Genomic DNA, 71,509 nt, shown 5'->3' with positions numbered 1-71,509 from the left:
TAAAAACAATGCTTGTTAAATTCTACCCCGGAATGCCGGGGTTTAAGATGTAACATAAAACTCAGCATGTCTTTTGGTTGTGCTACAACTGTTATGACAGTATCTTTTTACCGGTAACTAATTAAGTTAAGCTTATATGCTATCTTAGCATTGTGTATATTGTTTGCTTTTTATCCTGCACTGTGAAGATTCCAGAATTATTTCGGCATCCAATCCGATGCACACTTGGTTCTTTTGCTTTGCCTCTGCCTACCTCTCTGGGTTTTTTGTCGTATGAGTCACAAAGTTCTTTTGCCAAGCAAGCACTTTCTTGAACTTAGAAAGAATTCGAAATTTTTCACAAAAAACCGGTGTGACCGGGGTTAGTTAAACTTTTTACGGATTGATTGTTCCCATTCCTCCTCTTCGTGTTTCACGTGCTTAGTTCCTACCGGTTTATCTTGCTTGCCATGAAGCCGGTTTGCGGACAACAAGAAAGTCGAAGACTCCGGTAGGTTTAGCACGTTACTAAACCGGAAACAAAAAATGTTCACCAAGCAACCGGTAAACTGAAAAAATAGACACATTACATGCAATTTTCGATAGAGGCAGTCCTCGATATTCATTCGAGGTGCTGGCATCTTTTATTCATAGCATATAAGGTACAAAAAAGAACTCCTTACATCACAACTTCAGGAATAGAAAGGACGCAGTAGTGCTATGTTCCATGGGCGCTTGGTTTCCTCTCCTGACCTGTCCGCCTTGCATTTCTTTGATTCCTGTGCATCGATCAAGTAGTAGGCATCATTGTGTAGAGCCTTGCTCACAATGAAAGGTCATTCCCACGGAGGTGAGAGTTTGTGGCGCCCCTCAGTGCGCTGCACTAGGCGTAGCACCAGGTCTCCTTCCCGGAACACTCTTGGTTTAACCTTCCGGCTATGATAGCGTCTGAGGTTCTGCTGGTATATGGCTGTTCTTGCCAAAGCCAACTCTCTTACTTCCTCTAGCAAGTCCACATCATTTTCTCGGGCCTCTTTCACCTCTTCTTCGGTATAGAGTTGAACCCTTGGTGAATCATGTATGATGTCAGTTGGTATTACGGCTTCTGCCCCATAAACCATGAAGAAAGGAGTGTATCCGGTAGACCGGTTTGGAGTCGTTCTTATGCTCCACAGTACTGATGGTAGCTCATCAAGCCAACACCCCGGTGTCTTTTCAACCGCCTCAATGAGTCTTGGTTTGATACCGGAAAGCGCCAAAGCATTGGTTCTTTCCACTTGGCCATTGCCTTGCGGGTGTTCGACTGAGCATAGGTCCAGCTGGATGTTGTTATCCTCACAAAATCTTTTGAACTCTCCTTGAGCAAAGTTTGTTCCATTGTCAGTGATAATGCTATGCGGGTAGCCATACCGCAAGATAACATCTTTCAAGAATTTGACAGCTGTATGCCCATCACACTTTGCGATAGGCTTCACCTCAAGCCACTTAGTGAACTTATCCACCATCACTAGGATGTGAGTCATGCTGCTCCTTGCGGTTTTGAATGGGCCCATCATATCAAGGCACCAAACAACGAACGGCCAAGTTAGTGGTATAGTTTTTAGACCGGACGCTGGGGTATGGTTTTTCTTGGCGTACCGCTGGCACCCGTTGCATCTTCGCACCAAATCCTCAGCATTTTCCAGTGCCGTGGGCCAGTAGAACCCATGCCGGAACACTTTTGCCACAAGCGCTCTTGATGAAGCATGGTGCCCACACTCTCCTTGGTGAATCTCTGCCAGCATTTCCTTTCCTTCTTCCGGTTCCACACATCTTTGGAGGACACCGGTTACACTTCTCTTGTACACCTCTCCATTGATGATGGTGTAAGCCTTGGACCTCCTTTGGATTCTTTTTGACTCATTTTCGTCAACCGGCAAGGTGCCGTTGATCAGGAATTCCTTAATAGGTTCAACCCAAGTTGGTGCTTCCCGTACCAGAAATATTGGTATGTCTATCTCCATGTTGTTCACCAGCATAGCCTCTTCCGGCTTAGATCCTGTAGTCCCCGAGTTTACCAGAGTAGTCCCCGGGTTTCCTTCGTCAATATCCATTGGCACAATGTGTGACTCCGGTACAAAAATTGATTCCGATTCCGGACTCGGTTTGATCGATGGCATCCTTAGGTGAGCCAAAGCCACTCCGGGAGGAATTTCCTGCCGGGAGGAGCCTAACTTGGAAAGAGTATCCGCGGCTTCATTTTCCGCCCGCGGCACATGGTGAAACTCACATCCTTCAAAGAAGCCGACAATCTTTTGCACGTGAAACCGGTATGAGGCCATGTTGGCAAGTTGTTTAGCCAGATACGTGCCGGGCCTACCAAGAAAGATGGTACAATTCTCACGGCCCATCGCCGGTTTCCTCCACCGGTAACGGTTCCTCCGCCACCAGCAACATAAACTGCGGTCACGTAATCCGCAAGCCAGTCTTCCGGCTTAGTTGAGCCATCATATGTTTTTGTGTCACGGGGCAACGTGAAGTTGCGAACCGGTGGTTCCTCTTTCATGATCCGCGGTCCAAAGCACTTGGGACCCGGAGGACCTTCTGCCTCGACCATTTCAGATAGATACATCCTATCCAGCATGTGCCTCGCATCCTGGTCTGGTAGGCATCTTTCTCCTAACCGTGTCCCTAAAGGGTTCCGGTAGGCTGCAACTCTTTCAACTCCTGAATCAGCTTCATCGTAACGTTCTGGTACTGCGGCCCTTGCCTGCCGGTACCTTGGTGGGGGTATTTCCTCCTCCACATACGCTCCTCTTGGCGCACGATAATTTTGCCCGCTTTCTTGTCTAGCGGCATAATCATTTCCGGCATAGCCCTTTCCGGCATAGCCGCGAGCTGCCCCTTGGCTTTTCCTACCGGCCTCGTGTCGCTCGGCTTGTTGTTTTCCGGCGGGAACCGGATCATACACAGTCATTTGCTGCGTATTCACCTCTTTTTCTTTTCTTTTGTCCGGATGGGGGGACGATGCCTGCCCATAGGACTTGCTTCCGGCATTCTTTGTCGAACGCGCTGATTTTGAAGCCGCAGCCTTGTTCAATTTAGCAAACTGCTCGGCATTTTGATGCTCGATGGTATCAAGCAACTCTCTAACACGCTCTTGCTGTTTTGCCAAAGCATCTCCGGAAAGTGATTCACACAGCTCTACTGCAGCCTTAGCAGCTTTGATGGTTTTATCCGGACTGCTGTACTTAGGTTTCTCTACGATGCTCAACGATGCGGAAGTACTTTTTTCGGTAAGAATCTCCTTATGCAGATCCTGATCTAAGTTGCGAGCTCTAAGCCGGTTTTCCGGTATCCTAGCAGCCTGAGCGCTAACAGAAGCAAAGCCATGGGCAGCGTTATACTCACGTAGGGTTTGGTTCAGCTCGCGCTGCGCCCGGATGATGTCGGCGCCGTTCGCGAGCAGCTTCTGCCGCTCCGCCTGAGCCGCTGCCGGATCGATGTTCTGCGCGATGGGCGTAGCCAGCACGCTCATGGCCGCTTGGAGAGGAGTCTCCAGTGGCGCCGCTGATGCACCCGCAACCAGCTGGTCGCGCTCGGTCGGCGGCTTGGCGTGGACTTCGTCTGTCCTACGCCTTCCGCCGCAGCTCCCTTGCCGGCGTCGCCTGCGCCAACCACCAGCACCTCGACGCTGCCGGCGGCGTGGCCGCTGCGAAGTGCAGATCTTGGCGGGTCCGGAGCCACCAGCACCGGCGAGAGGTGCTGGCGCTCGGGGACAGTGCCGTAGTAGATGCGGAGGCTCCCGAAATCGATGACGCGGCCGTTCTTGGGGAACTTACCTCCATTGGCGAAGCAGCCAGTGTTGTCGTTGATGAAGTCCATGTCGAGGACACGTTCGACGAGCGCGGTGACGACGCGCTCGCCGCCGATGGTGAGGAGGCCCGCCCGAATATGAACTCCAGCATGCGCAGCTGCTGGCCCCACGGTGGGCGCCAACTGTCATCGTGGTGAACAGACAGATGCCATGGGGTGGCTTATCTCGGGGCCGAATGTGCGCTAGAGGATTCGGGGGAAGATTTTGGTATAGATGGAGAGGTTTCCGGATGGATTCCTCAAGAACTTGGCCTTAGCCAGAGGTTGAAGAAGATGAACTCAAGTACAATATCACCTCTAGATCTCTCTATTTCTTGATCATATGAGCTTACAGGTTTCTGGATACAGCGTAACACATTGGATGTACCCGCGAAGGGCTGTGCCCCCTCTCCTTATATAGGGGAGAGGGTGGCTTGCAAGGGAAGAAACCCTAAGAAACCCTAATGGGATCTTTAACTAGACAAACTACTTTACAAAGCTACTTTAGCTACCGGTGATGCCGGTACACCTTTAATCAGAAGCTGTGACATCCTCTGGCACCTTTTACGTCATCCTTTGCCTTTGGCGTCATGGCTTCGATTAAAGCTGAAGTGCTTCGCTCATCTTTGTCTTCTAACTCTGGAGAGAATCTTTGACCAGTCTTGCCGACGTGCTATAGTGTAGCATGTTCCGGTACTCCAGTATGTTCTTAGCTAGTTCCGGTATCCCCCTCCTGGGATACCGGTATGATTCTCTAAATCAACCTTCGTTATCCGGAACAACCTTTAAACCGGTACTTTGATGGCTCAAACCATCCGGTTTGGCACGCCTTTGGCATACCGGGGGTCATCCCCCCAACATTCCCAATGATGCAGCCAAACATGTGGAATATGCCAATGAATCAGTGGTCACAGTTCTTTGGGAATCAACAAGTCCCTCCTACTGGATTCAATCCTATGATGATGATGCCTCAGGGGTTCCTCCTCCCAATATTACTCAATCCAACAGCCAAGGAAGTAGTGCTAGTTTGAATCATCCACAGCAGCTGCAGTGTTCTGGTGGTGGCAAGAACAAGAAGAAGAATCAAAAATCTCTTGCTTCTGAGGGGTCTAAATCGGGTGGTGATAGGAATGGAGGTAATATGCAAATGGTGGTGTCTAGTGGTCCTGGACCAGTGATGGATCCTAAATTCAAGAATTTCACATGTTACAACTGTGGTGAGCTTGGTCACTATGTTGGTTTATGCACATGGATCAAGAGATGTTTCATATGCAGTAGAACTGGTCATCATATGGATAGTTGTCATATGTGGTACTCTCTCATGCCTACTGCTCAATGTTGGGGGAGTGCCAATCCAGGGTTGGGTTTCTTTCATGTGGAGGTTGAAGGACCAAAAGCATTCCAGTGGCTCAACATGGACAATGTTGGGATTGTAGTGGTCAAGGAAGGAGAGATATCTGTCAGTGAGCTAGAGAAAAGTTTCAATGAGATGTGGAAGGTGAACTGGTTCTGGCAGATTAGACAACTTGTTGCCAAGAAGTTCTTGGTGAGATTTCCCCCTAGCAAGAGGATTAAAGAATTGGTGGAATACCCTTTCATAAACCTCAAGAAGGATGGTGTGGTTATCTACTTTGTCAATTGGGAAGGTGAAGCTGAACCCTTTGAAGAGTTCCAAGAAGTCTGGATCAAGATTGTTCGCATCCCTGCTAAGTGGTTGACCTGGAAGACAATTTGTCAGATTTCTACTACTTTGGGTGTGCTTGTCAATATTAATTGGCATGGTATATTCAGAAGTTTCTGTAAGGAAGTGAGGGTTAAGGTGGATGTGAGGGCCAAGTAAAAAATTCCTACTAACAAGCTGTTTGAGATGGAGCAATGCTTTTTCTTGATTGACTTCACTGTTGAGTCTGAAGGGGATGCTATTGATGTAGATGATGATGATGACCCTGATCAGAGCAATGATGAAGACAAGATTGATGAAACTGAGCTTGGTGATGACTTCAAGGCTTTGGATAAAAGTAAAACTGGTGGAAACAATAGTAGGATGGAGACTGATCCTTCTATCCCAGATTCTCAAGGAGGAAATAATGTATCTAGGATTGTTGCTCATCAAGTGTTGGAAGAAAGTGTGAAAGATAGGGTGTTGGGGATTGATCAACATGTACCTGCTGCTAGTGCTTTGGTGCTGAGAGATGCTGAGGAGAATATTGGGAAGAGTCTCCTCCAACAATTTGATGCTAAAAGTGATGAAGAGGATGAGGTTGCAAAGAAGAAGACTAATGTTGCTATATCTGACAAACCTAACCCTCCTATGTCTTCTTTGGTGTGGAAGGAGAAGAAGTATTGGGGTCATGTCCAAGCTACAAGGATGAGCTCTAGGATTCCAAGATATGGCAAGACTACTATTGAGAAGGCTCAAGATCTAAAAAAGGCAAAGAACTTGGAAATCCCTAAAGGTAACAAAATTTATGGTTTTTCCAACTCTTTTGCTGCCCTTGACAATCAAATTTTATTTGATAAAGCAAAACATGCTGGCATTAGCCTGGGTCACAAGAACTTGAATGTTGATTTTATTATTAATAAAGTTAAAGAGGTTAAAATCAATAAACTTAAAGATTTTCATGTTTCTAACCCTGCTTTATTTCTTCCTGTGGACATTAGTCTATCTGTGGAAGAGTTGAGAGTGGGTGTAGATGATGAACATGTGGGTTCATTAGATCAGGAGGATCACATTAGTGATGTCACTGATGAGGATGACCATGGACATTAGTCTATAGTGGAAAAAGAGGAAGAAGGAAGTTGATATTTAAAAATGGTAGTAGCTCTAATTTGGAACCCTAGAGGTCTTAATAGACCTGATAAGCTTACTAGAGTGCATCATCTCATTAGAGAAGTATGCCCTGATATTATATGTTTTTCTGAGTCAAAAAAGAAGAGTTCGTTTACAAACCTTCAGTTGCAACAGTTAGACCCTTGGGGGAAATTCTCCTGGAACTGGTTGCCAGCTTTTAAAACTGCTGGTGGCATTATTGTTGGCATTAGTCTTGATCTGTTTGATATAATAAAATGGGATGTTTTTTTTACTTACTATGTCTCTGTTCAAATAAAAGCCAAAAAATACAATGTTATTTGGAGAGTTATTGCTGTTTATGGCTCTGCTTATGAGGAGCATAAGTTGGATTTTATAAATGAATTGCATAATGTCTATGCTTGTTGGAGTGGACCTACATTAGTAGGTGGTGACTTCAACCTCATTAGAGAAAGATGTGAAAAGAATACTGGTAATATAAATCAACATTGGGCTAATTTGTTCAATGATTGGATTAATAAGTTTAGCCTGATGGAGCTCAAGAACCCTAGTAGGCAGTTTTCTTGGGCTAATAACCAGGATAATCTAGTCATGGCCTTGCTAGATAGGTTTTTTTGTTTCTACTTGTTGGGACTCTTTGTTTCCTACTAGTAGTTTATCTTCCAAGGCTAGAGTTGGTAGTGATCATACCCCTATTATTGTTGACACTGGTGCTTTGAAAATTCCACATGAAAAACAATTTAGATTTGGGAAGTGGTGGCTTAAGATTGAGGGGTTTGAGCAAGTGCTGGCCAAATTTTGGCAAACCCCTGTCATCTCCAAAATTCTGTTGATAGATGGCAATTTAAAATGAAAAATACTAGGAAAGGGTTGAAAGGCTGGTATGCTAATACTGAATCTGCTCAAAGAAAACTTAAGCAACAGTTGGTTGTTGAATATGACTTGCTAGACATTACTTATGAAACACGATGCTTATCCCTTGTTTCTAAGTCTAGAATGAAGAACATCTCTATTGAACTTACTAATATCTGGAGAAATGCGAAAATTAAGGCCAGACAAAGGTCTAGGGAACGTTCATTCTAGAGGGTGATCGTAATACTGCTTACTTCCATTCTGCAGCAAACGGAGCAGGAGGAAGAAGAAGATTGGTCAACTGCAAGGTGATTCAGGCATGGTGGAAGATAATAAAGGTATTCTTGATATTGTTGTTAATTACTATAAGAACCTTTTCTGCCAAGAGTCTTGCCTTGATATTGATTTAGAGGATGATTTTTGGGACCCTGAGGATATGGTGTCCCAGGATCATGACACCATGCTTGATGCTGCTTTTTCTGAAAAAGAGGTGAAGGAGGCAATTTTTGGCTCTTCTGCTGAGGTTGCTCCTAGCCCTGATGGTTTCTCTTTTCTCTTTTATCAACAATTTTGGGAGCTCATTAGAGCTGATTTTATGGCTATGGTTAAGGATTGGAATGAAGGGAAATTAGACCTTTTCAGGTTGAATTTCTCTCTTTTAACTTTAATTCCTAAAGACTATAATTTCTTATGTTCCATGCTAGTTTTATGACAATACCTACATGTTTTACTCACACTTTATAATGTTTTTATGCATTTTCTGGGACTAACCTATTAACAAGATGCCACAATGCCAGTTCATGTTTTCTGCTGTTTTTGGTTTCAGAAAAGTTAGTTTACAAATATTCTCGGAATTGGACGAAACAAAAGCCCACGGCCCTATTTTCCACGGAGTGTTCCAGAAGATCGAAGAAGAGTCGGAGAAGGCCAGCAGGGGGGCCACCCCATAGGGCGGCGCGGCCCCACCTCCTGCCGCGCCGAGGTGTGGGGAGCCCACCTCGGGACTCCCCCGACGCTGCCCCTTCGCCTATTTATTCCTTCGTATCGGAAAACCCTAGTACCGAGAGCCAAAATACGAGAAAAGTTCCAGAGACACCGCCACCGTCAACCCCATCTCGGGGGTTACGAAGATCTCCTCCGGCACCCCGCCGGAGAGGGGAATCATCACCGGAGGGCTCTACATCACCATGCCCGCCTCCGGACTGATGCGTGAGTAGTTCATCCTTGGACTATGGGTCCATAGCAGTAGCTAGATGGTTGTCTTCTCCTATTATGCCATCATGTTTAGATCTTGTGAGCTGCCTATCATGATCAAGATCATCTATTTGTAATGCTACATGTTGTGTTTGTTGGGATCCGATGAATATGGAATACTATGCCAAGTTGATTATTGATCTATCATATATGTTGTTTATGATCTTGCATGCTCTCCGTTGCTAGTAGAGGCTCTGGCCAAGTTGATACTTGTAACTCCAAGAGGGGTATTTATGCTAGATAGTGGGTTCATGCCTCCATTGAATGCGGGACGATGACGGAAAGTTCTAAGGTTGTGGATGTGTTGTTGCCACTAGGGATAAAACATCAATGCTTTGTCTAAGGATATTTGTATTGTTTACATTACGCACAGTACTTAATGCAATTGTCTGTTGTTTGCAACTTAATACTGGAAGGGGTGCGGATGCTAACCCGAAGGTGGACTTTTTAGGCATAGATGCATGTTGGATAGCGGTCTATGTTCTTTGTCGTAATGCCCTAAGTAAATCTCATAGTAGTCATCATGATATGTATGTCGATTGTTATGCCCTCTCTATTTGTCAATTGCCCAACTGTAATTTGTTCACCCAACATGTTATTTATCTTATTGGAGAGACACCACTAGTGAACTGTGGACCCCGGTCCATTCTTTTACATCTGAAATACAACCTACTGCAATCATTGTTCTCTTTTGTTTTCTGCAAGCGAACATAATCTTCCACACCATACGTTTAATCCTTTGTTTTCAGCAAGCCGGTGAGATTGACAACCTCACTGTTAAGTTGGGGCAAAGTATTTTGATTGTGTTGTGCAGGTTCCACGTTGGCGCCGGAATCCCTGGTGTTGCGCCTCACTACACTCCTTCACCAACAACCTTCACGTGGCCTTCATCTCCTACTGGTTCGATAACCTTGCTTTCTTACTGAGGGAAAACTCGCTGCTGTACTCATCATACCTTCCTCTTGGGGTTCCCAACGGACGTGTGCTTTATCGTCACAAGCAGCTACTTTTCTGGCGCCGTTGCCGGGGAGATCAAGACACGCTGCAAGGGGAGTCTCTCACACCAATCTCTTTACTTTGTTTATTGTCTTGCTTTATTTTATTTTCTGTCTTGTTTGCTTTCTTTATATCAAAAACACACAAAAATTAGTTACTCGCATTTACTTTATCGGTTTACCCTTGTTTATTTCATCATGTTTCTCCCTAAGTTCACTTTGAAAGATATATCGGTAGGGAGTGGGTCTATCATTGGAAGAGATAATATAGAAGAATTTTTCAATCATGTTAGTAAGGTTGAAGATTTTGAAGATAGATCCTTGGTAGAACTTGCTCCTAATTATGAAATTGCTACTGCCTCTTTAATGCACATGTTGGAAGCTAGATTTGTTAATCTTAATCCTATAATGCAACATATGTTTCTTACACTCCGTGATAGGGAAGAAGGGGAGAAGAAAGATTTTGTTTTAGAAACCCTTCTTAAAGAATTTGGTGATGTAGCTAGAGAAGCTAGAAAAGTTTTTATTCAACATAAGATGCTTGGATTTTATATCAATGTTGCAAATACCCTTGAAAGAATGGAACAAGATAGGCTAAAGTACACTAATGAAGCCAATTGTGAGGGGGGGACTAAAGTACCAATACCTTATAAGCTCATAAGAATGCATGAGGCACTAGAAAAGAATTTTGATTGGATTGTTCCTGAAAATTTATTTGAGGAGAACAGTGAGCCTAAAAGTAATGAAAGAGGAGCTTCTGAAACTTACATAGATAAGATACAATGCATCATTGAGAAAACTCCTAACTCCTATGTTGATGCTTCTTCTCTTGATGTTACTTGATTTTCACTTTCTGCGCCTAGCTGAAAGGCGTTAAAGAAAAGCGCTTATGGGAGACAACCCATTAATTTATTTCTACAATTTTTGTTTTATATTTGAGTCAAGGTGCTTGTTACCACTGTAGAAATACCTTTGTATCTTTATTTTATTGCATTGTTGTGCCAAGTAAAGTCTTTGATAGAAAGTTGATACTAGATTTAGATTTCTGCGCAGGAACAGATTTTTAGCTGTCACGAATTTGCGCTGTTCTCTCTGTAGGAAATCTAAAAATCTTGAAAAAATTCATGAGTAATTCTCAGATATGTACGCAACTTTCATTCAACTGGAGCTTTTCCATCTGAGCATGTTAAGTGCCTCGAAAAAATTAGTCTTTACGGACTGTTCTGTTTTGACAGATTCTGCCTTTTAGTTTGCATTGCCTCTTTTACTGTGTTTGAGTGGGTTTCTTTGCTCCATTAAATTTCAGTAACCTTGGGTAATGTCCATAAGTGTTGGGAATGATTGTGTCCTTGCTGAACATGTGAATTTTTGATTATGCACTAACCCTCCAATGAGATTGCTTTGAGTTTGGCGTGAAGGAAGTTTTCAAGGATCAAAAGAGGAGGATGATATAATATGATCAAGAAGAGTGAAAAGTATAAGCTTGGGGATGCCCCCGTGGTTCATCCCTGCATATTTCAAGAAGACTCAAGCATCTAAGCTTGGGGATGCCCAAGGCATCCCCTTCTTCATCAATAACTTATCAGGTCACCTCTAGTGAAACTATATTTTAATTCTGTCACATCTTATGTGCTTTACTTGGAGCGTCTGTGTGCTTTTATTTTCGTTTTGTTATTTTCATTCTCTGAATAAATCGGATCCTAACATGCTTGTGTGGGAGAGAGACACGCTCCGCTTTTTCATTTGAACACTGGTGTTCTTCGTTTTACTTTTAATGTTCATGGCAAAAGCTGAAAGCCGCTGCATTTATTGCTATTTGGTTGGAAACAGAAAATGCTTCATGTGGTAGTTGGTATACTATCTTCAATAATTTGATGCTTGGCAATTGTTTTGAGCTCTCAAGTAGATCATGTTTAAGCTCTTGCATCATGTAGTTTAAACCTATTAGTGGAGAACTACCGTAGAGCTTGTTGAAATTTGGTTTGCATGATTGGTCTCTCTAAGGTCTAGATATTTTTTGGTAAAAGTGTTTGAGCAACAAGGAAGACAAGTGTAGAGTCTTATAATGCTTGCAATATGTTCTTATGTAAGTTTTGCTGCATACCGGTTTATACTTGTGTTGCTTCAAACAACCTTGCTAGCCAAAGCCTTGTACTGAGAGGGAATGCTTCTCGTGCATCCAAAACCTTGAGCCAAAACCTATGCCATTTGTGTCCACCATAACTACCTACTATGTGGTATTTTTCTGCCATTCCAAGTAAATACTTCATGTGCTACCTTTAAGCAATTCAAAACTTTATTACTCCTTATTTGTGTCAATGTTTTATAGCTCATGAGGAAGTATGTGGTGTTTTATCTTTCAATCTTGTTGGGCAGACTTTCACCAATGGACCAGTGGCACATCCGCTTATCCAATAATTTTGCTAAAAGAGCTGGCAACGGGGTGCCCAGCCCCAATTAATTAACTTTCATTAATAATTCTCTTCACATGTTTTGCTCTGATTTATTAGTAAGCAACTTAATTTTGCAATAGACACTCCTCCATGGTATGTGAAATGTTGGAAGGCGCCCGAGGATTCGGTTAGCCATGGCTTGTGAAAGCAAAAGGTTGGGAGGAGTGTCATCTATAAATAAAACTAAAATACATGTGTAAACAAAAGAGAAGAGGGATGATCTACCTTGCTGGTAGAGATAACGTCCTTCATGGGAGCCTCTCTTTGAAAGTTTGTTTGAAAATTGGGTTAGAGTGCCCACTACCATTCGATGACAACAACAAACACCTCTCAAAACTTTACTTTTATGCTCTCTTTATGATTTCATAACTTGAAAAGCTCTAGCACATGATTTAATCCCTGCTTCCCTCTGCGAAGGGCCTTTCTTTTACTTTATGTTGAGTCAGTTTACCTACTTCCTTCTATCTTAGAAGCAAACACTTGTGTCAACTGTGTGCATTGATTCTTACATGCTTGCTTATTGCACTCATCATATTACTTTGTGTTGACAATTATCCATGAGATATACATGTTGAAAGTTGAAAGCAATTGCTGAAACTTAAATCTTCCTTTGTGTTGCTTCAAAACCTTTTATTAAGAATCTATTACTTTATGAGTTAACTCTTATGCAAGACTTTTTGATGCTTGTCTTGAAAGTACTATTCATGAAAAGTTTTTGCTATATGATTCAGTTGTTTAGTCATTATCTTTTCGTTAGCAAACTATAGACCATTGCTTTGAGTCACTTCATTCATCTCATATGCTTTACAATAGTATTGATCAAGATTATGTTGGTAGCATGTCACTTCAGAAATTATTCTTTTTATCGTTTACCTACTCGAGGGCGAGTAGGAACTAAGCTTGGGGATGCTTTATACGTCTCCAACGTATCTATAATTTCTTATGTTCCATGCTAGTTTTATGACAATGCCTACATGTTTTACTCACACTTTATAATGTTTTTATGCATTTTCTGGGACTAACCTATTAACAAGATGCCACAGTGCCAGTTCCTGTTTTCTGCTGTTTTTTGTTTCAGAAAAGTTAGTTTACAAATATTCTCGGAATTGGACGAAACAAAAGCCCACGGCCCTATTTTCCACGGAGTGTTCCAGAAGATCGAAGAAGAGTCGGAGAAGGCCAGTAGGGGGGCCACCCCATAGGGCGTCGCGGCCCCACCTCCTGCCGCGCCGAGGTGTGGGGAGCCCACCTCGGGACTCCCTCGACGCTGCCCCTTCGCCTATTTATTCCTTCGTATCGGAAAACCGTAGTACCGAGAGCCAAAATACGAGAAAAGTTCCAGAGACGCCGCCGCCGTCAACCCCATCTCGGGGGGTTGTCGGGGGGAAGACCCCGGGTAGGGCAATAGACGAGGAGCAGCTGGCTCAAGGCCGGCTGGCCCGCGGCAAAGGCCGGCTGGGGAGCAGCCGGCTGGAGCCGTGGCCGGCTGCCTTGGGAGCCGGCTGGCTCCAAGTCTTAGTCGGGCTGGCAACGGCCGTCTGCGCTGTGGCTAGGCCGGCTTCTATAAGCCATATCCGACTGGGTTCTTACAATCCTGACCGACTCGAGGCTGGCGAGTCTTGCTGGAGAAGGAGCTGGGTAGGTGGTCCGGGTTCAAAGGTCCACGCTGACCTCATCTCCCGTGAAGTAGGGGGCACTGTGGAGCAATAGTGCCCCCCGCTCGATAGGCCATCATGGCTCACGCCGCCCCGTACGGCTACAGGGCATGATGGCGACAGGGACACTTCCTCTCCATGCCGCTGACTCCTGCAGGCGGATGGGACATGCCACAACGCCTCAATGGCTCCTGACGTCAACGCCTCGGGAAGGAGCGGGAGCCGAAGCCGGCCAAGCCGGCCACTAGGTTCTAGGGACTTCTATGTAAAGTGCCAGCGCCTATATAAGCTGCACCACCCCCTCTCTTACAGGGGATCGATCATTCCTTACTCATTCTAGTCTGAGCGCTGCCCTGAGAGAGAGACATTCGTCTACTTTAGCCTCCCAGGAGCAGCCGGATACAGCTCTAGGAGCACCATTGTATTGTGATACATCATATACACTCATAGCAGGAGTAGAGGTGTTACCTCCACAGGAGGGCCTCGAACCTGGGTACGTCGCCGTGTCGCTCGTGCCCATACCCGCATCCGGATACCACCGTAAGATCATCTAGGAACCACTCTCTTTAGCCACCCTATGGCATATGCCGTGACGATACCACGACATTTGGCGCCCACCGTGGGGCCTTCGGCGTACGCGGCCGGTGTCTTCATCCGGACGGGCCTCACCATCACCACCGGCGAGCGAGTCGCTTCAGGCTTGATCTGGAGATTCGGCTCCCTCGACTGCGTCAGCGACAACGCTGGCTGCTTCGCCGACAGGCCCTTCCCTGCCGGCGGCAGCGTCATCTCCTTCGGTGGATACGACGTCTACGTCGCAACCGTCACACCGCTGCGCTACCCGCGGCAGGTGCTGCGCTGTGCAAGCCCTCCCCCAGGAGCCGGCGCCAGCAACGCTCTCGCCAGCCCCTGCATCGTGCAGGTCATGACCACCGGCGACGAGCAGCCCACCAAGTCCACGCGCGTCCGCGGCCCCAACCTGGAGCGCAACGTCGACGGCCACGCGTCCGGCTCGGGCCCAAAGCAGCCCGCGCCACCATCCCGGCTGGACGAAGTCCGGGCGAAGCTGAGCTCCCCGCTCACCTCAGGCGGCGATCCCACCGCCATCGAGGCGGATCTGGAGGCGCATCGCCAGCTCCTCCTCAGGCAGGCTGAAGAAATAGCCACTGCCAAGCACCAGCTGGAAATCACCCGGCGCGAGTACGAACGCGCCCACGGCTTCACGCCAGGCGGCAACAACCCCAGCCGAGCCGGCCTGATTCGCCGGAGAGGAGGCGGCCTAGCCGCCGAAATCGACCGCGACGGCGCGGAAGCACTGGCTCCGTCCGCAGAGCTGCCGATCTACAACACCCCCGACAAGAACATGCTCGCAGCCGAAGCCGCTGCAGAAGAGCTGAGCCTCCTCGACGGAGAAGAGCTACGTCGCCAGACGAGGCGGGTGGCTGAGCTGTGCCATGCCGCAGCTGAACAGGCTAGGGACCCCAGGTACGCCACTGCTCCCAGAGCTCCTCACGCTCGTGGTGCCGCAGGCAACAGCAGGGACGCCCCCAGAGACACGGCCGAGTCCTCCTCGCCTGCACCAAGCCGGCGCCGAGACTCCCGCGCCACCCACGTAGGCTCTAGCCGGACAAGCCGGCTGGACAGCGGCAACAGCGGCCGCAGCCGGCCTCCACCAAGCCGGAACCAGGAGCAAGACTCTGAGCAGCCGGCGCACAGACGCCAACACCGGCCGGCTCCAGAAGCAAGCGGCGCACGCCAGCCGGCACGCTCCCGGCTGGGCCCACGCGTCGAGCCGGCTGACGCCTGAGACCGCCTCGACCGGCTGGTCAAATCCCGCATCGCAGAAGAAGAAGGGCCAGCCAGCCCAAAGTGCTTCGGGCCTCGCATCGCCAACGAGCCCATGATCGACGGCTTCCAACTCCCGCGCGACACCCCCAAGTACGACGGCACCGCCAAGCCGGAGGACTGGCTGCTGGACTACTCCACCGCAGTCGGCATCGCCAGGGGCAACAAGCGCTGGGCGGTACGTTACTCCCCCCTGATGCTGGTCGGCTCCGCCCGCACCTGGCTCAACAACCTCCCAGCCGGCAGCATGAACGGTTGGCTGGACTTCGAAGAAGCCTTCATCAGCAACTTCACCGGCACCTACCGCCGGCCGGGTCGCCCCCAGCAACTGGAAATGTGCAAGCAGGGCCCGGACGAGACGGATCGCGCGTACCTTACGCGCTGGTGCGAGATGCGTAACTCTTGCGAGGGTGTGCACGAGATCCAAGCCATCAACTTCTTCATGGGAGGCTGTCGGCCCAACACCATGTTGTGGCACAAGCTGCGCCGCAGCGAACCCAAGACCATGGCGGCCCTGATGGCCATCGCGGACAAGTACGCGCTGGCTGAAGAAGCCGGCAAAGCGCCGGCTGAAGCATCGCCGGCTCCGTCCAGGCGGGACCACCACAAGCCGGCCGAGAACAAGCCGGCCGAGGGTGCCTCTCATGGCAGCCGGCGGGACAACTACCGCGGCAAGCGGCACAGCGACCAGCCGGACCGCCGGTACGGTTCCGCCCATGTGGCAGCCGTGTCGGACCATGCGGCGGCTGGCGGCAGCCGGCGCCAGAAGCAAGACCGGCCCTGGAAGCCGAAGTTCACCTTTGAGCAGATGCTCGACTCGCCGTGCAAGTACCACAGCGGCAAGAACCCGTCCAACCACACCACCCGCGACTACCACTTCATGAAGCGGCTGACAAGCGGCGAACCGCTCCCACCTCCACCCCCGCCTCCTCCAGCCGGCGGGCCGGGTGGCCAAGCCGGCGCAGAGAACGCCAACCTCGAGCACCACGAGGCTAACCAAGTGCATCATGGCCGCTACCTGGCCGAGGATGCTACCTACATCATCTTCACCTCCAAGCCTGAGGACAAGACGAGCCAGCAGAGCTGTTCCCTCGAGGTCAACGCGGTCATACCGCCGGTCCCCCAGTACCTAAACTGGTCAGAGCAGGCCATCACATTTGATCGCCGCGACACACCGGCTGTCCTACCGAAGCCGGGCAGCTACGCCATGGACCTCGACCCCACCATCGGCACTACCAGGCGCAGCGTGCGCTTCTCGCGTGTCCTCATCGATGGGGGCAGCAGCATCAACATCCTCTACCGCGACACCGCCCGCAAGCTGGGCATCCAGGAGGCCGAGTTGCGCCCCACTCCCACCGTCTTCCATGGCATCGTGCCGGGCCACCGCTGCCGGCCGATCGGCCGGGTCACGCTGGAGGTGATGTTCGGGAAGCCGGATCACTTCCGCACCGAGAAGATCGAGTTCGAGGTGGTGGACCTCGTCAGTCCCTACCACGCGCTCCTGGGCCGTCCGGCCCTGACCAAGTTCATGGCGGTGCCCCACTATGGGTACCTGAAGATGAAGCTGCCTGGCCCAAAAGGGGTCATCACCGTAGCCGGCGACAACCGTCGCTCCATGGACTGTGCCACGCAGAGCTCCAAGATGGCCCAGACGCTGGTCATCGCCACTGAGAAGCAGCTCATCCACGACGCTGTCGCCCTGGCCAAGGCCGCGCAGTCGGACATGCCGGCTGTAGGCAACCCAGCTGGAACGAGTCACTTCCAGCCGGCCAACAACACCAAGAAGATCCTGCTCGACCCGGCGCAGCCGGACAAGTACGTCACCATCGGTGCCGGCTTGAGCAACAAATAGGAAAGCGAGCTCACCAGCTTCCTCCGTGAGAATCGGGACATCTTTGCATGGTCTCCAAGGGACATGCCGGGTGTGCCGAGGGAGTTGGCTGAGCACCACCTCCATGTCAGGCTAGAGGCCAAGCCGGTGAAGCAACCCCTCCGCCGCTTCGCCGAAGAAAGAAGGAAGGCCATCGGTGAAGAAATCGCCCGGCTGCTCGCAGCCGGCTTCATCATGGAAGTACTGCACCCGGACTGGTTGGCGAACCCGGTCCTGGTCCTGAAGAAAAACGGCTCCTGGCGCATGTGTATCGACTACACCAGCCTAAACAAGGCGTGCCCGAAGGATCCCTTCCCCTGCCGCGCATAGATCAAGTCATAGACTCGACTGCCGGCTGTGAACTGTTGTCTTTCCTACACGCCTATTCAGGCTACCACCAGATTCCTTTGAATCCGGATGATCAAATAAAAAATTTGTTCATTACCCCGTACGGGGCTTATTGCTATACGACTATGCCGTTCGGCTTGAAAAATGCAGGCGCCACCTACCAAAGGTGCATGCAAAAATGCTTGCAGGATCAAATCGGCAGAAATGTTCACGCATATGTGGATGATGTCGTTGTAAAAACCAAGGAGACGCGTACCCTCCTTGACGATCTGAGAGAAACCTTCACCAATCTACGAAGATTCCGGATGAAGCTCAACCCGGCCAAGTGCACGTTCGGCGTGCCAGACGGCCAACTCCTAGGCTACCTCGTCTCTCAGCGAGGGATTGAAGCCAACCCGGAGAAGATCAGTGCCCTCGAGAAGATGGAACTGCCGCAGTGCCTCAAGGACGTCCAGAAGTTCACAGGTTGCCTGGCCTCCTTGAGCCGCTTCGTCGACGGCCGGGGAGAAGGCACTGCCCCTGTACCAGTTGCTGAAGAAATCAGACAAATTCGTCTGGTCACCACAGGCGGATGAAGCCTTCCGTGACTTAAAGCGCGTGCTCTCAACCGCGCCCATCCTCGCATCGCCGGCTAAAAATGGAGCCGATGATGTTGTACATCGCTGCCACCAATCGTGTGGTTAGCGTCGTCCTGGTGGTGGAGCGCAAAGAAGCCGGCAAAGAGGCCGGCAAGGAGCAGTCGGTTCAGCGCCCAGTCTACTACCTCAGCGAGGTGCTCTCCCAGTCGAAGCAAAACTACCCCCACTACCAGAAGGTCGCCTACCGCGTGTACATGGCGGCCAAGAAGCTCAAGCACTACTTCCAAGAGCACCCCATCAAGGTGGTGGCCACAGCACCCTTGGCGGAAATCATTGGCAGCAAAGACGCAAATGGCCGGGTTGCTAAGTGGGCCTTGGAGCTGGCGGCTCATACCATCCTCTACGAGCCACGCACGGCCATCAAGTCGCAGATCCTCGCGGACTTCTTCGTCGACTGGGCCGAGATGCAATACCTGCCGCCTGTGCCTGACTCCACACACTGGAAGCTGCACTTCGACGGCTCGAAGATGCGAAACGGCTTGGGAGCCGGCATCGTCGTCACCTCTCCCAAGGGAGACCGGCTGGACTACGTCCTGCAGATCCACTTCGCCGCATCCAATAATGTGGCGGAGTACGAAGCGCTCATCCATGGGCTGAAGCTGGCCAAGGAGATAGGCGTGCGTCGCATCCTTTGCTTCGGCGACTCCAACTTGGTTATACAGCAAGCATCTGGCGATTGGGACGCGAAGGACGCCAACATGGCCTCATACCGCTTCCACGTCCAGCAGCTGTCCGGCTTCTTCGATGGTTGTGAATTCCATCATGTGCCGCGAGCAAACAACGAGGCGGCTGACGCACTATCCAAGATAGGATCAACCCGGCAAGCAATTCCGCCGGGCGTTGCCTTGGCGCATCTGCGGAAGCCGTACATCATACCGTCATCGGACTCGGATTCCATATTCGTGCCGGCTGACCCGGGGGCTCCTCAGCCGAACCCGGGGGCTTCGTCGCCCAAGTCGGGGGCATCTCAGCCGAACCCGCCGGCTCCACAGCCGATCACGGGGGCTTCTCAGTCCAACCCGGGGGCTTCTCAGCCAAACTCGGGGGCTTCTCAGCTGAACCCGCCGGCTTCACAGCCGAACCCGGCGACCATGCAGTCAAAGCCGGAAGCTCCGAAGATGGAGTCTCTCACATCCAATCTCTTTACTTTGTTATTGTCTTGCTTTACTTTATTTTATTTTTTGTTTTGTTTGTTTTCTTTATATCAAAAACACACACAAAAATTAGTTACTTGCTTTATTTCATTTGTCTTGTTTGCTTTCTCTATATCAAAAACACAAAAAAATATTAGTTACTAGTTTTACTTTATTTAATTCTGTTCTGCTTAGTTTATTTTTGCTAAAATGAGTAATCCTGAAGTTGAAGTTCGTTCGTTTAAGCAACAAGGGGGAGAGAGTTTTAAAGATGCTTGGTATAGAATTAGTGATGCTCATCATAGGTGCACTAAGAAACACTCCACTATTATCCTCCTTAGGAACTTTTATGTTGGTATCTCTAGCTGGAATAGGTATGTTCTTGATACTCTCGGAGGAGGTAATTTCCTAGGCACTCCTGCTTTAGAAGCTAGTTGCATTATTGAGAGTCTAGTTGGAATACCACCTGTTAATGAAGTTAAAATTGAAATCTCTCTTGAGGATGTCATGAAAAAGTTGGAGGCCATAGAGAAAAATCTTCCAAGTGTTGATACTAAATTGGGAATATTACTTGATAACACTGATAAACTTGATAAATCTCTAGGAGGAATTAATGAAAGAATTGTTGTCTTAGAAACTTGTGCTATCCATGATAATCAAACCCATAGGATTGATGAACTTGAAAAAGCCATGGGAACCTTGGGTTCAACTTTTTCTTCTCTTAAGTTTAAGGAGAAAGCTTATGTGGGTAAGGAGCAAAAATTCATGTATGTCTCTAAGGTGCCTAAGCCAAAGAATTATTATAAGCCTAAAATTGATAAAGTCCTTAGCACCACTATGGGAAATATAGATAATGGAGCATCTAAGATACCTATTGATGTTGATGCTTCATCTCTTAATAATACTTGATACACACTTTCTGCGCCTAGCTGAAAGGCGTTAAAGAAAAGCGCTTATGGGAGACAACCCATCATTTTACTTCTGCACTTTTGTTTTATATTTGAGTCTTGGAAGTTGTTACTACTGTAGCAACCTCTCCTTATCTTTATTTTATTGCATTGTTGTGCCAAGTAAATTCTTTGATAGTAATGTTGATACTAGAATTGGATTACTGCGCAGAAACAGATTTTCTTGCTGTCACGAAATTGAGTAGCCCCGTCTGTAGGTAACTCAGAAAAATCTGCCAATTTACGTGTGTGATCCTCAGATATGTACGCAACTTTCATTAAATTTGAGCTTTTTCATCTGAGCAAGTTAAGTGCCCCAGAAAAATTCGTCTTTACGGACTGTTCTGTTTTGATAGATTCTGCCTTTTATTTTGCATTGCCTGTTTTGCTATGTTTGATGGATTTCTTTGTTCCATTAACTTTCAGTAGCCTTATGCAATGTCCAGAAATGTTAAGAATGATTATGTCACCTCTGAATATGTGAATTTTTGATTATGCACTAACCCTCTAATGAGTTTGTTTTGAGTTTGGTGTGGAGGAAGTTTTCAAGGGTCAAGAGAGGAGGATGATACAATATGATCAAGAAGAGTGAAAAGTCTAAGCTTGGGGATGCCCCCGTGGTTCATCCCTGCATATTTTAAGAAGACTCAAGCATCTAAGCTTGGGGATGCCCAAGGCATCCCTTCTTCATCGACAACTTATCAGGTCACCTCTAGTGAAACTATATTTTTATTCCGTCACATCTTATGTGCTTTACTTGGAGCGTCTGTATGTTTTTGTTTTTGTTTTTGTTTGAATAAAATCAGATCCTAGCATTCTTTGTTTGGGAGAGAGACACGCTCCGTTGTTGCATATGAACACATGTGTTCTTAGCTTTACTTTTAATGTTCATGGCGAAGGTTGAAACTACTTCGTTCATCATTATTATGGTTGGAAACAGAAAATGCTTCATGTGTTAATTGGTATAATGTCTTGAATAATTTGATACTTGGAAATATTTGTGCTCATATAGATCATGTTTAAGCTCTTGCATCATGTATTTTGCACCTATTAATGAAGAACTACATAGAGCTTGTTAAAATTTGGTTTGCATGATTGGTCTCTCTAGAGTCTAGATATTTTCTGGTGAGGTGTTTGAACAACAAGGAAGACAGTGTAGAGTCTTATAATGCTTGCAATATGTTCTTATGTAAGTTTTGCTGTACTAGTTCATACTTGTGTTTGCTTCAAACAACCTTGCTAGCCTAAGCCTTGTATTGAGAGGAATTCTTCTCGTGCATCCAAATCCTTGAGCCAAAAACTATGCCATTTGTGTCCACCATACCTACCTACTACATGGTATTTCTCTACCATTCCAAAGTAAATTACTTGAGTGCTACCTTTAAAATTCTATTCTTTGTCTTTGCAATATATAGCTCATGGGAAAATAGCCTTAAAAACTATTGTGGTAAAGAACATGTAGCTTATGTATCTTATTTCTTATAAGTTGCTTGTTGAGCGGTAACCATGTTTCTGGGGACGCCACCAACTATTACACCTTTGTTGAATATCATGTGAGTTTCTATGCATGTTCGTCTTGTCTGAAGTAAGGGTGATTTATCATGATCAAATGGTTTGAGTATGCATATTGTTAGAGAAGAACATTGGGCCGCTAACTAAAACCATGAATCATGGTGGAACTTTAAGTTTGGACATCAATCCTCAATCTCTTATGAGAATATTATCTGTTGTTGAATGCTTATGCATTAAAGAGGAGTCCATTATCTGTTGTCTATGTTGTCCCGGTATGGATGTCCTAAGTTGAGATCTATCAAAAACGAGAAATCAAATGCGATCTATCTCCTTGGACCTTTGTACAGGCGACATAGAGGTACCCCTTTGTGACACTTGGTTGAAAAATATGTTATGCAATGATAATCCATGTAAATCCAAGCTAATTAGGACAAGGAGCGAGCACTATTGGTAATCTATGCATGAGGCTTGCAACTTATAAGATGTCTTATACATAACATATATGATTTATTACTACCGTTGACAAAATTGTTTCTATGTTTTCAAAATGAAAAGCTCTAGCACAAAAATAGTAATCCATGCTTCCCTCTGCGAAGGGCCTATCTTTTACTTTATGTTGAGTCAGTTTACCTACTTCCTTCTATCTTAGAAGCAAACACTTGTGTCAACTGTGTGCATTAATTCCTACATAGTTGCTTATTTGCATTCATCATATTACTTTGTGTTGACAATTATCCATGAGATATACATGTTGAAGTTGAAAGCAACTGCTGAAACTTATATCTTCCTTTGTGTTGCTTCAAAGCTTTCTACTAAGAATCTATTGCTTTATGAGTTAACTCTTATGCAAGTCTTATTGATGCTTGTCTTGAAAGTACTATTCATGAAAAGTCTCTGCTATATGATTCAGTTGTTTAATCATTGTCTTTACCATTGCTTCGAATCACTACATTCATCTCATATGCTTTACAATAGTATTGATCAAGATTATGATAGCATGTCACTTCAAAAATTATCTTTGTTATCGTTTACCTACTCGAGGGCGAGTAGGAACTAAGCTTGGGGATGCTTGATACGTCTCAAACATATCTATAATTTCTTATGTTCCATGCTACTTTTATGATGATACTCACATGTTTTATACACACTTTACATCATTTATATGCATTTTCCGGCACTAACCTATTGACGAGATGCCGAAGAGCCAGTTGCTTTTTTCTGCTGTTTTTGGTTTCAGAAATCCTACAAAGGAAATATTCTCGGAATTGGACGAAATCAACGCCCAGGGTCTTATTTTTCCACGGAGCTTCCAGAAGACCGAAGAACATACGAAGTGGGGCGACGAGGTGGCCAGACCATAAGGCGGCGCGGCCAAGGAGGGGCCCGCGCCGCCCTATGGTGTGGGTCCCTCGTCAGCCCTCCGAAGCTGCCCTTCCGCCTATTTATTTCCTCCGTCGCGAAAACCCTATTACCGAGAGCCACGATACAGAAATACTTCCAGAGACGCAGCCGCCGCCAATCCCATCTCGGGGGATTCAGGAGATCGCCTCCGGCACCCTGCCGGAGAGGGGAATCATCTCCCGGAGGACTCTTCATCACCATGATCGCCTCCGGATTGATGTGTGAGTAGTTCACCCTTGGACTATGGGTCCATAGCAGTAGCTAGATGGTTGTCTTCTCCTCATTGTGCTATCATGTTAGATCTTGTGAGCTGCCTATCATGATCAAGATCATCTATTTGTAATGCTACATGTTATGTTTGTTTGGATCCGATGAATATGGAATACTATGTCAAGTTGATTATCAATCTATCATATATATGTTGTTTATGTTCTTGCATGCTCTCCGTTGCTAGTAGAGGCTCTGGCCAAGTTGATACTTGTAACTCCAAGAGGGAGTATTTATGCTCGATAGTGGGTTCATGCCTCTATTGAATCTGAGACAGTGACAGAAAGTTCTAAGGTTGTGGATGTGCTATTGCCACTAGGGATAAAACATCAATGCTTTGTCTAAGGATATTTGTGTTGATTACATTACGCACCATACTTAATGCAATTGTCTGTTGTTTGCAACTTAATACTGGAAGGGGTGCGGATGCTAACCCGAAGGTGGACTTTTTAGGCATAGATGCATGCTGGATAGCGGTCTATTTACTTTGTCGTAATGCCCTGATTAAATCTCATAGTAGTCATCATGATATGTATGTGCATTGTTATGCCCTCTCTATTTGTCAATTGCCCGACTGTAATTTGTTCACCCAACATGCTATTTATCTTATTGGAGAGACACCACTAGTGAACTGTGGACCCCGGTCCATTCTTTTACATCTGAAATACAATCTACTGCAAACTCTATTCTCTACTGTTCTTCGCAAACAAACATCATTTTCCACACCATACGTTTAATCCTTTGTTTACAGCAAGCTGGTGAGATTGAAAACCTCACTATTAAGTTGGGGCAAAGTATTGTGATTGTGTTGTGCAGGTTCCACGTTGGCGCCGGAATCCCTGGTGTTGCGCCGCACTGCACTCCGTCACCAACAACCATCACGTGGCCCTTGACTCCTACTGGTACGATAACCTTGGTTTCTTACTGAGGGAAAACTTGCTGCTGTACGCATCACACCTTCCTCTTGGGGTTCCCAACAGACGTGTGTCAACTACACGCCAGCAGGGACCCGGGCGGCAATGACTGCGAGTCGGCAAAATAAACCATCAGCCAGACGAAATTAAAGAAAAGAAAACAATAAGTCAAAAGAAACCATACCTTTGGCAGCCTCCAGCTCGCGGGCCATGTCGGCTCGCTCGATCTTGGCTTTATGATAGATGACCACGAGCTGGTTGTACAAGGCGGTCCGCCTGTCCGACACCGCCTGAGAAAAAGACAAAGATGAGTGTTTAAACGAACCCCGGACCGGCTCCAAGCAGCCAGCCCATGCCTCGGAGGGCTACCAGGATAATACCAAAGTTGAAAAAGATAGCGCAGTTGTGTACTAACCTCGTTGGCCGCCTCCAGCCGCGCCAGGCGGACTTCAGTCTCGGCGGCTTGCTTCTTGACGAAGGCGCGGAAGCCGGAGAAAAACATCTCCACACACGCCACACCCGGCCGGCCCTCTCTGCTGGTCACCTCGCAGGCGTCCGCCCGGTGCCAATCCTTCTCCATGGTGCCGTCTGAGCCAAGGCTGGACTCGGGGGCGGACACCACGTTCAGCAGCATAGCGGCCTTGGCGACATGAAGACCCTGGGGCGCCTGCGCCGGGCCCTTCGCCGTTACCAGTGCCCTGGCGTCGGCATCAGCCGTGCGCGCCGGCTCCTGCTCCGCCGACTCATCTCGCGCCGGCTCCTGCTCCGCCGACTCATCTCTCGCCGGCTCCGAAGATGGAGGCGGCATAGCTGAAAGTGTTGGCCCGGTGGGGACGGCAGAGCCAAGCACAGGCGGCGCTTCATCCGATCCTGCGTCCAGGACCACAACCTCAGGCGCAGCCCCGCCGGCTCCGGCTGCGGGAGGCACAGCCCCGCCAGCTCCGGCTGTGCCAGGCGCACCCCTGCCGGCTCCAGCGGCAGGATCCACGAGCCGAACGCGGCACGGGAACATCTCATCCAGCGTGGGCTGGCCGGCACGACGAGCCGGTTCGCCCCGAGGGCCGGAGGCGGGTGCACCTGGCGAAGGTGCAGCTGAAGAAAGGCCCGCCCCCATAGCAGGCGGCGGGACGATCGGCGGTGTGCGCGAGCGTGTTGGAGGCTGCGGAGTCGGCTCCCTCCTCCGCCGCGGCAGCGACGACTCCGCTCCAGGGGCCGGTCCGGAGCTGGCACCCTGGGTAAATTTGATGGCGGCCCTGAAGCAGATAAACAGAAAGGTGAACAAGAGAGGAAAGAAGAGGAATCAAACAAGATTGTAAGGAAGAAAGCTTACCCGGCTGCCTCCGGAACCGGCTTCGGACCCGCCCGGTGCAGTTTCTTCGCCCTCGATTCAAGCCGGGCGGTGCTCCGGTCGGTCGGCCGCTTCCGCCCCTGAGGCGCGGCGGTAGAAGATGACGAGGTGGCAGGCGGCCTCGCCGCCAGCGGCACCGCGAAGACAGGCGCCGAAGCGGACGGCACGTCCGGCTCCGGCTCCTCCTCGTGCGGTTGCGGAGATGGCGGCACGTCATCGTGCCCCTGCTCGGCCGCATCCAGGTTCTCGTCGTCGCCGGCTTGATCATCCGGGTCGACGTGGTCCGACGCCCACTCCTTGTGCGCCAGGTCGCCATCCTCGGCCCGCTGCCGGGCAAAATTCTACAACAACAACAATAAGTCAAAGCCGGCCTCACAGCCGCAAGCCGGAACTCGGCCCATGGAAAGAAACTCACCTGGGGCGGCAGCTCACGCCGGTTGTAGGGCTCCAGCCCCCAGTTCCAGTTCTCCGGCAGCTTCGCCTGGGAGATATGGTTGACCCGCCTGGCGACCTGGGCCTTGGTAAGCTCCAGCTTGGATGTCCGGGTTGCATCAAGCCGGCCGGACATGTGGCAGATCTTGTGGGCGCGTGCCTGAAGAGGCAGCACCCGACGGGAGGCGTAGCAGCAGAGGAGGTCGGCTGCGCACAGCCGCTCAGCGGTGACGCAGTCTTGAAGATAGCTCCAGAGGGCGTTCACCTCCGCCTCCGGATCCGCCGGCTTATAGTTGGTGCCCCAGTTCTTGCGGGCAACCGGAGGCGCCGTCTGCCGTCTGGGCCTTGAGGTAGAACAACCGGCACCAGAATTCGACATCCGGCCACAAGCCGGCATAGCCCTCCATGAAGGCCACGAAGCAGCTCAGCTACACAAAGGCGTTGGCCGGCAGATGATGTGGCTGAAGGCCAAAGAACTCCAAGAACCGCCAGAAGAAGGGAGAAGCCGGCAGGCCCAGCCCGCGGTCGAAGTGCGCCCCGAAAACGACGCGCTCGCCGGGCTGCGGGTCCGGCTCGATTTCCGTCCCCGGAGCCCGCGTGACCACCTGCGACGGGATCCGGCGGAGGCGGACAAGGCGGTCGATGTCGTCGTCCGTCATGTAGGAGCCCTCCCACGAGCCGCTAGGAGGTGCCATCGCCACCGTCGAAGAAGAAGAGGAAGAACTCCAAGAGACCGAAAGCGTGAAGGGCGAAGAAGAACCGCTCCTCGCCGGAGGAGAGCGCGGTGGTGACGGGCGTACCGTGGATATGCGGGGACCCGTGGCGCCGGATTGACGGTGCGGCGGCTGCGGATCGGCGGAGGATCGTGGCCGCAGCTGCTCGCCGGAGTTCGCCAGGGAAACGCCGGGGAAATCCGCCGGGAGCGACGAAAAGCTCGAGCAAGGAGAGGAGCGAAGCTTGGGTGCAAGGAAGAAGAAAGGGGCGAAGTGGCCGCCTCGGTACCTCCCCGCGGGCATTTATAGCCGCCTGCCACGTGTAAGAAACGGCCAAGTGGGGGGTCGTGGGCCATGACGCCGGATTAACTGCTCCATAACTTCTCCCCACGACCGCGGCAGTTACAAGAAACGGCCACACCGCGTCGCCCACGGCCGCACACGATCCGGAGGGGACAGTGATTTGACCAGACGAAGCGGCAACAGGAGTCAGCCGTCAGACCGGTCAAGTCGGGTGCAGAACCCGAGGCGGCGGAAACTCCGGCGCACCCAAGCCGGAGCCGGACATTTTCTCCAATCCGGCCCCAAACTCTCCCAGCAAGGCGGAGACATCTCCAACACTTGTAAAAAATAAAATTGCAGAAGCAAAGTGGCGTCCGGCTGGAAGCGGCCGGATAAAGCAAGCCGGATGAGGGCGCAGCCGGCTGAATGAAAATTCTCAGTCGGCCCCTCCGAGTGCCATCAAACAGATCCAGAAGATAATCTAAGCAGCCAGGAAAACCTGCCTAGGTCCCTCTTAACGCAGGACCTTGCCAGCTTCGGGGGCTAATGTCGGGGGGAAGACCCCGGGTAGGGCAATAGACGAGGAGCAGCTGGCTCAAGGCCGGCTGGCCCGCGGCAAAGGCCGGCTGGGGAGCAGCCGGCTGGAGCCGTGGCCGGCTACCTTGGGAGCCGGCTGGCTCCAAGTCTTAGTCGGCCTGGCAACGGCCGTCTGCGCTGTGGCTAGGCCGGCTTCTACAAGCCATATCCGACTGGGTTCTTACACTCCTGACAAGTCTTGCTGGAGAAGGAGCTGGGTAGGTGGTCCGGGTTCAAAGGTCCACGCTGACCACATCTCCCGTAAAGTAGGGGGCACTGTGGAGCAATAGTGCCCCCCGCTCGACAGGCCATCATGGCTCACGCCGCCCCGTACGGCTACAGGGCATGATGGCGACAGGGACGCTTCCTCTCAATGCCGCTGACTCCTGCAGGCGGATGGGACAGGCCACAACGCCTCAACGGCTCCTGACGTCAACGCCTCGGGAAGGAGCGGGAGCCGAAGCCGGCCAAGCCGGCCACTAGGTTCTAGGGACTTCTATGTAAAGTGCCAGCGCCTATATAAGCTGCACCACCCCCTCTCTTACAGGGGATCGATCATTCCTTACTCATTCTAGTCTTAGCGCTGCCCTGAGAGAGAGACATTCGTCTACTTTAGCCTCCCAGGAGCAGCCGGATACAACTCTAGGAGCACCATTAATTGTATTGTGATACATCATATACACTCATAGCAGGAGTAGAGGTGTTACCTCCACAGGAGGGCCTCGAACCTGGGTACGTCGCCGTGTCGCTCGTGCCCATACCTGCATCCGGATACCGCCGTAAGATCATCTAGGAACCACTCTCTTTAGCCACCCTATGGCATATGCCATGACGATGCCACGACAGGGGTTCTGAAGATCTCCTCCGGCACCCTGCCGGAGAGGGGAATCATCATGCCCGCCTCCAGACTGATGCGTGAGTAGTTCATCCTTGGACTATGGGTCCATAGCAGTAGCTAGATGGTTGTCTTCTCCTATTATGCCATCATGTTTAGATCTTGTGAGCTGCCTATCATGATCAAGATCATCTATTTGTAATGCTACATGTTGTGTTTGTTGGGATCCGATGAATATGGAATACTATGTCAAGTTGATTATTGATCTATCATATATGTTGTTTATGATCTTGCATGCTCTCCGTTGCTAGTAGAGGCTCTGGCCAAGTTGATACTTGTAACTCCAAGAGGGGGTATTTATGCTAGATAGTGGGTTCATGCCTCCATTAACTTTTTTTTTTTGCGAATAATGCCTCCATTGAATCTGGGACAGTGACAGAAAGTTCTAAGGTTGTGGATGTGTTGTTGCCACTAGGGATAAAACATCAATGCTTTGTCTAAGGATATTCTCGGAATTGGACGAAATCAACGCCCAGGGTCTTATTTTTCCACGGAGCTTCCAGAAGACCGAAGGGGATACGAAGTGGGGCCACGAGGGCCCGTAACCATAGGGCGGCGCGGCCTGCATGGGGCCCGCGCCGGCCTATGGTGTGGGCCCCTCGTCAGCCCTCCAACGCTGCCCTTCCGCCTACTTATAGCCTTCGTCGCGAAAACCCCTGTACCGAGAGCCACGATACGGAAAACCTTCCAGAGACGCCGCCGCCGCCAATCCCATCTCGGGGGATTCAGGAGATCGCCTCCGGCACCCTGCCGGAGAGGGGAATCATCTCCCGAAGGACTCTTCATCACCATGATCGCCTCCGGATTGATGTGTGAGTAGTTCACCCCTGGACTATGGGTCCATAGCAGTAGCTAGATGGTTGTCTTCTCCTCATTGTGCTATCATGTTAGATCTTGTGAGCTGCCTATCATGATCAAGATCGTCTATTTGTAATGCTACATGTTGTGTTTGTTGGGATCCGATGAATATGGAATACTATGCCAAGTTGATTATCAATCTATCATATATGTGTTGTTTATGTTCTTGCATGCTCTCCGTTGCTAGTAGAGGCTCTGGCCAAGTTGATACTTGTAACTCCAAGAGGGAGTATTTATGCTCGATAGTGGGTTCATGCCTCCATTGAATGCAGGACGTGTGACGAAAGTTCTAAGGTTGTGGATGTGCTTGTTGCCACTAGGGATAAAACATCAATGCTTTGTCTAAGGATATTTGTGTTGATTACATTACGCACAATACTTAATGCAATTTTATGTTCTTTGCAACTTAATACTGGAAGGGGTGCGGATGCTAACCCGAAGGTGGACTTTTAGGCATAGATGCATGCTGGATGGCGGTCTATGTTCTTTGTCGTAATGCCCTAAGTAAATCTCATAGTAGTCATCATGATATGTATGTGCATTGTTATGCCCTCTCTATTTGTCAATTGCCCAACTGTAATTTGTTCACCCAACATGTTATTTATCTTATTGGAGAGACACCACTAGTGAACTGTGGATCCCGGTACATTCTTTTACATCTGAAATACAACCTACTGCAATCATTGTTCTCTTTTGTTTTCTGCAAGCAAACATAATTTTCCACACCATACGTTTAATCCTTTGTTTTCAGCAAGCCGGTGAGATTGACAACCTCACTGTTAAGTTGGGGCAAAGTATTTTGATTGTGTTGTGCAGGTTCCACGTTGACGCCGGAATCCCTGGTGTTGCGCCGCACTACACTCCTTCACCAACAACCTTCACGTGGCCTTCATCTCCTACTGGTTCGATAACCTTGGTTTCTTACTGAGGGAAAACTCGCTGTTGTACTCATCATACCTTCCTCTTGGGGTTCCCAACGGACGTGTGCTTTACCGTCACAAGCAAGGTTGAAGTTGTAACTATATAGAAATTCAGATCAATTGCTTTAACTAATTGTAGATTCAAGATTTTCTCTAAGTGTGCCACTAATAGGCTGAGAGTGGTTAGTGAAAAGCTTATTTCACCAAACCAAACAGTTTTTATTGAGGGGATATATATTCTTGAGAGTGTAGTTTCTGCCCATGAAGTGATTCATAATGCAGTGCATAATGGCCAATCTGGTTTTATCTTTAAACTTGACTATGAGAAGGCATATGATAGGGTTGATAGGGCTTTTCTCTTGAGAGTCATGAGGATGAGGGGTTTTAGCCTAAGATGGATGTCTATTATTGAAGGTCTTTTGCATAATGGGTCTGTGGGTGTTAGGATCAATGACTGTAATAGCCATTTTTTCCTGACCAGTGGAGGTGTGAGGCAAGGGGATCCTATATTCCCTATCCTCTTTAATTTTATGGCTGATGTGTTCACCAAAATCTTATCCAAAGCTGCTACCAATAGATAGTTAGCTGCACTATTACAAGAGTTGGGAGGTGGTGGTATTATCAGCATGCAACATGCTGATGATACCTTACTTTTCCTAGAAAATAACTTGTCCTCTGCTATAAATTTAAAGTGGATCCTGCCTGCTTTGAACATATGTCTGGCATGATGATCAACTTTTACAAATATGATTTAGTTTCTATTAATGCAAATGAATGTGATGCATAGATTATTGCTCAGGCTTTGAGCTGTAAGCTGGGTGAATTCCTCATGCAATACTTAGGAGTTCCTCTGCATCACAGTAAACTTAGAAGAGAAGATATCCAACCTGTTGTTGATAAAATCCTGAGGAAGGTTGCTGGTTGGAGGGGAAAGCTTCTTAACCATGCTTCTAAACTAGAGCTGGTTAGAACTCTTTTAGCCAGCATTCCTCTTTATTTGCTTAGTGTGATCAAATTTCCAAAATGGGCCATTACTCTCATTAACTCTTAGATGGCTCACTGTCTCTGGGATAATTATGAGGGACATCATAAATACCATTTAGCTAATTGGGGTTTGGTCACTAGAAAGAAGGAATATGGAGGTTTGGGCATTCCTGACTTATCAGAGATGAATATGTGCCTTTTAGCTTCCTAGATTAAAAGATATAATTTGAATGAGAACAAGCTTTGTAAACAGATTATTGATATTAAGTATAGTGTTGATAATCCAAAAAAATAATCTCCTACTCTTCCTCTGGTGCCTCACCTTTCTGGAAAGAGGTGATGTGGGCTGCTAAAGCTGCTAAAATGGGGTATCAATGGAAAGTGGGGGATGGTAAGAAAATTAAGTTTTGGGAAGATCATTGGTTTGGATCCTGCGACCTAGCTATTCAATATTGGGAAGTTTATTTCCTGGTTAATGAGCAAGATAAAACCATTGCTGATCTTTGGGATGGAGATTCCTTGAAAGTAACCTTTGGAAGGTGTTTTGATCATAGGTTGATAATGTAGTGGTTGGAAATCTAGCAAATTGCACAGACCATTACCTTGAATACTCAGAATGATGCCTTGCTCTGGATGTGGGAAGCCAATGGGGTATATAGTGTGAAATCCATGTATGTTGTGGTAAATTTTGGTGGGATTAAACCTATTGATATTCATTGTGTTTGGAAACTAAAGGTTCCCCCGAAAATTTATTTTTTTCTGTGGTTGCTTTTTCATAACAAGTTGCTCACTAGAGACAACTTGGTTAAAAGACAAAATGTTGATTATCTGACTTGTGTGTTTTGCAATGAAGTTGACTCTTGCCAACAGTTGTTTTTTGATTGTGTGGTTGCTTCCAAATTATGGAAGGAGATAGGGTTGGCTTTGGGTCTTAGGTTTCAAACTACAAACTGTTATCACCAGATTTTGGCTAAATCAGGAGATGGGCCGCGATCAAGATGGGCTTGGAAGATTACACGTGGAAGATCTCTGAAGCGGCCTTGCACGAAGAATTTGGGCTAGATTGCCCATGTATCTTTAATTACAGTAGATTGTATCTAGATTAAAAGTTAGAGTTTGTCTCGTACACGGTGGGGATCTCCCACGTTAGAAAGTCCGTTGGACTATAAATATGTATCTAGGGTTTATGGAATAAACAACAACCAACGTTCAACACAAACAAATCTCGGCGCATCGCCAACTCCTTCGTCTCGAGGGTTTCTCCGGTAAGCACCATGCTGCCTAGATCGCATCTTGCGATCTAGGCAGCACAAGCTCGCCCACGTTGTTCATGCGTTGCTCGTCTTGAAGCCTTTTTGATGGCGAGCAACGTAGTTATCTTAGATGTGTTAGGGTTAGCATTGTTCTTCGAATTACATGCTTTCGTTATGCAACCCTTGCACATCTAGCCGCCCTTACGCCTATCTCGGGTGTAGGGGCGGCACCGCTTGATCATAGTTTAGTAGATCTGATCCGTTACGGTTGCTCCTTGTTCATCAAGGATTAGTTTAACATCCGCAATAGTTAGGCCCTACAAAGGGTTGGAGGATCCGGCGGCGTGTAGGGTGACGTTTGCTAGCCCTAGAAAGGATGTTCCGGGGATCAACCTCGTGTTGGGTTTTAGGCCCTGTCTAGGATCGGCTTACGGTCACCGTGCGCGAGCGCGAGGCCCAATCGTGAGTAGGATGATCCGATTATGCGGTGAAAACCCTAAATCGTCGTAGATCTCATTAGCTTTATCTTGATCAAGCAGGACCACCATATATTCGGACACCTTGTACGAATCATGGGTGGATCGGCTCTTTGAGCCGATTCACGGGATAACTCGAGAGCCGATCGAGGCTCGTATTTAATGTTTACGTGTATGCCATGCAGGAAACTAAGCGAGGCATCATCCACACCTTCCCGACCGGGTATAGGTCAGGTGGCACGCCCTTGCGATAGCATCGGACGTGTGACCGGGAGGCTTTGCGGGCCGTCGCTCCGAGGGACCAGGGCCGGCCGCAGCCCTAGTTGTTCCCGGCTCTCTCGTGTTGCCCGTCTCTGCCCGCACGGGGGTTTCTGACGTCAACACATTCTGGCACTCCCGGTGGGACAACCTTCGACATCCACCACATCGCCATCTGCATCCGAGATGGCGGAAAGCACTCCGGTCAAGTGCGAGGATCTGCCTGATGAGCTCAAGAAGAAACATGACGAGATCAAGGCAACCCTCGGAGCCGAACTCATCGGCTCCTTTGAGAAGACCCGTTCGCACGGTAACGAGCTCAATGAAAACACACGTCACGTTGCTGGCGACAACATGGTGGATCTCAGCCACTCCATATGCAAGCCAGAGTTCCCCTTTGGTGTCAACATGGCAGGGCTTGCAAGCCACCATGGCAAAGATGAAGCAGAAAGCAGCCACTCCCGTGGCAAGGATAAAGAGGAGGCCGATCCGCGCGACCGACCCCAAGATGATGACGGACGGTACCTGGCAGAGGAGGAAGTGAGAAGCATGCGGTATCAACGTCCACTTTCCGAGCATCTCCTCAACAAATATGAGCAACAGTACGACCGACGTCGGTGCTACGACATAGATGATGAGAGAAATTGTCGGTTTGATGCAGAGGACAGGAGGTACCGTCAGCATGATAGAAACAACGACGGGTACAATCGTCACGCTGGAGGGAGGTCAAGGGGGCAAGATGACATGGATAAGCACTGGGACTGCCCTTTCTTCAAACATTGCTTTGGGACTCGGGAATGAGCCGATTGCCAACAATCGAGAACTGCCCGAGAATGCAAACAAAGGAAGAAGGATGCCGCTAACGTGTCCGTGTTCAAGCGTCTAGGGCCTCTCCCGCCTCGGAACAAGCATGCTGAGTCCGCTCGGGTGGAAGAACTCGAGGAACTAGAGGATGATGATGAAGAAGACAAATATCATCGGCCCAGGTGGTGCCTTGATGGGCTCAGCCGTTCCCGAAGCGAAGGGTTCAGCGTACTGCGTGGGTTGGAAGAAGGCTGAAAGATTGTACCTACACACGGCGAGGAAGGCACGGCCTGATTTGGCCGCCAAAATTCAGCGAACCCCGGACGAAGAAGGTCGGCCACAAAGAAAAGAGTGGCGCCCCAAGCGAGAGGAAAGCCGATGATGATACATCGGCTAGCACAAACATGGTCTTCATTCTTCCAACGGAGTTTAGCGCTCCAAGATTATATGAAGCACCTGTGGCACAATTGGACTGCGGCCCACGGCCGGTCATCTTTGAGAAGCCACAAGAAAGAAGTTACAGGCATCTGAAGGCCCTATACTTGAGAGGTTACATCGATGGGCAGCCTATCAACAAGATGTTGGTAGACACCGGAGCGGCGGTTAATATCATGCCATACTCCATGCTACGTCGGTTGGGACGTTCCAGCTCGGATCTGATCAAGACTAATGTGACACTGAGCGATTTCAACGGCCAAGCATCTGACGCACAAGGTGTGCTGAATGTGGATCTAACCGTAGGAAGGAAAACCGTCCCTACGGCGTTCTTTATTGTCGACAGTAAAAGTACCTATGCTTTGTCCTACTAGGGAGAGATTGGATCCACGCCAAGCTGTTGCATCCCATCCACGATGCATCAATGCCTAATACGGTGGGATGGGGATGAAGTAGAAGTCGTCCACGCGAGATGATTCGGTCGAGATTTCAACAGCTGGCATGGACGTTTGGGAGACATCAGGCCAAGAGCCACTCTCAGGCATCAATTTGGACGACTGCGAGCGCATCGACGTGACAAAGAACGGGGTTAGGCTGGTTTTATCCACAGGCCTGACCATGTAATAAAAGCAAACATCGATGGACGAACGTGGCGGTGCCGATCCAGGGGATCGGCCCCAAAAATTTTATGAAGGGACATTACAAAACCTTCACCGAGCAAACAACGTGGAGGCCGATTCCAGCAATCGGCCAAAATTATCGTCACCATCCATTCTGCCTGGGTTCAACATGTAATCCAACAGAGCCGATACCATCAATTCTCTGACGGAATCGGCTCGGGGGGGGCACCCGAGTGGATAAAACACAAGGATATGCGGTAGAAGTGTCTCATCCTTTGGTGATGAGTATTAAAGTATGGGGGCCGATGCATAAATCGGCCGTAAAAATTCAAAAAATTCGAAAATTTTTGAGCACAGCCGATGCAGCAGACATCGACTTGAGGATATAAAAGCCGATGCATGGCCATCGACTCAAGAGGTATGACTGTGACAATTAGAGGATCAATGGAGCAGGAAGTGGATCTTCTCTTTAAGGATCTCCGGGTTCTCTTTGCGAGTATTCGTTCGTCATCGGCTGGGGCAGTTTGAGGATCATAACCCTGACCAACGACGAGAGTAGCATAAACGTGCAAGTCAGGGTAAGGATGAGCCTAACGAAGGGAGCATGTCTCTTCTAGGACCAGGAGAACAGCCGATGACGAAGCAATCAGCTGGGTTGTTACGCCCAGGATTTTGGAGGGCATCAGAAATTCAAAGGCATCCTCACCGGAAGTTACTTCGGCCTACCAAAGATGATGAGCCGATCTGACCAGCCAGGCGCAAGATGTGAGCTGGAGAAGCTCGGGGGGCAGCTCACCTTTTTCTTGAAATTTCTTCACTCTGAAGGACCGATTTTGTTGGAATCGGCTGATGCTGCATTACGAGTTGGAAACCGAGGATGACCGACTTGGTCGGCTCACTGCTATTCTCGCCCCGCCGAGGCTCGGGGGCAGCTTGACACGAAAGATCCTTTGCTATAAGGAGCCGATTTTACTAAAATCGGTTGGCTCTCCATCTCAATTTATCGTGAGAGATGGTTGCTTGTAAGAATACGGAGCGGGATTATAAACGTCACTTGCGAGACTATCACAAGGGAATTTGTGGACAAGTGATGCCTTTTCTGCAGAAGTGGCAGCTTCAACGTTTGAGTTGACCTAGCAACAGTCATGGGGCTCTCCTGAAAGCAAAGAGGATCTGGAAGAGAGGGATGCGGCAGAAGAATGTCTGAAATTTAAAGTTAATAAGGAGACTGGACATTATTTCAGGAGTTTTGCCGCTAAGTTTAACATTCCATTCGGTTGGATCTGCATTTACAAGATCTAGGGGTTGCACGATTATGGCTTGGCCCTGTTTGACCGGGAGTTTGGGGGTCCGGATGGATCTATCTCGAGATTTATCGTGAGAGACCGATGCGTTGCCATCGGCTCATTAAGCATTGGCTGAGTGACGATCGGCGGATCAGCATAAAGGGAAATCGGCTAATTTGGCATAAAGGGAATCGGCAAAATCAAATTGGGGAATTTCTTCATTGATAAACCAGATTTCTTACATAGAAGAGCTGATTGCTCTCAAAAGGGAGTACTAAGGGGATACATTGCCCCGTCTACTACTGCTAGTCCTATGCTATCTACGGGCCGTCGCTGCCCTCGTCGTCACCCTCGCCGCCGCTGTCGGCGCTACTCCCGGCGGGCTCGTCGTCGCTGCTGTAGCGGCCACCGGCGGGACCTTCGTTGTCCTTGTCCCCCTCATCGTCGTCGTCATCACTGTCGTAGTCACTGAGATTCCCTGGCCAGGGGCAGTGGCGTTTGGCCGGCGGCTCGTCGGAGGGGCTGTCGTCGTCGTCCTCCTCCTCCTCTTCCTCCTCCTTCACCTCCTCGGAGGAGGTGAAGTCATCCCGGGAGAAGCGATCGTCGTCGCTCTCCTCCTCCGATTCCCCGTCGGCAAGGAAGCGAGAGGTCGCTCTCCCCGTCCGTCGAGGACTTGTCGTCCTCGGACCAGATGGAGAAGTCATGGTCTGGCTCCTCCCCGGCTTCTATGGCGCGACGGGTGTTGGCCGCATGGGCCTCTTGTGGGTTCGGTTCTGGCGTCGGCTCGTGGGAAGAGGAGGACTCGAGAGAAAGTCCCGATGAGGCGGAGGAGGAAGAAGACATGGTGCGCAGAAGGGCTTTTGGAGTGCTAACGCGGAAGGGATGAGGAGAAGAACTGTTCGGTACGGTTGGATAAAAGAAGTGGGGATTTAATGTCCGAACGGTTTTCGAGGAAGTGGTGCCAAAAAACTGTCAAATCGTGCGAGAGAAGTTGGGAAGGCAAGTTATCATGATGGAAATACTTGCGACGGTTTTGCTCGCGCACGACATGACCCCTCGGAGGAAAAACGAGTGGTTTTGAAATTATCATTACCAAAACCAGGGGGCATGTGTTATCACCGGATTTTGGCTAAATCGGGAGATGGGCCGCGATCAAGATGGGCTTGGAAGATTACACGTGGAAGATCTACGAAGCGGCCTTGCACGGAGAATTTGGGCTAGATTGCCCGTGTATCTTTAATTACGGTAGATTGTATCTAGATTAAAAGTTAGAGTTTGTCTCGTACACGGTGGGGATCTCCCACGTTAGAAAGTCCGTTGGACTATAAATATGTATCTAGGGTTTATGGAATAAACAACAACCAACGTTCAACACAAACAAATCTCGGCGCATCGCCAACTCCTTCGTCTCGAGGGTTTCTCCGGTAAGCACCATGCTGCCTAGATCGCATCTTGCGATCTAGGCAGCCTAGCCTGCCCACGTTGTTCATGCGTTGCTCGTGCTTGAAGCCTTTTTGATGGCGAGCAACGTAGTTATCTTAGATGTGTTAGGGTTAGCATTGTTCTTCGAATTACATGCTTTCGTTATGCAACCCTTGCACATCTAGCCGCCCTTACACCTATCTCGGGTGTAGGGGCGGCACCCCTTGATCATAGTTTAGTAGATCTGATCCGTTACGGTTGCTCCTTGTTCATCAAGGATTAGTTTAACATCCGCAATAGTTAGGCCCTACAAAGGGTTGGAGGATCCAGCGGCGTGTAGGGTGACGTTTGCTAGCCCTAGAAAGGATGTTCCGGGGATCAACCTCGTGTTGGTTTTTAGGCCCTGTCTAGGATCGGCTTACGGTCACCGTGCGCGAGCGCGAGGCCCAATCGTGAGTAGGATGATCCGATTATGCGGTGAAAACCCTAAATCGTCGTAGATCTCATTAGCTTTATCTTGATCAAGCAGGACCACCATATATTCGGACACCTTGTACGAATCATGGGTGGATCGGCTCTTTGAGCCGATTCACGAGATAACCCGAGAGCCGATCGAGGCTCGTATTTAATGTTTACGTGTATGCCATGCAGGAAACTAAGCGAGGCATCATCCACACCTTCTCGACCAGGTATAGGTCAGGTGGCACGCCCTTGCGATAGCATCGGACGTGTGACCAGGAGGCTTTGCGGGCCGTCGCTCTGAGGGACTGGGGCCAGCCGCAGCCCTAGTTGTTCCCGGCTCTACTGTGTTGCCCGTCTCTGCCCGCCAGGGGGTTTCTGACATCAACACAAACATGTCTGATGTCACTATTCTTTGGAATGATAAGAAAACGAATGCTTTATTCAATATGATTTTTGCTACTACCCTGAAAACCATTTGGCTTACCAGAAATGATCATGTCTTCAATCGAACTTAATGGTTTGGGATGCAGGTGATGTGGAGACAAGTGGTCTTCAGCTGTGCTCAATGGAAAGTTCTGCTGAAGGAAGAAGAAAAAGGAAGACTAAACATAATGCTGAGCAAGCTAGAGGTGTTAGCTCGGCTGCCGCCGCTGCTGTCGTGGCTGGAGCCTGGCTGACCCCTCAGAAGAAGGCGAGATCATCATTGGAGGTGTGTGACATGAATAGGGTCAGAGGGTTTGGGCCGATGCTGATCACGGCAGAATACCTGGCGAGGACTCTGGAGGCCAATGCACTGATGGCGCAGGCTTCAAAGTGTTGGAGCGTCCATGAAGATCTCTAGGGTATTGCTGGTTGTTTGTGTGCCCTCCCCTTACCCCCCCTCTCGTTGTGTCAAAACCTCTAAATTTCGGTCTATAATGATATAATGTGTGGGTGGTAGAACTGTTAGGCTTTTGCTGATGGTGTAATATGGTTTGTAAAAACTGGATGGTTGTTGGTGACTATGGTTTCAGAAATGGAACCGGGGTTTGAAGTCTTGTTTTTCTTTTAATTGACGGTGTTGATGTGCTTAGGCAGGGCCTTTTTAGGAGGATCGGAAATGGAGAATCTACACATCCTTGGAATGACAATTGGTTGCAGAGAGATGTTCTACTTCTACTAAGGGTATCTCCAGCAGCCCGACGAAAACATATGCAAAGCGACTGCGCGGATAAAAGTTGGTCTACACCTCATCCCAGCGGCCCGATGCATAATGATCGGTATGTCTGCGAAGACACAAACGCGGCCAAATTTGGGGTTGAAATGCGTCTGCGCAGACGTAGAGTGTGACCGCTCCCCTTTGCCTCGGACCTGCCTAGCAGCGACCACGTCTGCTTCGTCTTCTGCATGGCGCGGCAGTGCTGGCGGGCAGTGTCGCTTCCGCATTCTACAAACTGAATTAATGGCCGCACATCGATATAGGTTCCCTAGGCCTAGCAATGGGTGCATGCCTTAATTAATGCGAGCCACCGCCCCCTCGGCTACCACCGACGTGTAAAATGGGGCGTTGGGGGCATCCATTCCCTCACACAACCCTAGCTACCTCCCTAACCCCCAACCCTAGCGCCGCCATCCACCTCCCCCCACGCGCTACATGGCGGATCCTAGGGGCCGAGGACGCGGCGGCCACCGAGGCCGGGACAGGGGTGGTCGTGCAAGATATGCATGCTAACCGTCGCCCCGCACGCTCTTTGTCCCTCCGGAGTGGGAGTGCCCATTCTCCATGCACTTAGAGTTCGTCGTCCACATCACCGAGGACGCCCTCTGCAGAAAGAAACTCCCAGACAAGTTCGGGGAGTTTCTCGTCGTCCGGGAGCCGGCTACCGTGAACCTGCGGGAGGCCAACTGCGGCTAATGCTGGTGGCCCGTCGAGGTCCTGTTCGACGGGCAAGGTAAGATGTACCTCGACGTTGGCTTCGACAAGTTCCCACGCCCACAGACTAGAGGTTGGATGCCTACTGCTCTGCCTGGCGACGACGACATACGCGTCAGTGTGTTCGACGACTCAGGCACTACCACAGTGACGACTCCAGCGAAGACATCAACGGCCATCTGTATGGTGTTCTTTATTTGCAGCGAAGATGGCAATGGCCAGTTGAAGCCAATAGATTAGATTTTTCGATGTTCTTCTATTGCAACAAAGAAGGCGAGGGCACTTAGTTTCCTAATTTAGTGACAACTGGTATGATAGACAGCAAGAACTTCTCTTCACTCTCTAGCCCAACACATAAGAGCATCTCCAGCCGCGTTGCCCAAAGCGATTTGGGGCGCGCCGGACAAAAAAAACGTTCCCAGCGTGTCCCCCAAACCCGATATTTGTCCGGCGTGGCCCGATACGGTGTCCGGCGCCCCGAGGCCGTCCCCGCTACACGCTCCGGGCACGCTGGACACAACGAAAAACAAGGCGGGAAGTGGCGGGGCCGACACGTCAGCACACATTCAAGTTTGAGCACACATTCAAGTTTGGACCTAACTGTCGCCTACCTCGCGGCGGAAGTTATTCGCGCGCAGATGGTGGCGGCTAGGGTTTGTGTGAGAGGGACGATGAGATGCGGCCCTTTTATAGGCTGAAGGGGGGCGGGGGAGCGGTGGCGCTCATTAACGCCGGCACGCAGAGCTAGGCACGACGAGACGCGTCGCTGCGCCTCTGCGGGAACTGCCTGCACCGTCACTGCGCGCCAATAACTTCCGTCGCGAGGTAGACGACGGTTAAAATTTATTGTGCCGCTGACGGGTCAGGCCCGCGTCGCTTCGTCTCGCTTTTCGTTGTGTCCGTCGTCCTCAGTGGGGCGGGGACGGGCTCGGGGCGCCGGACACTGGACACGCTGGACAAAAAAACGAGTTTGGGGGATACTGGAAGCGTTTTTTTGATGCTCTTATGACAGGTTAGCTACAAGCTGTTCAGAAGATTTGGCTGTGCAACTTACGCTCCAAGGAAACAGGCGTCAAGGGAATTACCCAAGAACAAGCCATATCAAGCAACCTCAGTTACTCAGTATGAATTAAGCTATCTTTGTATCGCTAGTCATTTGCCTTCAAGCAAGGAAACCACAATAACACAGAGAAACAGAAAGAGCTTCCACTATCGTACCACAGAACCAAATAAGACATACTGGCAGATCTATGGAAATGGAACAGATCAGCAAACAATATCACATGAACTTCTTGAAAAACAACCATATGAAGTATTATCTGTAGGACAGCTCCAATTCAGCATCACAAAAAAGTACATGAGCAAAGATAACAAGAGGTCGGCCTAGAGAGCACAACCGGACCCTAGATCAACTGAACAGGTGGAGAGCTCTCTCTTCTTCACTGGGCAGTGGTGGTGGTGGTGTTGATGATGTCAGAGTCACCTGAAGGTTTAGCGTAATAGATCAGTACAAGTTAAAGAGTGCACGTATAAAACAAATTGGAAGAAATTTGTATGTTAACGAACCAGGATCAATGATGCTGAGACAGCCCACCCGGTAGTACTTTCCACAGGCAGTTCCAAGATCAACATTGTCTGAAAGGCAAAAGGCATATTACTGAAGTGTACCCCTAAATTATGCACCTGTTGCTGGAATAGTGAAGCCATGCAAAGAAGGTTCAGAAAGGATGGAATTATCTTACTTCCATGGAAATGGTGCACGCTAATTTTTGCCAACATGGCGTAGTACTCTATCTCGGACTTCCTAAGTGGAGGGCAGTTGTTTGCGAGGATAATCAGCTTCCCTGAACATAGATATAGAATTCTCGCATTAGTACTTCAGAATAAAATGCAGAAAGACCAAAGATGATCAATATAGCAGTTACCCTAAAACCCTATTTATATATGAATGTGCAAAATGCTCTCGAAGGGACAAGTTAAGTCATGATACCAGTTCAAACAAAACAGCACGTGATTTTTTGCAAATATTGTACACCAGATATTAAGATATTGGATTGGATAAGCCATAATAGAGGCATTGTTCCAGGGCGCTGCACTCATCTCTAGGGTGACAAAAAGAAGCAAATAGCAAAACTTCAGTCCCAATCTACTATTCAAAATCCTATATCTATAAATTGCAAACAACATCAACAGAGGGTGAATAACTGCGAACTAAAATTCCAAAAATGCAAAAAGATCCAACAACTCAATAGAAATAACATAGGTTGGTAGCAAATTTCATCTTTCCAAATCATTTAAAAACTTCATAGTGTCTTTTTTTCTGAAAAAATAAACTTCAAAATGTGCAAGAAGGATGTCATTAAGCAAGCCAAAGTGGTAAACCTCAGTCCCATTCTACAATAAAAAATCTCAACAATGCATGCAAGTCCAAATATGCAGACACACAAACATAAATAGTACTACAATCAACAAACAATAAATATTTGAACCTTCCATTGCCCCCAGATACACGAGATATACTGGAAACTTAATTAAGAGGATGTCACATTTCTAGGGCGCTGTATTCATCACCAAGGCACCCTTAAAGCAAGCCAAGGAGGTAAACTTCAGTGCAATTAAACAACCTTAGGTCTCGATACTACAATTCTAGAGCAAAAATCACAGCATAAAACGGAGCAAGGCGTAATACTTCTGATGCAAATTTAACTCAACACACAACACAAACAGTATATTTAACTTCCTATTTATATTACCTAATAGGCATTGAAGACATGGAGAATGGAGAAGTCTTAAACAAGAGGTGGCTTGTTCTAGACGTGGCGCTGTATGCAAATCTAAGGCACATCTAAAGAGAGCTATCGAGGTGAACACCAGTCACATTCTACGAATTAAATTGACAGCATTACAAACTACAATTTATACCATTACGTGAAGTTCGTATTGCACTACAAAAACTACCAGCATTAATTCATGGCCACAGAAGAAACATTAGCACAAGCGCCAGAGTTAACACAAGATCTGTAAGCAGAATCAGTTCGAGAAGCTAATCACATCTCAAGCAATAAATAGGGTCCAAATTCTAAACCATTATACACTCTGCCAACCTAGAAAACGCCTGAGCTACTCAATCAGTCAACCGACCTAAAGGATCACATCAACAGTGAGAAACTAAAGCGTACGAACAGAGAGCAGAACTGTACCCTTGGAGCTGCGCAGCGTCTTGAGGACGGTCCTGTACCCGAGCGTGTACTTGCCGCTCTTCATCACGAGCTGCAGCTTGTTGTTGATGTTCTCCGTGCTCTTCTTCTGCAGCGCACATCGACCGAAAATCAGTGAGAAACCGCCGCATCAAACGAAACAGATCAGCTCGAAATGGGAGTGGGGGAGAGCAGCGCGAGCGGATCGATTAGGGTTCGTACCGCCTTCTTGGTGGGAGCCATCGTTCCGAGCGGCTGCGGCGAGCGAGCAAGGGGATGCGGGGCGGTTTCGGGGCGGAGGCGGCGGCGGCAAATGGAGAGCTCGCTAGGGTTTACAGAGAGTGGCTTTATAGGTGCGGACGAAATCGGCTGGGCCTTGCCTGACCTAGTTCGGCCTTAACGGACTTTGTTGGGCCCAATAAGTTACTCGGTGGGCCATAACTTATAAATTGATCGTAAATAGAAGTCACAGGCTCGCAGCCCATCTCGCTTCTGATTGCAAAAACCTAGCAAGGGCCGTGCCTCCGCCACCGCCACCGCCACCGACGCCGCCGTGGCTGCAATGAAGGCGTCGCCGGAGAAGATGAATGGGGACGGGAAGAAGAAGAAGGCGTTGGACATCCTCGCGGGCTCCGAGGACGACTGCGATGCGCCCGCTGAGGACAACTCGAAGATCCAGATCAACGAGGAATACGCCGAAGAAGACGATGAGTCTTCTGACGAGGACGTCGCCACCGCCTCCCGCCGCATCGACCGCCGCATGCTCCAGCTCATCACCCGCATCCGCAGCGGCGACAGCGCCATCTTGCAGAAGAATGCGAAGGTGTACTCCTCCTCGTCTGAGGACGAGGACGAGGCCGGTGCAGAGGGGGAGCCCAAGGAGGGGAAGGCCAAGAAGGAGCGGCCACTGTACCTCAAGGACGTGAACGCCCAGCACCTGCTCGAGGAGGGCCCGGAGTTCGCTGCGCAGACTGGCCGCGGCAGCAAGTACGACAGGATTGGGTACGACGAACGGCAGAGGGAGGGGCTCAAGGAGTTCTTTGAGGCAGAGAAGAAGGCATTCGCTGATGGTGATGGCGAGGAGGACGATTTGTTCACGGAGAAGCAGACTGATGGAGATGGTGGCGAGAGCGAAGAGGATGAAGATGAGAAGCGGACAGAGGAGCTGGTGGGTGAGGTTTTCGGGAAGGATGAGCAGCTCGATGAAAACGAGAGGTTCTTGAAGGATTACATACTCAATAGGCCATACCTTGAACCGGGGAGCCATAATTTCTCTTTAGATGATATACAGAAGGAAGAGGCCGAGATTGAAAAGTGGGAGGAGCATGAGATGAAAAATTGCACCAAAGGTTATAATTACCGGCATGAGGAGATGGCAGCTTCAGAGGCGCTAGTGACTGGTCGGGTAATGGGACATCCCCGCCATATTGAGGGCTCGGTGAGGAAGAAGGAGAGCAGCAGGAAGAAGCAGCGGAAGAGCAAAGCGGAGCGGAATGCAAAAGCCAAGCAGGAGCAGGCAGAGGAGCTGAAGCATCTCAAGAATTTGAAGAAGAAACAGATTGCTGAGAAGCTCGAGAAGATCCGGATGATTGCTGGAATTGAAGGGGGTGCTGCCTGCAAGCTTGGTGCAGATGACCTGGAGGAGGATTTTGATCCAGAGGATTATGACAAGAAAATGCGGGAGATGTTTGATGACAAGTACTATGGTGCTGATGAGGTTGATCCTGGGTTTGGAAGTGGGGAAGATTTGGATGACAAACCTGATTTTGACAAGGAAGACAAATTGCTTGGGCTACCTGAAGAGTGGGCTCTTGATGCTAAAGAAGGGTCTGCTGCTAGTGGTGACAAATCTATTAGCGAGAAGAAGAAGAAAAGTAAAAATAAGGAGCTTGCAGATGGTGATGGGGCCGGTGAGAAAAGGAAAAGGAAGATCTCTCTCAAGGACAGACTGGAGATTGAGAAGGAATTTGACGAGTACTATAAGCTAGACTATGAGGACACCATTGGAGATCTGAAAACTCGGTTCAAGTATAGGCAAGTTCAGCCGAACAGTTATGGCCTCAACACCTACGAGATACTGCAGGCAGATGATAGGGATTTGAACCAGTATGTTTCTATAAAGAAGCTTGCACCATATAGGGAGGATGAATGGCATGTGACTCATCATCAGAAGAAGAACAAAGATGCAATCCTTGGAGGACATAAGATACAAGGTAAGAAGGTCAAAGCTCATAAGAAATCTAAGTCTGGGGAAGGTCCTATTTCTGAAAAAACAAGGAAAGATAAGCTGACAAGTAATGAAGAAACATCTGCCAAGACAAGGTCAGAGGGCAAGAAGGTCAAGACTGGCAAGAGATCTAGGTCCGAGGAAGACACTAGTTCTGAAGAACCAGGGAGAGACAAACAGACAAGTGGACAAGAAGAAACAAATGCCAAGGAAAAGTCAACTAGAAGTAAACGGAGAAATCGCAGGAGGAAGGAGTTGCATATTTCTCCTAACAGGCGAAATGCATATGGGATATGAGAGATCCAAAGCATCACAACAGCAATTGAGTTTTAGGGATTCAGCATAGTTCATCTAGAAAATTTTGCTTTTTAGTACACTTCTATGTGTTGAAACATCTTTTTGGAGCCATCTATATACAAGTATTATATTCTTCTACTCTTGGAAGTTACAATTAAAAACTTTTTTGTCAATGAATGTTTTGAAGACAGTTGCAGTTTGTGATTTCTTAGCTTCGCTGTTACAGTTTTATTTAGTTTGTGATTTCTGGATCAGTATTAAAAGGAATGCTTGTCTTATTATCAAATCACTTTGATGTGACTGACGAATTCACATGTGCTCTAGTTCCAGAAAGTACCCATTCTTCATGATATTTCCTACGGAGTATATAGTAAATAGTAGCATAGTAGTTACTTGTTTCATTGAGAATTTTGGTTACTTCCTGCTTGAACATTTTACTATTCATGTAGAAGTGCTTACTTTTTTATTCGACAGATTATATGAATCTGGTAGCAATATTCAGGTGAATGCCATCTCCATTTGCTTAGTACAATAGTTGTGGCAATTGCTGAACTTATTTCATTCTGATTTCTTGTGTGAAACAGGTTGATTTGTACCGGTTTACTGCCGGGCTTCTTACCAGTATTTGTTTCCCTGAGTTGTTAGGTTATTGAGTCAAATAACCATTCAAGTTACTGTTGCTTCTGCGCGATGTCCACAACTGAAAGCAGAAGGCTGTCTGAGGACTATGTGTATGAGGATGCGAATGGCATGCACCTTGTCCATGAGCTGTGCTCTCGTGGTGAGCTGTTTTACATGATTATAGGGCACGTACGGTACTTGGATTTTGACGCGCCTGCTATCATTAGACAGATCGCTGGTTGGTTGAAAGCTCTTCACAAGGAGGACATCATACATACTAACTTGAAGCTAGAGAATTGCCACTTCACAGACACAAAAGAAGATTCCACGTTGAAGATCATGGATTTTGATTTGAGCTCTGTAGAAGATTTCAGTGACCCAATCGTGGCGTTGTTTGGTTCCATAGATTATGTTTCACCAGAAGCACTCTCGAGGCAAGAGGTTTCGGCTGCAAGTGATATGTGGTCTGTGGGGTGATTCTGTATATTCTCTTATTCGGGTATGTTGGTAATCCTTTCTCATGATAATTCTCCTTGCTTGATTTGTGCAGCATATTCCTCAGGCTCTCATTTTTATAGTGCTTCAGATGCCCACCATTCCATGCCCCAACTAAAAGAGAAAAACAGCAAAGGATCCTGTAAGTAAGTACTCCTCTGAACTAGCATCTGTGGAAAATGTTCTGCATTGGCGATACAATTGGTAGTTTTCTTTTTATTCATGTCTCCATGCTTCCACCTTTTAATTGTCTGCAAATGCCACTTGAATTTCGACTTGTCTTATCTCCAGTCCAAACTTTTAACGGGAAAGTTTCTTTGCGATGTCTAAGTCAGTACCTAACTAGAGATTCCTAAGGATGCAAAGAAAATATTGTCTCACATGCAATCCACTAGAATATAACATGTTCTACTGAGAATAATACTCATCTTATGAGACGGTATGGGTGTAGGGTCAGTTGGGGCCTGTGTTATGGGACACTCAAAAAGGAATTGGCACCTTGGTTTTGAAGACTCGAGACCAAAACCAAAACTCCCTCCGATCCAAATTAATTGTTGGAGATTTAGGCAAAATGTTGCCTAAATTTGTCTAGGTTCATTGAACCTGCGGCAACTAATTTGGATCAGAGATATTGGTGTATTTGTACAACTTGAGCACTTCAGTATGCATGCGGATACTTTTAATTGTTACTTGCTTCAACAAAGAACCAATAGCTTAATCTGATGTCGTTTGTTTAGGTGCTTCTTTTAGGGCGAATTCAGTTTTGAGGAGTATACATGGAAACCAATAGCTTAATCAGCCAAAGATTCAATTTCAATCTTCTTTCCATTGAACCTTATAAGAGGCCCACTGCGAGTGATGTATGTCTCGTGCTCACTTTTCTGTTTCTTCACACTTAACTTGATGATATAGCTGAATTAACTGTGGGTCCATTTATGGTGACAATCCAGCATTTTTATGCATCCTAGGATGTAGGAGACTGTGCCAAGCAAGATCGCCTGGTTGCATAGGTTGTCTCAAAACTGCAAAGGTCCGATGCTAGAAGGAAATTGCGGGCAGCAGCCATATAGTCAGCATCCTGATGTGAGTATACGGGCTTACCCAATCTTGATAAAATACCAATCTTTTGTAATCTCTTTTATCATCGATCGTTTCGTCCACATCTAAACCTTCATTTTTTGGCGTACGTGTAAGTTTTAGGTTAACATTTAAGCTGTAGATGGTTTAGGAGATTTTCTATGTCGGCAATAATGGTTATTTTTATATGCTATTTGCAGAATGGATGATTTAGATGGCCCGGTTTGTTGTGACTACACAAAGTGGACGAATCTCGTAGCCACTTTTTTAGGACCTCAACATGCGATGTTTAGCTCTACTAGTTTGCGCACGATGTTGCAACTCTCAGCCTTCAGCGTGCGCACAAATTTGATCAGATTTATGATAGAGTTATTTGATCCTAAAACAGAGACATTCGTCGTACAAGATAAGGCAGGAGCTATAGTTGCAACCCATGTAGACATAGAATGCATATATGGTCTACGTAATAACGGTTATTCTAGTTTTGAAATAATTGATCAAGAATGTTTAGTAAGTAGAAGGATCATACCGGCTAGTTATCTCACCAAGTCTAGTGGAAATCTAGTTATTTCCGAATTGATTGCTAACACAGAGAGAGAACACTTCCGATGATGACTTTGTGTGGAAAACGGTGCTTGTGCTAATTGGCACGGTTCCGGTGCCATATGCTCCAAGAATAATCGATAGAGATCACTGTTGTTTAGTGGAGGATGTTCCTAGACTGTTTAAAATTAACTGGAATCACTTCACATTTCGTTACTTTTGTCGGCTTACTTTTGTCGGCTTACTTTTGCTGCTCTTGTGTAAGCCGACAAATTATTGAGGTAACGCAATGTGAAGTGATTCCAGTTAATTTTAAACAGTCTAGAAACATCCTCCACTAAACAGCAGTGATCTCTATCGATTGTTCTTGGGGCATATGGCGTCAGAACCGTGCCAATTAGCACAAGCTTTACTTTCCGCACAAATTCATCATCGGAAGTGTTCTCTGTGTCAGCAATCAATTCAGAAATAACTAGATTTCCACTAAAGTTGCTGAGATAACTAGCCGGTACTACTTACTAGACATTCTTGATCAATTATTTCGAAAGCAGAATAACCGTCATTACGTAGACCATATATGTATTCTATATCTACAGGGTGTTGCAACTATAGCTCCTGCCTTGTCTTGTACGACGAATATCTCTGTTTTAGGATCAAATAGCTCTATCATAAATCTGATCAAATTTGTGCGCATGCTGAAGGCTGGCAGTTGTAACATTGTGTGCAAACTAGTAGAGCTAAACCTCGCACGTTGAGGTCCTGAAAAAGTGGGCTACGAGATTTGTCCATTTTGTGTAGTCACAATAAACCGGGCCACCTAAATTATCCATTATGCAAATAATATATAAAAACAACAATTATTTCCGACATAGTAAATCTCCTAAACCATTTACAGCGTAAATGTTAACCTAAAACTTACATGTCCGACAAAAAATGAAGGTTTAGATCAAGTGAACAAAACGATCGATGATAAAAGAGATTGCAAACTTACTTGTATATTTCTCAGCTAGTAACAAGATGTTAAAAATCTTGATAACCTGGATAGATTATATCTCTTTTATGTTAAGTCGAAGCTAAACTTTATAAAGATTGACCAAGTATGTACCAAAAAATATAAGCATGTACAATATTAAATTAATATTATTAGAATAAAATATGTTTTATGCATTTGCTATTATAGATGTTGATTGTTTTCTACTTGGTCAGTTCTTACGAAGCTTGATTTTAATTTGCTAGTAACAAGATGTTAAAAATCAGGATAATCTGGATAGATAATCTCCTTTAACGTTATGTCAAAGTCAAACTTTATAAAGGTTGACCATGTATGTACCAAAAAAATATAAGCATGTACAATATTATATTAATATTATTAGAACAAAATATGTTTTATGCATTTGCTATTATAGATGTTGATGTTTTTCTACTTGGTCAATTCGTACGAAGTTTGATTTTAATTAACTAAAAGTTATATTCTGTACAACATATTTTGGGAAGGGAGGCTTAATTACTAGGGCGGCATGTTTTTTCCAAGAGCGGCCTAGAAGCCAGAAACCTTCCTTAATTTCTCCCACCTACCTCCATAATTTCCTGTCCGTTAGTCCCTTAGAGCATCTTGAGCCATCTCCTCGGGAAGGCCTCTAGGATACTTTTCTTTCTCATTCGGATGGACGAAAATGCTCAGTCGCGCCCCCGGATCCTCGTTTTCGTTTAGATTTGGGCTTTCATCCATTCGGGCAGCCCAGGTCATCCCGGCATCCGGGGAGCTTTCGGAGACTCCGGACGAAACGAAAGCGAGGGAAACACCGAGAAAACTTCACACGCGGTGGTGGCCCCGACTTGTCGGCGAGAAAGACCGATCGTCGTCCTCACCGCATCGTCTTCCGCGTGCTGTAAAAACCTGCCGCCGGTCAGTCTTCGCCGCACGCGTAACTTCCACGCGGCGAGCTAATGCCATCGCCTCGGATTCACGCACGTCGCCCTCTATTTATCGCCGAACTACCGCGTCTGGCTGCATTCACCATGCCGTCTCTATGTTCTCACACCACCAATCTTCCTCAATCTCGAGCGAGAGCTAGCGGCGATCAGCAATGGCGAACGACGGCGCAGCGAACAATGGATTCGGCCGCCGCTCTCTCCACCAATGGGAGGGGCGGCTCCTTCACGCGGTGGGCTACCCTGCGCCGCCGGAATTCCGGGCGCCCGGAGGATGGCGACTCAACGCGGGCGGTGTTCCGATCCCGCCGTCAACGATCGGTCGCGCCGCCCGGGAAGCAGATATCGACGCGGTGCTCGAGACTCTCAGTGACGAGCAGCGCGCGGAGGAGCGCTTCTGGCCGGACAACTACGAGGCGTGGACGACGTTCTTCCGGCAGAGGTACGAACGCGAGCTCGCCCAGTACGATGGGCCTCCCCTTCCTCCAACTAGGAACAACGCCGCCGACCGTTGGTGGAGCGCGCCTGGCCGCACCCTCGAGAATGTGCTCGCGCACATCGAGGGTGGGAACTTCCCCGTTCTGGGATGCCGTCGCCGGTGGCGGCTACAGTGTCGCGCCGGCACGGTAGCTCCTGGAAGCCGAGGAGGATGGCGCCGTCCTCCTCTTCGTCTGGGTTGAGGTCCGCGTCCAGGTCCGGCGGATCGGCGCCTCCGCCGTCGACACCGGCCTTCGTCAAGAAAGAGCCAGCGTCTCCACCGCCGACCAGGGGCGCAGCAGCGGCGCCCTCGTCATCCGCGACCAACCCTCCTCTCCCTCGTGCGGCCGCAAGAGGAAGTCGTCGAAGAAGGAAGCCACCGCCGCCGCGAACCAGCTCGCCGAAGAGGAGGCGAAGTGCGCCGAGGACGCCGCGGTGGCGGAGGCGATCGCCAGGTCGCTCAACGACCTGGTCCCCGCCGACAACGTGCTCCCAATCGACGCCGCGCTCGACTGGTCCAGGCGGGACTGGGAGCGGCAGGAGGCGGAGCAGCAGCGTCGGCTGCTGGACCTGGCTGCCGCGCGGCAACGCACCGTCCGCGCCGCCGTACCGGCCAGCGCCGCAGCGAACGTCGCGCCTAGGCTCGTGCCGCTGATCAAGCTCGAGGAGAGCAGCGACGACGACCTCTACCGGCCGACGCCGCCACGCGCCAGCAACCCAGGCCAGGGTTCTAGCCGCTGGTACGAGGCGTTGCCGCCCGAGGACGCCAACAACTTGAGCGACGACGACGATGGCGGCGACTACACGGCCTTCTACCGCCATTTCTGCATGTAGAAGGCCGTTATTAGTTTTGCTTTATGTTTCGAACTGGCCCAATTCAAATATATGTACGAATTCGGCCTATATATGTACGAACTCGCCTATATATGTTAAATATCTTTAAATTTCGCTTATGTTTGAACGAAATTCGCCCAGTTTTATCTAAATTCGCGTTTTTTGTCAAAACTTTTCATCCATCCTAGGCTCGCCGCTGGGAAAATGAGCCTCCCAGATCAAAAAATACATTGCATAATATCATTTCCGGCCTGTGGAGCCCAACGGCTGGAGATGCTCTTCCGTCCCAAGCATTACATAATATCATTTCCGGATCAATCTCTATATAAACACGCACACACCTTTTCCCCGCAGTGCAACTGGTACGACTGCCACCAGTACCAGACACTTTGCATGCCTACAGACCAGCTTGTACAAACTAGAAATACCAAGCTAAACCAAGGCCGGAGTATGATTAAGTTGGCAGCTAGGTTCTGAAGCTTGCACAAGCCCCGTTCTGCGCAGCAGCTTGTGGGAGGAAGATGTCCTTCCGCCGCATCCTCCCCAAGATAGCCGCCCACTGGATCATCAACTTGTACCGCGCGGCGAGGAAGCTCCGCAGCGATGCCTTCCAGTACAACCGTAACTCCAATACCAGGCTATCCACCGCTGGCGCCGCCGTCTCCAGGTGCACCATCCCGTCCGCCGTCGGCAGGATGGTAGTGTTTGACTTCCACGGCGGGCTCCTGAGGTCCACCGCCCTCTTTCCCTACTTCATGCTCGTCGCCTGCGAGGGCGGCAGCTTGCTCCGGGCGTTGCTCCTGCTCTGCTGCTTCCCCGTCGTGTGGGTCCTGGGACAGCACTTGGCTGCTGGTATCCGGGTCATGGCGTTCGTCACCTTCGTCGGGCTCAGGCCACGGGACGCTGACCTCGTTGCCCGCGCCATCCTGCCCAAGTTCTACATGGAGAGGCTCAACGCGCAGGTGTACGACCACCTGTGGCTGCCGGCGGCGAGGAAGGTGGCGGTGACGAGCGCGCCCAGGGTGATGGCGGAGTGGTTCCTGAAAGAATACATGGCCGCGGACGTGGTGGTTGGGTGTGAACTTGAGATTGTTAAGGTTGGAGGCCGCTGCTATTTCACCGGGCTGCTGTCCGAGCCAGGTCCAGGAGCGCCGGCCTTGAGGGAAGTGCTCGGAACGGACGGCACCATGGCCGACGTTGCCGTCGTCGGCAGCTCCAACCCCCTCGATCACTTCGTCGTCCCCTACTGCAAGGTACGTGTAATGCCGTTCTTTACATTCTACACTTAACTCTGTATCGGTGTAGTTCGCCTTATGGATGATGCACGGAGGAGTGCGTAGAACTTTGGACTAAAGGGCAACGCTAATTGTCATTTATGTCTACTTTTGCACCAAACACGCTTTTTGTTATTGATGCGTCTAAGAAATAATGAGAGGAACACATTTCTCTCTTGACAGTGAGTGAGTGAGAGAGAGAGATCTAGAGACCTTCATGTAATTAAGAGCATCTCCACTCGTTTGCCCTCCCCACGCTGAAATCCGGGGAAATTTACGTCCGGATTGGACGTAAATTTGGCGTGGGGAGGAGTAGTTTCCCAGCCGCGAACTCAGGCGAAGACAGCGATCTAAATTTGAAAAACGGAAACTTGACAAACTACGGCATAAAACGGTCGAATTTAGACTAAATTTAATGATATTTACTATATAGAGGGCGAAGTTCATACATATAGACCGAATTCGACTATATTTCGAATTCGGCTTGGGGAATAGAACTGTAAATATTAAAACACGGCGCTCTACATGCCGAAATGGCGGTAGAACACCGTGTAGTCCATGTCGCCGTCGCCGCCATCATCGTCGGAGCCATCGTCGTCGAACTGCGGCGACGCCGAAGCCGCCTGGCTGCTGCCTTGGCCGGCGTCTCCCCATCGGCCACTGGTGCGAGGTGGGGATGGCGTAGGCTTGTACAGGTCGTCATCGGAGGCTTCGAGGTCGACGACGGGGACGGCGGCGCCGGAAGGAGGAGTCGCTGGCCGGCGGTAGCGAGCGACGTCCTGGAGGAGCCTCACCTGCCGCTCCGCCTCCTCCTTCTCCCACTGCTCCCTCGGCCAGGCGCAGGCCTGGTCGAGCGGCATGGCGTTCTCAGCGGGGACGAGGTCCTGGAGGGACCTCGTGATGATGGCCTCGAGGATGGCGGCGTCCTCGGCGCTTTCGGCCTCCTCCACCTTCACCTTCGCCGGCTTGCGCTTCCGCTCGCCGGAGGTGTCCTGTTCGCGCTTCGGGCGGAGCCGTCCTTGTGCCGTCGAGGGCTCGCGGATGACGATGCCGCCGCCGCCGCGCGTGCGGTTGCTCGGCGGGGAAGCCGGCTCCTTTTTCACCGGCGCCAAGGAAGGCGCCGGCCAGGAGAGCGACCTCGATGCCGTGTCGGAAGACGACGAGCTGGCAGCCATGCGCCATGGCTGCCAGCTGTTTCCCCGGCAGCGGCTGGCTGATGCCCTCGATGGAGGGGGCATCGTGAGCACCGGGGTGTTGCCGCCCTCGATGTGCTCGAGGACGTGGTGGAGCGTCCTATTCGGCGCGCTCCACCAACGCCGGTGACCCGCGGCGTTGTTGCGCGGAGGCGGAGGCGTCGGGCCGTCGTAGGACGCCAGCTCCCGCTCCCACCGCCGGAGGAAGAAGGAATTCCACCTCGTGTAGTTCTCGGGGTGGTGACGCGGGTCGGCGCGTTCTTCCTCCGTCATCGCCATCCGAGCCTCCTCGATGGCGGCGTCAAGGGCGTGGCCCTGGGGCGGCGGCGGGATTGGCACGCCGCCAGCACTTAGCCGCCACCCGCCGCCGGGAGGCCTGGTGTCCGGCGGGCAGGGGTACCCCGCCTGGTGGAGGAGGTGCCCCTCCCACGCGTGGAGCGACCGGCGGGGGAAGCCGTTGTTGGTTGCGCCGTCTTCATCGTTGAATGCCATCGGGAGAGTGGAGGGAGAGTGGAGGGAGAGTGGAGCAGGGATACGCATCGCGGCGAGCGGAGCGGCGTATATAGGCGCGGCTGGCGCCGGCGATTAATGCCGCGTGGAATGCGACGCGTCCGCGGCGAGCTGACCGGCGGCAGCCTTTACTGCGCGCGGAAGACGATGCATGCGCGGAAGACGATGTGCGTGTCGCTGACCGGTCGGGGCCACCTCCGCGGCGAAGACGAAACGAAAGCGCGGGAGAGATTTCTCGGCGTTTCGCGCGCTTTCGCTTCGTCCGGAGTCCCCGAGCGCTCCCCGGTAGGCCGGGGTTGGCGTGGGCTCTCCGGATGGATGAAAGTCCAAATCCGGCGAAAACGAGGAACCGGGGGCGCGGCTGGGCCATTTTTCGCCGTCCGGATGAAAAAATGGCACGCCAGGGGCCTGTTCGGGGAGACGAGTGAAGATGCTCTAAGTCCCACCGGCCACCATTCCGAAATAGTCTGAAAATGTGAATTATTTTTCTAACCATATAGTACGTTTTGCATTTTACAAAAATAATAGGAGCATGTGCTGTGCGTGCTCAACATTCATCATGCATGGTGGCCTGTTTTTTCTTCAACAATACATGACTTCCCCCTGTGTTGCTAGTACCCCCTACTTTGTTAGCAGTAAATGTTGAAGCAGTTGGTAAACAGGGGTACTACGTTACAATCCCCCTGTGCATCTTTGCATGGCATTCCTCTATCGTCTGCTCCAGGCGACGGGGGAGTGAAATCCTAGCTCCCCACCGCCACCTTCCCCACCCTCTGCCCGCCTCCTCGTCGCCTCCCGAGGCCGCTGCCGGCGAAGCCATGCGCCGCCAAGGACGGGGGCGGCGAGGATCTATGCCTCTCGGGCCCCCGCATGGCCGTTTAGGAGGGAGGCCACCATGCCGGTCCCGGAGGTCTCCGCCGCCCGCGCTGGGCTCCTGCACGTGGCCCGCCGCCGTCCTGCTCGTCGCCGCTTCCCCGCCTCCACCTCGTTGCGCCCACGTCGTCCTCGCCGTGGTGCCTCGGCGCGCCGGCCCTGGCGGCGGGCTTGCGGGCCGGACCCGGCCTTCGCTGCTCTCTGCAGCTCGCCGTCCGGTCTGCAACTCGCCCCGTCCGGCAATGGCGGCGGGGGGATCTCCCTTCCCCTCTCCAGAGGCAGGCTGCGCGGGGCAATCTCGTCGGCCGGAGGCGCGGGCCGGGCGCCGGACTTGGGCGCAGGATGGCGCTGCTTGGCGCGCTTGTCGGCGCGGCGAAGCCATGGTGTTGCCATGCGACGAGGTGGCAGGCTTGGCTGAGGCGCGGGGGATGCAGCGGTCGGGCCCGATCTGGGCTTCGGTGAGCCTGTGTCTAGGGCGACGTCATAGCGGCCTGGGCTTGGCGGTGGGCGGCCCATCTGCTGCCTCCTGCAGCGGTCTGGCCGGGACGCGCTACTCAGGCGAGTGTTGGGTGTTTGGTGGACAGCAACAAGGTCCCCTGCTCGGCTGGCCACGCCTACGGCCAGGGCCTACGTTGGGCCTGACGACAGCGTTGACACTCCAGGCGAAAGCTTCGCACCATTGGTGCTGATGTTGGTGGGCCCCTTGGTACCGTTTCCCCTGTTGAGGGCTTCATCGGGGAGCTTGGTCTCCTGCTGTCGCGAGTTGATGTGTTCTCCGGGTGAAAACCTCTGCTCCTCGGAGCGAGCGGCGACGACATATTGTGCCGTTACCTTCCTGAAGGCGCCGCTTTTGGAGTCTGTGTTCCTCGTGGTGCGGTAGATGTGTGCCAGTTGTGCATGGTTGCCTTGTTGTCGGGGGTGGTGGATGCCGGGGCGGCGGCCCCGGACGGTTGACGTACGCCGAGGCGGCGGTCTCGGAAGGTCTTGCAACGATGACTCCATGGGGTGTGGTCATGGTCTAGCAAGGCATGGGTGGCGTGTTGGTGCTACGTGGGTAGCGAGCTCGTCGGCCCGGCCTACACGACGGGACGGTCGGTGTGGCTGGCATGTCGGGGCGGCGGCCCCGGATCTTTTGGCGCGGCGTTCATTGTCTGCGGGTGGTCCCCTTGGTAGTTTGGGCTACAAGACGTCCATGCCGTGCGGCGTTGCGGCTCGCCTCCGAGCAGGGGACATTGGAGCAGCGGCTCCGGATTTGGTGGTGTGTGTTTGGTCGTCGGTAGTCTGGTATCGTGTGCGCGACGAGGCTCCGATATTTGTGCGGGATGTATGGTTTTTGGGCCCGATTTCCTGAGCCAAATCTTTTTTCTATTAATATATTATGCAGCTCACCTATATTTTGGGTGCTCCCCTCAGCTTGGGTTTAGCTGGAACAGGTAGGTAGTACTCGTCCTGGCTGTTAGGTACTCTCTATAATTTCTGAAGAAAAGGCAAACAAGCTGGCCGGCTTCCGGTATAGAGTGTAGACCGCTTCAGGCCATAGGCAGGTTGGTCAGCTAAAGCACAAGTGTCCGACAGATAATCGGCAGTTAGGAAATTGGGACACTTTTTTTCGCTCATAATCGCAGCTAGCTGCTAGCCTCGGTGGCTAGTGTGAGGATATGTGTATCTGTCTGAATTAGCTGTCTCCTCATGGTCCACGGTAATCCGGACTTGTCAGGAGGCCGTCGGCAATCGGAGTCATGGGAAAAAGACCAAGAGCTCACTCCCTCGTCTAAATTGACCTAAAGCCTCGACATTTATTATGGATCACAAAGAATGTACTGCTGCTTATTGACGTAGCACTGACCCATATTGGAATGGGACAAAAGCTAAAACTTGATCTTGGCGATTTATACGGCCTAAAAATTAAAGATATGTTTGGTTTCAAGTCACAATTTGTCAAGCTAGAATTTGGCAGTTATAGTTTATTTGTCATGTGTTTGGTTTTTGCCACATTTTGACTTACCACACTTTATTACATGCATGGTTCATTTTTCATAAACTCAACATTTTTTGTCAAGTTTTACTAAAGTTTGGTTTCAATATTTTAAGCCATAATTTTGTGGCTAGCCGCACTTTCGTGGCTAACCATACTTTGGCTTGGTAAATTTTGGCTAGAAACCAAACAGGCACTAAGACAATATGCTCCCAGGTTTTTCATTGTGATCTTTTTGTTCGGAAGGATGCAGATTTGGACGAGATGATTGGGCGTTGTACATTTCTTTTTTAAGTAAGATATGTAAAGAGACCCGTCAGCTCGAATCTAAACAATCAGCTCCAATCATCTGCTGGAGCTCCTTTTCGTTGTTGTAAGGAGAGCGAGTGAATTACTTTTCGGAATCACTTTCAGCGTCTCGCGATCTCAACGGTCTGCATTAATATTTGGACAACGTTACCGTAGTATAGAGTCACAACTCCCTCTACCGCGACAGGCTAGAGGCGTGGTGATGTTAGGTAGTACGAATAGAATAGGCTGCCACGTTAACTCTGCAAAAGACAGTAATTTTTAGGCCTTTTAGGCATTGTGGGTGGTCAATCTACAACATCGATCGCACTGCAGAATTGATAAATGAACAAATGAACTTGTTGACACACTGAGTGTGTCCAATGTGAGATCCAATCTGTGGTTAGTCCATAGGCACGGGATATTTGGTGACAGTTAAGAGCCCGCTTTTGGGCGTGATTGGTTGTACGCAGCGGTTTTTCTCCTTTCGTGTCGTCAGGTGTAACTTGGCCTGGTAGCCATCGTATGAGTGGAAACATGGTTTGGGTTAGCATTGACACTACGTTTAGATGCTACCAATTTTACTTAGCCTTGGCTTGAGAAACGATAGGGTTTATATGCTAGCAATTTTACTTAGGCTTGGACTGAGAAACGATAGGCAGTTCGATTGATAGGCTATTTTACGATTGGAAAAAACTCAGTACCATGTTTGGTTATGTGCAGAACGAGGAATGTGATAACTTCTTCCCCAAATGGTGAGGTTACCACCACTTTTGAGCATCTAGCAGATATTGTTCAGTAGCACATGGTAGACATTGTTCAACACATAGTAGACATTGTTCAACACGGAATTAAACATAGTAACATACATAAACCAGGAACATCTTCACTCGTCGATCATGGCAAGGGCCGGATCATGTTGTTGGCACCTCTGGACCACCTCTGTCATGGTATAGTCGAAAATAGTGACCTTGAAGACGTCGCCCCTGAGCATCTTCAAGATCATGAAGTAGCTGATCTTGAGCTGATGAGCAATGGAAAATCTAGACCAGCCTTGATCGAGGAAGATAGTGCCTTTGATGTCTCTCAGCTTGACCATCCAGGAGCAGCCGATGTTCGTGTTAAGGATGATCGTCCTTGGGACGGTGCCAAGGTATTACCGGAAGACTGTTGGGACTGGGACCATTTCCAACACCGGAGACAACACCACATTAGCAAAGTGGGTTGTTCCGACGTCGTCATGCAAATGCCCAACCTTGGCAGGACCCCTAGTCCTCTTGGCAGCGCTACCTTCTCCAGCTTGGCTGGAACAGCCCTCGCCAAAGAAGTTGCCCGGTCCACCCATCATCATCTTTGAGCACTACAAAAAGATGAAGCAATTTGAATGAGCAAAAATAGAGGTGTGTGATGATAAAAATGAGCAAGGATGCAGGTTGAGCCACATATGATAGTATGATTGAACAGGACAAAGAAGGCTTCATATCATTGAACACCCAAGGCAAAAGGATTATCCGCAAACTAAGTCTAGTGTATAAGCAATCTTGTTGCACATAGGACGAGGCTTATGGACAACCCCTTGCCTTGCATTGTGCAACATAAAAATCATTGGCCATAGAAGAAACATGATGGAAGCAAAACTATAAGGCCTCAAATCATTGAACACCACAATTGATGCTATTCAACCAAGTACAATGCACAAGGAAGGAGTGTTTGTGCTTTGTACAAGGTTGGATAGCATCAATTGTCGTGTCATTTGGTTGACACATCATATCATTGGCAAAAAACACGATAGTCCTCATACTTACGATGCATCCATTAGCTAAGACATATGTGTGTTGCAAGCCCCAAAGTCGCGGATCATTCCTGATTTCAATCATTGGCCAAACCACTAAAGTTAAATCTGAACGAACATAAATACTAGTGATCAAACACTGCAGATCATACTAGTTGGCATCATACAACAAATCACACAGAAACAAGGTTCACTCATACATTACCATGCCAGTGTATCTTTCATCACTCATCACAAATAGCCCTAATCCTCTTTGGTTTATCCTTGTTTACATAACTTAGTTTTAGGAGATCAAACACATCATACTCTTAATGTTTTCTTATCTTCCTTAAGTGCCTCTTTTTCTTCCCTCACTGCCTCTCTTTCCCCCTCTCACTCTTCCTTCCTAGCCCTCAAGACTTGTGCTTGCATTCTCTACACATTCTTCAACATAGCTACCCGATTCTTCAAAACACCCAGTTCAGCCGAGGCTCGGTTTTGAACAAACTAGGGTTTAGAACTAACATGTAATCATCGGGGGGGGGGGGCATGTATAGTCAGGCCTCATAAAACATAGCACGAGCAAATGTATGAGATGTTTGACCAACCTATTGCATGATCAAACAATGGACTTCGATCATGGCACTAGGTTCTGAATAAACATCTCTCCAGTTACTTAGCACTACCGCCTAATCATCGTCATGAACAGTAAACCCCCAATCTGACTACAAATGAACCTAAAAACCAGATATGGCCTTAATGGCAAGATCATTGTTGCAAACACCAAGTACATGAACACCGATGTACTGATTGGAAGCCATTATTTAAGCTAGAAAAGGAAGAACAGCCCAATATAACCGCTAAGTACACAGATTTAGAGTGCATGCGCGAAATAAGGCTACATCGAACATCGCATAACCGCAAATCTATGAACATTGAAGCCTAACAGCTTGGATTCGGGGTCTTACCGCCATGGATGTCCTTGCCGAGCAGAGCTTGAACCGGAAAAGAGGGGGTCCGTGCATGCGAGGAAGAAATATTTGGTTGATGGCGTCCCCCAATGCCGGCTCTTCAGTCCTGCTCGCGGTGGTCTTGGATCTATCAGCGGCAGTACAACCGCCGGTGTCGAGAGGAGAGAGAAGGGAGAGGAGAGGGTGAGTTAGAAAGGGCGAGAGTGAGAGGGGAGATGGGGCAGTGAGAGGATTTATGGCTCGCTTTATCCCCAGGTGTCGCGGTGTCTCCGGCTCTTCCCGACGCGTGCATCATTTTCTCCCCCTCGCGCTCGCCAGCGCCTGGCCGCGGAGAAACGGCCGAACCAAGCGTTCTAGTCGGGCCACGTTTTGCGTGCATCTAGGCTGCTTTCAGAACCGTGTTGTGTAGGGAATCTTTTTTGTTGTGGCTTACCAGCCACCAACTGTCCGTTTTTTGGCCCAAGTCATGCGAGAAAGGCTTTCCCGAGCAACCAATCATGCCCTTTTTTTCTTGCCGCATGTTGTTTCACATACTCATGCACGGAGGGCGCGTTTGGTAGCTAGCCTCGGCCAATTTTGGGGCTCCTAAGGGCAGGCTCTTGGCTTTTAGCCCATTGCAAACAAGTTCCAGTCGTGTACCTATTGGAAAACAAAGTTCAGTTCGTTTGGTGTCCTCCACACAACCCATTTTGGTCGTGCTGATGTGAGCTACTGGTGCTAGGTTACACACATGAGGCTACCATAATCTTACCATGGTTCAATTGTGGTGAGATTACCATGCCATTCCATGCTACAATCGATCATAGAGGATTCAGTAGAACAAGACCCTGACGATCATGTAGACGATGATGAAATCTTTCAATCCGGTCTAGAGGTGCTTCATCTAATGACATATGTAGAATATGCATTGGCTCATGAAACATTGGTTGATGATGCTCTAGCTGAAGAAGCATTGGCTGATGATGCACTACCTCATGATACACTGCTCATGATGCTTTGTTGAATATCCATAGCCTGACCAGTCAAGAAACGTACTCCAGGTGTGCTTCTTCTAATAAACCATTAACTTGCTCTTGGAAGATCCACCATAAATTGTAGATTCGAGGATGCCTCCCTTTGAACACCACACACCACTTCCATGCCACAAGAAGAACAAGCAAGTAACATGATCATAAGCATCAACATAAGTTAGAAGGAAGCATGTCCACACTAGCTCTGTAACTAAGAGGATCATGCATGATGATTAGCAAAAGTGGATCACGAGTTCATCTTACTACTACTACCAGTATGGTGTCAACCTACCTCCACATCAAAAGAAGGTGTCATCCACACACTGCAAGGTCACCATCACATGAGTCATTAGTATATACCACCCCATCATAGTTACAATCCACATGGGGTTAATATATACCACCACATCATAGTTAAAATCCACATGAGGGGTTAGTATATACCACCTGATCGAGGAGTGCTTTGGACATGCCTATGAGGTGGACTTGAAGCCCTTGCCAATGCGGATGTCGGTCTTGATGAGCTCGCACATCTTCTCCAGCACGAAGCTAGACATAAAGGGGAGCCATTTCGTGGTCCCCTTCTACGCCGCCTTCATGGCCTTCTTCGCGTCAGTGCGGTTCTTGGCATTCGAATTCTTCGTGGCAGCCATCGTTACCGCACCTCTGTCGCCACCTTGGCCTCGAGGGAAGCCAGGGCCCTTGTCGGCCAACACTTGTGGCTCAGTGATGGGCTACGAATCAGGCACCTGCGAGGAGATCTACGATTCGCAATGCATACCATGGTCTGGTTAAAGTCCTCATAGAATGTGTCCTACACACTCCACAGAGCACATATCATTGCAACAGGTTACACATCATATGTACAACCACTATTCCACAGAACGGAAGGTCAATCTACACACCTAACAAGCTCATCGAAGTGCAAAATTTCACCCTACAAGTTTCACATTTCTACACTACCTATACTAGATCAACAAAATTCATGGCAAATGGCACTGCAAAATTCTATCCTACAAGCTACGCATGCGAATCGTAGGCAGATTTTGTTGAACCTACCAAGATGTAAACTTGGGCAACCGAATAGGAGGTACGATTACTATAGTCATGGCTAACGGCCAAGGAGAACTGCTCGAAGAAGAGGAGGTAGCCTTGCCGTCGTTGCTGACTACAGAATAGTGCGCCGCTTACCTGCCCTATGACCGAAGGTGGAGCTCGAAAAGTGGGGGGTGGAGATTTCGAATCGGGCGGTGAGAGTGGACGGGAGGGTGCTCGACGGGAGGTGATAGAATCCTTCTCGCCTCCCTTTTCGCTTTTCGCAACGGTGTGAGTGAGCTTGCGCCATCTCCTTACTCGGTGGCGCTCGTGTAGGCAAAGATGCTCTTTTGCATCGGCGGAGCGCGAGGTGAGGGTGGCTCACTAGGAACGGACGATCCGGGCGTTACTCCTAGGCATAGCCCAAAATGATTTTAAAACCGGTTCGTACAACATGAGGGATCACAGAACTCCAAACATCCTAATATTGTGTCACCGGATGCGAGTCAAGTGGGTTGTCAGTACCAAACAAGCCCCTGCGCTAAAAAAGATGTTTCCCCTAGAAATACTGCGCTACAACGGATTACCATTAAATGAAGTTGGCGACACACTAAAGCCTTGTTTGATACTATAGTTTTTGTGGGAATTAATGGGGATAATACTCTAAAATATTGGGTGAAACCCCTATTTTCACCCAACCCCCCACAAGAGGTAGAGTACACTGAAATTAGGGAAAAGTGGAGGAATTAAATTTGCTCAATACTCTGGTACCAAACATGATTTTAGTAACAAGTGGAGATTTAAAATTTGGTGGGATTATTCCCCCTAACCCCAACAAAACTATAGTACCAAAATAAAGCCTAGGTGCCTTCAATGTGAGGATTATTTTGTGTTGAACTTTCTAGAGAGGTTAGTTCTTTCACTACCAACGATTCTTGTGAAAAGTGCTTTTGGCACATGAGCACCAGTGCTCCTTTTAAAAAAAAAATTTGGATTCTAAAAAAATTGAAATTAAATACTCACATACATATAAACATTTTGAAGATACCGTAGGAATTTTGGAGAAAAAATGCATTGTATTTTGAGCTATACAAAAAAGACAAATTTGTGACAATTATATGCCTCTATACGTAGCCATAAATTTGTTATTTTCCTATAGCTTAAAATACTATGCAATTTCTACGGAAAACAAATATTCAGAACATGCGTGTGTATTCATGGAATAAATATGGCAACTTTTAAATCGTAGAAATTCAATTTTTAAATATTTTAAAAATTGAGAGCACGGGTGCTCATGTGCACCAAATATGATTCCGGATTCTTGTTCTTTCTATTCAGTTTTGTGCCGGTGCAGGACAGCAGGAGAGTAATTAGAGTCCATATGGGAAACATGCTCATGATATTTTCATTAGATTCTTATAAAGTGCCGTCATAATTTACTGGCCAACTAGTTTTTCGCTTTGTATATACACATCAGTTGATATTAGGACGACATCCGTTTCTTCTGCTTTTTTTTCGATGACCTTTTTCTCTGTGCTCTTGGCCGTTGATCACCTGACTGCCGCAGGAACTGTACAGCGTGACCGACGAGAGCGCCGAGACCTCCCGTTTACCACGGGAGAGGTACCCGAAGCCGCTCATCTTCCACGACGGCCGCCTCGCCTTCCTCCCCACGGCCTCCGCCATGCTCTCCTTCTTCTTCTTCCTTCCGCTCGGCCTCATCCTCTCCGTCATCCGTATCTCCATCGGCATCGTCCTACCCTACAACGTCAGCTTCGCAGCCAGCGCGCTCTTCGGAGTTCGCTTCCGCGCCTCCGGCCTCGCGAAAGACACGGCGGCCAAGCGCAGGGGCGTCCTGTTCGTGTGCACGCACCGGACGTTGGTCGACCCGGTCATGCTCACGGCGGCGCTGCAAAAGCCAGTGCCAGCCGTGACCTACAGCCTCAGCCGGCTCTCGGAGATCATCGCGCCCATCAGGACGGTGCGGCTCACGCGCGACCGCGACCGCGACGCCGAAATGATGTCGCGGCTGCTGGAGCAGGGAGACCTCGCGGTCTGCCCCGAAGGCACGACGTGCCGCGAGCCCTACCTGCTGCGGTTCAGCCCGCTGTTCGCTGAGCTCGCCGACGACATGGAGCCCGTCGCGCTGGACGCGCAGGTGACGTCGCTGTACGGCACGACGGCGAGCGGCCGCAAGTGGCTCGACCCTGTGGCGTTCTTCGCTAACCCGGCGCCGGCCTACCGGGTAGAGTTCCTGGGCGCCGTGCCGCGGGATCGGACGCGCGCGGGGGGCAGGAGCGGAGCCGAGGTCGCCAACTGGGTCCAGCAGCGGCTCGGTGACGCGCTTGGCTTCGAATGCACTGAGCTTACTCGCCGCGACAAGTACAGTATGCTCGCCGGAACCGACGGCGTGCTTCGCAAGTAGAGGAGGAAGCCAGAATTTAACAGCATTGCTTACTGTAATATGTATGTTCCGTGGTTGTGCGTGTATCTTCTATTACTCGACTATAATAAAATGTTTGTCTGCCAAAGTCGATCGGCAAATGCATGTATTGATAATCTAATCAAAGTACAGCATCTTCTAGTGAGCAGTATGTTAGCCATAGCTTCATCTCGTTGTCATGTGTTAAAAATGTTAGTACATTATTAAGGTGATGAAAAGAACATCACTAAGCACTAAGAGTATCTCCAGCCGCGTCCCCCAAGCTGCGCCGGATTGAGCGTTTGGGGGACGTGTTTTGTTCGTGCCGCCTTTGGGGGACGTCGCTCCCCAGCCGCGTTCCCCAAACGCCGCCCCCAAACATTTAAAATACTTCTTTTTAACACAGAACCATTTATCAAATATAGCATATGAATAAAAATGTTTGCGAGGATTGTTTTCAAATTAAATTACAACAAACAATAAAACAAGTAAATAAATATAATAAATAGTGGTAGATGCTACATCAAGGTGCCACGGTATTTCCTTTGATCCTCCACAAATGCTCAACGAGATCAGCTTGAAGTTGCTCATGCACATTGCTGTCACGGATCTCTGCGTGCATGGCGAGAAAATCAGCAAAATCAGCAGGCAACTAATGATCAACCTCCGCAAGAGGGCCTTCACACTCATAGGGACCAACATGTGACCTAGCATGATTCTTGCGGTCATCCTCGATGATCATGTTGTGCATGATCACACAAGCCTGCATCACCTCCCACATTTGGTCGTGAGACCAGCTTAGAGCAGGTGCACGGACAATGGCAAATTGTGCTTGAAGCACACCGAATGCCCGCTCGACATCCTTCCTGCAAGCCTCCTGTCGCGTAGCAAAGTGAGAATTCTTCAGACCTGATGGATTCGAGATTTTTTTGACAAAAGTGGCCCATTTTGGATATATACCATCGGCTAGATAATAGCCTTTGGTATATTCGTGGCCATTAATCTCATAGTTGCATGGTGGAGCATGCCCTTCCACTAGTCTGCTGAACACCGGAGACTGCTGCAACACGTTGATGTCATTGTGTGATCCCGCCATGCCAAAGAAAGAATGCCAAATCCACAGGTCATAATCTTCCACAGCTTCAAGCACCACACTGCAATATCCATGACGGCCTTTGTATATACCTTGTCAAGCAAACGGGCAGTTCTTCCATGCCCAGTGCATGCAATCGATGCTTCCAAGCATTCCAGGAAATTCTCTGGCAGCATTTTGTGCCATAATCCTTGCAGTCTCTTCCTCAGTTAGCCCTCTCAAATAGTATTTGCCAAACTTTCCCACCACAGCTCGGCAAAACTTGTACATGCACTCAATGGCAGTAGACTCACTCATGCGAAGGTAGTCGTCCTGTGTATCGGCAGGTGCTCCGTATGAAAGCATCCTCATGGCGGCGGTGCACTTCTGAATCGACGAGAACCCGAGAACGCCTACAGCGTCGAGCTTGAGCTTGAAGTAGGGGTCGAACTCTCGAACGCCGTGGGGGATATTCATGAACAGCCCCTTGCTCATCCTGTACCGGCGCCGAAAATTGCTCGGCATGTGTTGCCTCGTCGGCGAAGTAGTCGTTGTGCAGCATGACATGCCCCTCCATCCTCTGCCGGGGCTTCGACTTCCTTCTTCCCGGCCTTGATCCTCCGCGGCGCGGCCTCTTCCTCTTCTCCGCCTCAGCGTCAAGCATGTCCTGGAGGGACGCGATGATCAGAAAATGCTCCCGCAGGTCGTCGTCGAAGGCTTGCTCGTCCTCCGGCAGTGGGGCAACCATCTCATCGTCGTTGTCCATGGCTAAAGCAAAATCAATGGTTAAAATTGCGCCGAGGGCAGACGACGCAACAAACATCGGCCAATCGCGCCTACTCGGAAAGTCGTCGAGCACCTTCCGTGCGCGGAGGTGGGGCGGATTTGACGGCGCGTCTCGGGACGCGCTGGCGACGCGGCGCCGGCGGCACGACCGGCGGGAGCCCCAGCCGCGACAACGGTGCCGACTCTCAGCAGAGATCAGACGCCCAAACGGCCGGGAAATCCAGCGGCGGTGGTGGGGTGGGAGGCGTGGGAAGGAAGGAGCGACGAGAAAAGAGGCGCGAACCAACGGTTTATGCAAATAGTCACCGACATGTGGGAGCCCGCCTCGCTTTTCGTTGTGTCCGGCGTCCCCGGTGCGTCCCCTGTGGGACGGGGACGGGCTCGGGGCGCCGGACACTGTATCGGGCCGCGCCGGACAAAAATGGACTTTGGGGGACGCGGCTGAAACGTATTTTTTGTCCGGCGCGCCCCAAATCCCTTTGGGGAACGCTTTGGGGGACGCGGCTGGAGATGCTTTAAACATGTCGTATGGACTACGGACACATAAACACTTAGTGATGTTCTTTTCATATGACCTACTGTATTGAAGAACCAAGGAGGCGGAAGATTAATGAAATCATCATAGGCATCGTCATTCCTACTTTGATGCATATGCCGCCTACAATTGAAGCAATCATTCGTCACCAAGACATTCCGATCCTCAAATCACAGATAAACACTAGAGTAGCTGGTAAATATGAGAATAAGGAATGATGGCATTTTTCATGAACGGTACGGTTCCTCGAAACAGAAAATGATGGGGCACAGTAAAGACATCCCAAAAGCAAACAAAAGAATAAACATAATGGAGACTAAAATGGATCGAGTAAGCGACGGTGACGTGCAACCACTACGTCCTTAGAAGATGTTCTACCACGCTCCTTGGCCCATAAAGACCGCCATCCCCAGCCTCAACCTTGAACGAGCCACACCATATCCAAGGAGCTCCATGGATGAGGAGATAGGTCGGCCCACCACCCTAGATGAAACCCATAGGTCTAGATCTGGGGTGAGTGGGCGCTGCCCCACCACCGCTGGAGCGTCTGCGCTCCGCGCCGTCATCAAATCTCAGACGCCACCGAACCCGAGCCTCCAGAAGCGCAATGCCACCAGACCGGAGCCCGCCCCATAATGTCCTCCTAGTGCGCGGGTGAAGAAGATCCGCCATCGCCGGCACAACGCGGGCTTTGCTCGGCGGCCGTGGGAGAGGAGGGTGGCGCAAACAGGAGAAGATCGGGCCGCCCCGGTCGCCCGCGGGGAGGCGACAAGAGCGAGAGGAAACTGTTAACGATACAATTCTTACTTTACAGGTTCAGATATTAATATTTATATATCTTACAAGCCGAAGCTCAAATATAAATTAGAATTTCTATAGGGTTTTGTGTATTTTATTTTAACAAGCAATATAAGTTAGCAGAAAACTCATCCAATTAGCATTGCATTATAAATTAATTTTAAAGCCATAAACTTGATTGCGAACACTAGTAGTGACAATCAGCCTTAATCTTGAAACGGGACAGGTAGCAGCACCTGCAGTTTTCTTGACTGTGATGGAAATAATATACGGAAAACCAAGTTAAGCTATACACAATGTAAAAGAACTAACGCTGATCTATTTACATATAACATTAATATCATTAGAAAGTGTATTTAAATATGATTCTAACATCAGTTATGTACTACATAATCGAGATACTGTTGTCCAATTTATTCAGTCAAAGTTTAACTTGAAAAACGTGTGTGTCTTATTCATATAAACGGAGGTAGTAGTAAATATTAGCTTTGTCTAAGGTTAAATTTTATGAAGTTTGACTGAATCTGTAGGAACAATAACAACATCCATAATACAAACTTTATTGATTAAAACTTTGAAATGTAATTTTCAAATTTTCAAAAAATGTATGCTCCTAGAAGCGGCTGGGAGTCAAAACGTACCACTCGGATAGGGTCATCCTTTTGAATAGGAAAAAAAAAACTGATTTCAGGAAAACGCACAGGTTTGAGGCGAACTACTTTCACATCAGTCCAAAGCACGCTAAAGCCCGCAGAACTGCAGAAGCGATTCCAAACCGACGAATAGGTAACCAGACTAGATTCGCTGCGTTTATAATCTGATGATGATACGTTCTCCAGCCAGCATGGCCTTTACATCCAGTCACGCTAGCTCCGTCTTTGATTGGCGTATGGCCCAGGGCATGGGCTAGGAAGACAAGAAAGCAAATCCATGTGCTTTAGCCATGATCTCTCATCCAGTGCAGGGATTAAAGAAGGAATAGCCAAACACACGGCATCGTCTTAGACACTAATTTAGAAGTGAGAACAGGCTTGCCCCGGGTGACAGAAACTTTCCTAATTGTGTGGTTGATGCCCATGGTTACAGTAAAAAGCTGCTGTTAGCCAATGCGCTGGGGGAAAGGGCAGGTTCTGCACTTCACATTCGTCGTCAGTGCTATGGCCCAAGGCCTACATTTCTGCGACGGCGAGCCGTGCTTCCTCCGGTAACGAATTCTCGCGCTTACATAGGTATGGTTGCTCACACCAGTTCAGCGCATTTGGGCACCATGGCCCTGGAGAGCCTGCTTCCTCATATGCAGTATCAGGGTCACATTGACATTGTGCAACTTATTTAGTTGCCTGCATTGCATCAGAGGCCAAGTAACTACTCCGTACCTGTTATTTGGTTTCCAGCACCATGCATGGGTTTCTGGCTGGGTAGATGCAAGCCATAGGTTTTGGGTATGTGCAAATGGGTTTTTTCTGAATACTTCTTTCAAATGTCACATTGGTACACATTCACCAGACTATGAGTGAACTAAAACAACACACTGGCAACACTACTTTGAACTTGACAATATCTCAACACATACTAACATCACGTGTACACAGACTACACAGTCCTAATACAAAAGAGAGGTCCAGAAAAGGCCGCTGCCAGCATTAGTTCAGCGCCACTAGTTACATCATGGGTCAATCCGCTGATACAAAATACACAGCCCCCCCCCCCCCCTAGCCGTGGCGAGAACATACGCACGTCTATGAGTGGAAAATCCAGTGTTGAAGATTTTGACCTTGAAGCCGACATCTTAGAGTTTGACCTTCAAGATGCCGTTTGCGTGAAGTCCATGTTTATAGACATAGTCATTGCAGCCCCGGAAGAAGACTACCTACCCCAAAAACTCATGGACCTACACCCACCATTCACACCAACAAGTCGCTAGCGGCGCACACTTTGGAAAGTTGACCTTGAGGGTGGACTTCATGGAGGCCTGAGTGTCGAAGGCATGGCCAACATGTGCAGGTCATCCAGTTGGATGTACAAGCGTCGAGGCACTGGCTCTTTGGCTATGTGGCCGAGTTTGCGGGGGCGCCTTTTCAGCACCCTGATAGACATGATTTTTTGTCCAACGGTTCCAGCGGATCAAGTCTTGCAGGCTGATGGTGCGTGCGTTTTAGATCTAATCTTGTCCCACTCAGTCTTGATTACCCTATCATATAATGTGGGATTGGTCATTGTTGGCGAAAGTTGTTTGTTGATCCGTGACATTGGTGATCACCGCAATCATGTTGACTAGTGACATTTGTGATCACTGAAATCATGCTGATCGGTAACAAAAGTGGCTAGTGCATGTCATGTTGTGTTGGGTTCCCAGTGTTGGATTTAGTCCTCATACGTATCATGATAAAACCATAACAGCTAACCCCAAACGAACAAATCTAAGCATCAGCAGATGTCGATATGCAAATCATACATAAGCACCCACACAATGTACAAATGTACACAAGATAGAATCTACACATGCAAGTTAAAACCCTAACCATTAACCCGGACCAACCAAATCAAACTCTAAGAAAAGAAATGTTGGTTATCGGTATACTTACATAGGCCGGGTGATGGAAATGGTGCCATTAGGGGTGGAGAGGATGTCACATGCATCGTTGCTAATGTTT

General features: G+C 49.1%; 3 protein-coding genes across 3 annotated transcripts; 2 read left to right on the top strand and 1 right to left on the bottom strand.

The window, feature by feature from the left end:
* Positions 1 to 41,926: 41,926 nt before the first annotated feature.
* On the bottom strand, positions 41,927 to 44,140 carry LOC124661052 (60S ribosomal protein L30). Its single transcript, XM_047198913.1, has 5 exons — positions 44,062 to 44,140; positions 43,843 to 43,948; positions 42,385 to 42,486; positions 42,209 to 42,277; positions 41,927 to 42,125 (listed from the first exon to the last, which is right to left on the bottom strand). The coding sequence occupies exons 1-5, from the start codon at positions 44,080 to 44,082 to the stop codon at positions 42,082 to 42,084; spliced, it is 342 nt and encodes a 113-aa protein (XP_047054869.1). The 5' UTR covers positions 44,083 to 44,140; the 3' UTR covers positions 41,927 to 42,081.
* Positions 44,141 to 44,401: 261 nt separating this feature from the next.
* LOC124663466 (protein KRI1 homolog) lies at positions 44,402 to 46,363 on the top strand. The gene has a single exon (XM_047201164.1). The coding sequence runs from the start codon at positions 44,402 to 44,404 to the stop codon at positions 46,361 to 46,363; it is 1,962 nt and encodes a 653-aa protein (XP_047057120.1).
* Positions 46,364 to 52,729: 6,366 nt separating this feature from the next.
* On the top strand, positions 52,730 to 65,778 carry LOC124668275 (glycerol-3-phosphate acyltransferase 1-like). The gene is made up of 2 exons (XM_047205445.1): positions 52,730 to 53,595; positions 64,810 to 65,778. Exons 1-2 carry the CDS (start codon positions 52,864 to 52,866, stop codon positions 65,665 to 65,667), a joined length of 1,590 nt encoding a protein of 529 aa, XP_047061401.1. The 5' UTR covers positions 52,730 to 52,863; the 3' UTR covers positions 65,668 to 65,778.
* The last annotated feature ends 5,731 nt before the right edge of the window (positions 65,779 to 71,509 follow it).

The sequence above is a fragment of the Lolium rigidum genome, chromosome 6, assembly GCF_022539505.1.
Source record: "Lolium rigidum isolate FL_2022 chromosome 6, APGP_CSIRO_Lrig_0.1, whole genome shotgun sequence".
NCBI lineage: Eukaryota > Viridiplantae > Streptophyta > Magnoliopsida > Poales > Poaceae > Lolium > Lolium rigidum.
This window is presented reverse-complemented; position numbering and strand designations above follow the sequence as displayed.

Excerpts from the sequence above, each read along its gene's own strand:
- LOC124661052 (XM_047198913.1), bottom strand. The coding sequence starts at position 44,082 with ATGGCTCCCACCAAGAAGGCG. Across the intron at positions 43,949-44,061 it reads TGGCTCCCACCAAGAAGGCG|AAGAAGAGCACGGAGAACAT; the intron begins GTACGAACCCTA and ends TGTGCGCTGCAG. Across the intron at positions 42,487-43,842 it reads GACGCTGCGCAGCTCCAAGG|GGAAGCTGATTATCCTCGCA; the intron begins GTACAGTTCTGC and ends ATCTATGTTCAG.
- LOC124668275 (XM_047205445.1), top strand. The coding sequence starts at position 52,864 with ATGTCCTTCCGCCGCATCCTCCCCAAGATAGCCGCCCACTGGATCATC. Across the intron at positions 53,596-64,809 it reads TCGTCGTCCCCTACTGCAAG|GAACTGTACAGCGTGACCGA; the intron begins GTACGTGTAATG and ends TGACTGCCGCAG.
- LOC124663466 (XM_047201164.1), top strand. The coding sequence starts at position 44,402 with ATGAAGGCGTCGCCGGAGAAGATGAATGGGGACGGGAAGAAGAAGAAG.